General features: G+C 42.4%; 1 long non-coding RNA gene across 1 annotated transcript; it reads right to left on the reverse strand.

The window, feature by feature from the left end:
• Positions 1-11,530: 11,530 nt before the first annotated feature.
• Positions 11,531-57,959, reverse strand: LOC140482621 (uncharacterized). Its single transcript, XR_011961770.1, has 5 exons — positions 57,844-57,959; positions 19,878-19,931; positions 18,362-18,464; positions 14,871-14,972; positions 11,531-13,525 (listed from the first exon to the last, which is right to left on the reverse strand). It is a non-coding gene; the product is annotated as an uncharacterized lncRNA (long non-coding RNA).
• Between the last annotated feature and the right edge of the window lie 2,989 nt (positions 57,960-60,948).

Genomic DNA, 60,948 nt, shown 5'->3' on the forward strand with positions numbered 1-60,948 from the left:
ACTTCACTCATAAACAAAAATCTCTTTGTACATACACATTGTCACAAATGCAGTTCCATTCTGTTGAGTAGCATGTCAAGTAAACAAACAAACACTGGAATTTGACTGTCCAAAAATGGAAGCTCTCTCATAAACATACAATACTATATTTACATACATTCAGGCACCACAAGGGCTCCTAACTAAAAGGACCCCCATTGACCTTCAGACAGTAGTCTTTCCCCACTGTGCCTTGGCAGCAGCTGCCCCAAGCTTTAGTGCATTCCTCAGCACGTAGTCCTGGATCTTGGAATGTGTCAGTCTGAAGAATTTGTAGTTCCTACAAGCCATTGCGTAGGGCTTCAGTTGGAATCAGATTGAGCCTCCAACAAGGCCCAGTGGGATCTCTCAGTTCAGCTGAAACACTTCTTGCTTTTGTGACTGACAGCTTTGTGAACATTAGGATCACATGTTTCCATCCCATTGCCCATAGTATCCATCATGAATGGATTTTTACAGATGTAGTTTTTGCAGCGATACTCTAAGGTGCATAACAACAAAGGGAAGAGCAACCACGTGGATAAACGTTCGATGAATTTCCATTGCTATTCAACAGTGGATCACAAGGGAACATTCATCTATTTCCAACCCATTCGATCAACTGTAACTTCCTGGAGCCACCATGGAGTTAGGGTTGACCCCTGAGAACTGGTAATAAAGTGACATGCTCATCTAAGGAGCACCTTGTAGCTGCCTCATTTCCTGGCAAATCAGGTCCAGCAAGAAATCCAAATTTTGGCAGCAAGCATTTGTTTATTCCTTTGTAAGCATTCAATATGACTGTATAACTCATGTCAAAATGTAATACGTCCTCATCAAAGTTTTCTCGTGAGCTCTTCTTCCCCCGCAAATTGTCAAGCATTTTAAGAAAAGGACGCTCCCTTTAAAATGAATAGAACTTGATACCTGTGACTCAGATGAAGAATCTCAAGTTTCATCGCTCTATTCTTAGGATCTTTACAATTTGTCTCACGGCATGCTACGGTATTTTCCCAAATGACCACTGTTGGCACGTTGAGGTATTTGCCACCTCCTCAACATTCGGTATTGGGTAAGGCTTGTTTGAGGTAGTTCACTCCTTCCTTTTTGTTTTGTTTGAGTCTAACTAATGAGAGAGAGGATACCCCATTGTAGCAACCCCACAGCAGAGACCCTGTTCTTATATAACAGGGAGCTTTATTGCGTGATAGCAATTAGTACTATAACATTTGGTCAGGCCCGGACTCAGGCTGGTAGTCACACAGGCAGCTAGTCACTTTACTGACCTGCACTGAAATCCAGGAATTGGGATGTCATGTTGAGGTTGTACAGCACTTTGGTGAGGCCCCTTCTGGAATATTGTGTCCATTTCTGGTCACCCAGTTATAGAAAGATATTATCAAGCTGGAGAGGGCTCACAAGAGATTTATCAGGATGTTGCCGAGTATGGAACGTTTGAGTGAAAGAGAGGCCGGACAGGCTGGGTAAAACTGAAAGAACTGTGGATGCTGTAAATTAGAAACAAAAACAGAAATTGCTGGAAAAGCTCAGCAGGTCTGGCAGCATCTGTGCAGAGAGTTCTTCGAGTCAGTGACGTTTCCTCAGAACCACAGTTCTAAGTGATTAAAGATTTAACAGTAATCCAGGTTTGAACTTAGAATCCCTAAAGTGTGGAAACAGGCCCTTTGGCCCAACAAATCCACACTGACCCTCCAAAGAGGAACCCACCCCTGACTAATGCACCTAACCCACACACCCCTGAGCACTATGGACAACTTGGCATAGCCAATTCACCTAACCTGCACATTTTTGAACTGTGGGAGGGAACCGGAGCACCTGAAAGAAACCCATGCAGACACAGGCAGGATGTGCAAACTTCACACAGACAGTAACCCGAGGCTGGAATTAAACCCATGTCCCTAGCACTGTGAAGCAGCAGCGCTAACCACTGAGCCACCAGGCCATCCTGTTCAATATATCGCATCAGTTGTATGACACTTTTACTATAAATTCTGTGCCCTATGTTCCTGCCCCACTAGTTACCTGACGAAGGAGCAGCTCTCTGAAGGATTGTAGTTCCAAATAAACCTGTTGAACTATAACCTGGTGTTATGGGATTTTTAATTCTTTAAATGGTTACAGCACAGAAAGAGACCATTCAGTTTATTATGTCCATGCTGACCAACAATATCCTAATGTAAAGTGATCGTTTAAAATCATCATATTGCCCTCACAGACATACTTAATAAATGTATGCAGGTGTGTCACATTCAGTGTGACATAGGATATACAGCACAGAAAGAGTCCATGTGGCCAAACAAATCTATGTGGGCATTGACCTTCTAGTTGTGCCCAATGTCTTAGCAACGAAAATCTAACTGATGTGCTTTAGTCTAATAAGTATTTTGGATCTTTACTTCAAAATTGGAAGGGTCAGTAAGTATTCCGCTTACATAATATTCATAAGCAGATCTTCAGCTGGACCGCCAAAGGTGAAAGTTCATGATAAGTGCATCATCATCATCTTGTGCAACAGTTCTGTATGAGTCATACTTACCAACCTTTTGAATTTTAAAGGACTGAAGCAAAGATCCAAAATACTCATTAGACTGAAGTGCATCGTAACAAAGTTCGGACAGACCTGAAACACTCAGTTAGATTGCTCACGGAAAATAGCTCCGATAGCAACTTTAAACAAAAAGAGTACCCCCCCCCACCGAAAGATGGGAGGAACAGATCTTGTTGCATTCTTGTTTTGATGGTTCCCTCTTCAGCAGCTTTGCATGAATCTGCATGGATTTAAGGACACAGCCCCTGAATCTACAACACAACTTTAACAAGTCTCCTGCAGGCTCTGCATCAGTTGAAAATGCTCCTCAAATAACACAGCTAATCAAAACCATATGTAAAGAGATGGTTAGAAGTGTGAGTGACTACTGAAAAACATAATATGGAGGTGATGGCCGTTTCCAATGTTCTGTACCAGTATTGGTATCTGACCTGCACAGATACGTTCTGGGCAAGATTGGATTTGAAATGCCAGCAAGTGGTTGTTGAATCTCTCCATTGAAACATGTTAGCCAAACAACACCCTTGCTGTTACTCAACTCTATGATTTGGAATGAAAGTTTCAACTCCAGACAAACTTTACAAGGATGTTGCCTGAACTCAATGGTCTGAGTTATAAGGAGAGGTTGGACAAGCTAGGACTTTTTTTCTTTAGAGCGTAGGTCCACTGAGAGTGGACCTTATAGAAGTGTATGAGATCATGAGAGGCACGGATAAGGTGAACGCACTCAGTCTTTTTCCCAGGGTTGGGGAATCGAGGACTAGAGGACATCAGTTTAAGGCTAAACAGGAAACAATAAATGGGAACTTGAGGGGCAACTTTTTTACACAGAGGGTGGTACGCATAAGGAATGAGTTGACAGTGGAAGTGGTTGAGGTGTTTACATTGACAACATTTAAAAAGCATTTGGACAAATATTTGGATAAGAAAGGTTTGGATAAGAATGGGCCAAGTGCAGGGAACTGGTGTTAGCACGAACAGGAGTTTTGGTCGGCATGGACCAGTTTGGGCCAAATGGGCTGTCTCCATGCTGTAGGACCCAATGACTCTGTGACTCCAGTGGAATGTCCATCTTGATTTTGTGCAGAATGTCAGAAATATTTTCTTGCTTTGTGTCTATTCCAGATGGTCAGGACTGTGATGATGCTGTGGCATTATGAGGTCATTTGGTCCTTTTTTTTGTTTGAAGTGAGGTTTTAAGGCAGAGGTGCTGAGTTGGCTAGTGAAGTCCATAAAGCAAACAGCCTTGTGGGTTTTGTTTTTTAACTTTGAACAATAAATGCAGCCCGGATGGGTGTGGCCAGCTCTCATGGACCAGGATTTCTAGTTTTTTTTTAACGTTTTCAGCTTTATCTTTAAACAGTTGCTGTTGGAGTATCAACAGGGCAGAAGCTGCTGGATTTTTGAAGGAGTAAACACTATCTTCTCTCTCTCTTGGTTACAGCTAGAAGCTGGGATTTCTCTCTACTGCTCAGTTACCCGGGAGACAAATCTATTTTTTCTGAATTTGCCTTTTTGCCAAGCGGAGTGTGTTTATGGGATGAAATAGAAGGCATAGGTTTAGGGTGAGAGGGGAAAGATATAAAAGAGACCTAAGGGGCAGCCTTTTCACACAGAGCGTGGTACATGTATGGATTGAGCTGCCAGAGGAAATGGTGGAGGCTGGTACAATTGCAGCATTTAAGAGGCATTTGGATGGGTATATGAATAAGAAGGGTTTGGAGGCCAGGTGCTGGCAGGTGGGACTAGATTGGGTTGGGATATCTGGCCGGCATGGACAGGTTGGACCGAAGGGTCTGTTTCCGTGCTGTACATCTCTATGACCCTATGACTCTATAACAGTTAATTCATAATAGTTACTGTACCTATTATTCAGTTAAGCTTTCTAATAGAGTTAACTTATTCTAAGTTCTTCGTTCTTTAGTTATATTTTAACTACTGTGTTTAAATAAATTGTGTTTTACTGAAGGTCAAGTAATTTGATCATTCGAATTGCATCTGGAACACAGCACCTGACATTTACATTTAATATTAGATGTTAGGGTCTAGGCTAGAGTCAACCAAGTCTAGCAAAAGGACATGACTGCAATCATGTCAATTAGCAATAACTTCAAGCATTATGCTACATGTTTATGCAACACATACTTTGTACATTAGGATTGTGCAAAGTGAGCGTCAGTACTTTCTAAACTTTTTCCCACTGTGACCCTATTTTGAGGTATGAAAATTGTCACGATTCCTCAGCAAGAACTGTGAGTGGAGGTGGGGAGGGGAGCTACCAGGTTGAGAGAGTGGTAAGTGTGGAAATGGAGACCTCTGTTGCAGTGGGAGTGCATCAGACAGAGCTCCATGGTGTCATTATTGCTAGAGCTCGCAACCCTCACTTCTTAAAATGTTTTAAGGGGGTCTGGTCTGGTCTGGAAAGCAGGAATATATAGATGGGAGGAAATCATTCAACTCTTTCAGCTCGTTGCACAATTCAGCTCGGCAATGCTGATCTGTGTCTTGCTTGCACGCTCTTGTTAAAGGGTTAATGTTGCGAACTGATGAAATTAAAAACTGGGAATGCTGGTAGAGAGGGAACAATTAAGATGAGCGTGTACTGCTTGTGAAGTATTGACTTTTTTTTTGCTGGATCTAAGCGCATTGTGCTATGAGTTCTGTTACCAATTTGTATTTAGATTCCTCCGTGTCTAGATGCTTTATTGCCCATGTTCTGCTTTTCTGAACATGCCAAAAAAATTGAAGCTAATATGTTTTTGTTTAGTTTTCATGCTCTCAGAAATGTTTTCTTGGACAAGTTGAAGCTGTTCCATTTCTTTATGAAAAGCAAGGCTCAAATTTGTGAAGGTCAATGCTAATATGAGATCACAAAAACAGTAAATTGGAATCTGGGGATCCATGAGGTTGAGAGTCAACCAAGTCTATCAAAAGGACATGACTTCAATCATGTCAATTAGCAATAACTTCAAGTATTATGCTACAATTTATGCAACACATACTTTGTACATTAGGATTGTGCAAAGTGAGCGTCAGTACTTTCTATTGCTAGAGCTCACAACCGTCACTTAGCTCGTGACCCCCACTTCAGGTCCAGACCCCCATTTTTGGGAAGCCTAATATAAATGCCCACATGAAATCGCCTGGAATGAACTGGAAGGTATTACTGAAAAGCCATTAAGAGTGACCCAGATATACTGTTCCATAATCGTTAATCTGTATCAAATGAGATAAACAGCACAACAAAGGCCCTTTGGCCCATTGAGTCTATACTGAATAATCTATACTAATCCCACTTTGATAATGATGATAATGGTAATCACTCCTATAATCAAAGGGAACGTCTCAGTCTGTCTCAGAGACATCACAGGGATCAATTTTCACAGGTCTTTCTTTATTCATCATAAACGGCTTCCGAGATTTGTAGTGCAAAGGGTCAATATAAAATTTGGAAATAGATAGTCTGCATTATCAATGATGTAACATTGTATGACAAAATACTCCACTGAGACATAGTTCCATGAGAAGCCTTGTGCTATATCTTATGTAGAACATAGAACACAATACAGGCTGGCACGGTGGCTCAGTGGTTAGCACTGCTGCCTCACGGCACCAGGCACCCTCGGGCAACTGTCTGTGTGGAGTTTGCACATTCTCTGTGTCTCTATGGGGCTTGCTCTGGTTTCCTCTTAAAGTCCAACAATGTGCAGGTTAGGTGTATTCATCAGGGGAAATGTAAAGTGTTGGCAGAATGGGTCTGGGTGAGTTACTCTTTAGAGAGTTGGTGTGGACTTGCTGGGCCCAATGGCCTGTTTCCACACTGTGGGGATTCTAGTATGGCACAGGAATGGGCTCTTTGGACCACGATGTTTGCCAAGCATGATGCCAAATTAAACTAATCCCTTCTGCTTGCCCTTAGTCTGTTTCCCTCCATTCTTGGAATATTCATGTGCTTATTTAAATGTCCCGATCGTATCTGCCTTTGGCAGCATGTTCCAGACTCTAACCACTCTCTGTGTATAAAAACGGATCCCTCACATTTTCTTTGAACATCCCCCCCTCACCTTAAACGCATGCCCCCTAGTATTAGAAGTTTCAATATCTTGTACTCTACATCATGAGAAGAACGTTTCATGAAAGCTAAGGTTTGACCTCAGCCTAGTCTTCTACAGTCTCTATCAATTCGTAACCAAAGACATAACCTAAAATAAGGGTGTCAGTAATGCTGACAGAAAAGAGCTGCATAATCCTTACTACTTAAACTGAGTTTACAGCAGCCAGTTCAAGGATGTTCACATTACTTCCTGTGCAAATTCTGAACAACAATTCTGGCTTCACGTTATACACATACACACGCACATACACACACAGACACAGACACAGATACAGACACTTGCACACAGGCAGACACGGACACTTGCACACAACACACAGACAGACAGACACAGATACAGACACTCACACACAACAGACACACAAAGATACAAACACTCGCACACAACACACACAGATAGACAGACACAAATATAGATGCTTGTATGCAGGCAGACAGACACTTGCACGCAACACACACACACCCCGCCCTCCCCCCCCCCCCCCACCCCACCACACACACACACACACACACACACACACACACAACCCGCCCTCCCCATCCCCCCCCTCACACACACACACACACACAAACACACACACACACGTGCATGCATAAACTGAGGCTCTTAATAGGCTCTGTGGAAGTTTAATCTTTATCTATAAACACAAGTTTGACAAGATTTAAGATCGTCCTCAATTTTCTGTATGTAATCAATAAAAGTAAAATAAACAAGCAACCTCAAGAATGCAGGCTATTGACTGATTCAAATGCAAATGAAATACATGGAAAGCTAAAGAAGAAGTGAATGGGTGTAGGGTAGACTTGTAATTAGAGAAGTTTCGGTCGGGAAAGCATCGATAGGCTTTGTTGGGGATTTGCAAATGCAAAGTCAAGGTGTCGGAAGAAGCACAGTACCTTCTAAACAGCCCACCTCATCACATACAGCACGAGGGAGGAGATGGCCTAGTGGTGTTACGGTTGGACAGTTAACCCAAAGACCCACATAATGTTCTGGGGACCTGGGTTCAAATCCTACTATAGCCGGTGGTAGAATTTGAATCTAATCAAAATCTGAGTAATGAAGACCACGAACCATAGCCAGGTAAAAACCCATCTGGTTCACTAATGTCCTTTAGGGAGAGAGTCTGCCATGCTGTTTGGCTTTGTTGTACATCATAAACTGGCCATCCAGCCAACTGAGCTAACCAGCCCTATGAGAAGTAGCACACACTTTGACTGTTAATGAGTGGGATCTTTTAAATTGTACCCATGGCATTAATTTTGTGATATCACATTAAGAGAGAGCATGCTAATGAGCTTGTAACCAGGATATAGAGCATGTGTCCAGCAGCCATTAATACGTTTCGCAACGCAATATGTAACATGAGGGAGTTATGACGGTGCTTTTTTCAACTAATCATAGTTGCTGAGCCTTTATAGTGACTTTGTCCACTGAGGAAACCCGTAATATATCTGCAAAATAACATAACCTACACTTAATTTTACCAGTCCTGCTAAGGTTGTTTCAAACAAGCATAGAAACACAGCAGTGTACGATTTCTAAAATAATTAAATCCATTTAATGAAGCACAATCATTCTAATTTTTTATGTGAAGTAGAACAAGGGAGTAACATAGACAACTTAAATGCCACAGTATCGAGATACTAGTTGCAATAAGTCTGTCAAGTTGAGTGTGGACTTTCGTCAGAAATTTTCCTTAAAATCCTTAAATTTAATTCCTTAAATTTTCCTTGAGATTAATCATGCCAAAACAATGGGAGTTTTGAATTCCCTAACCATTATTTAGTAATTTCTGAGCATGAAGCAGAAAAAGAGAGAGGCAAAATAGTCTGTGGAAAAATGTAAGCTACTGGGGCTTTAGCTTGTAGCTATACTATTTAGATAACCTACTAATGGCCTGGCATTTCGATATTAAAATGTTAAGATTATAAACTGCAAGTGCTGGCTTTATTTAATTTTCTGTTATTACACATAATCCAAGAAACTCATTTACAAAATTGGCTCCTCTTTCTTAAAATAAAGCAAAGTTTCTGTGAACTGGTGAATTTTCTCCAGCCTTTAATTAATTTAAATTGACTGTGTTCGTAAAAGGTTAGCAAAACACCCAGGACACATCCTATACGTTTCTTCAGTCTTCTCTTCATCACCGGCTTACCAGGTTCTCCAGAAAACTTTATTAAACAGCCTTGACATAAGCTTTCATTCCCATTTGCTTGTGTGCTTATAGTGGGAAAGGAAGCTGACTGACAGTCCAAAGTCTTTGAATCTTGTTCCTCTGCACTATGCTGCCAAGTACACTTTAAAATGGAATTTACTTCCACAAAGGAATTCTGTACAAGGGCTCTTTAGGATTCCCATGTGTTTTGAGAACTCACAAGTTCCATAGAAAATACTCAAATGCCAAAAGATTGGCCTTGCTTGTTCAGATGGAAGAGGGTGACCTGGGTCGTGGAAGGATAGTTCTCAGTGCTGTTTTAAGTTCAGAGAACTTTTGGAAGAGCAGTGCTGAAAGTACAAAGTCAATCAAACACTTGCAGTGGCCAACACCGAGTTCAGGGAATACAACTGGAAACCAAATGTCACAATAATGAGTCCTGAAAAGGACCACTGAACCCGAAATGTTAGCTGTAATTTCTCTCCACAGATTCTGCTAGACCTGCTGAGTTTTTCCAGCAATTCTTGTTTTTGTTTCTGTTTCTGACTTCCAGCATCTGCAGTTATTGTGGTTTTTCCTATTGCAATATTCAGTGTGTCAGAGAATATACACCCTTTAAGACATTCTTTGAAACCCAAATTGTTGACTAAGCTTTTGGTCATCTCAGCTGATATAACCTTTAAAGGGCTTTCCTGATGAAGGGCTTTTGCCTGAATCATCGATTCTCCTGCTCCTCGGATGCTGCCTGACCTGCTGTGCTTTTCCAGCACCACTCTGATCTAAACATAAACTATATCACTCAATAGTTGTTCAGGACATTGGTGAGAGCACACCTGGTCTCATAGGATCCTGATAGTGTGGAAGCAGGCCATTCAGCCCATCAAGTCCACAACAACCCTCCAATCAGTATCCCAACCAGACCCATCTCATTACTGTAATCCTTGCATTTCCCGTGGATAATCCAACTAACCTACACATTCCTAGACAGTGGGTAATTTAGCATGGCCAATTCACTTAATCTGCACATCATTGAATCGTGGGAGGAAACCGGAGCACCCGAAGGAAACCCACGCTGACGCGGAGAGAATGTGCAAGTTCCATTAAGAAAAGGATAGAGTCAAACCTGGGTCCCCTGGCACCGTGAGGTAGCAGTGCTAACCACTGAGGCATTATGCCGAGAACTTCAGTGCTTATTTAAGAAAGGATTTAACTGCATTTGCAGCAAATAGGGTTGAGTCAACTGCTTCAAGTCACGTACGAGTTACAGGGAAAGGTTGGACAGATAGCTCCTGTATCTGTTGGAGTTGAGAAGAATGAGAAACTGATAAGATCCTAATGGGACCTGACAAGGTGGATGTTCAAAGGATGTTTCTCCTTATGAAAGAGACGAGAACTAGGATTCTTTTCTCCGTGTTACTCTTCCCTAGAGAGTCAGGGAAGCAAGAGCATTGAATACTTTTAAGGGTGAGTTTGAGCAATGTTTGACTAATAAGGGAACTTATGGGTATTAAATGTAGATAAGAAAATAGAGCTGAGACCACCATCAAATCAACATGAGCTTACCAAATAGAGCAGATTCGAAGGACTAGAGTAGCTTATTCCTATGTCTAGTGGCATATTCATAGATATGTTTCATAAGGTCAAATTCAGATTGATAACATTCTTATGAAGTATTTTGGAATATTTTATCATGTTAACGATGCTATGTAAATGCAAATTGTTGTTGCCATCTCCACAGACACATGAAAGGTGATTACTGAGGTATATCTCATTATTGAAAATGCCTTGATATTTAAAGCCTCTTGAATCTATGGGCGAAATGCAAAACTGAATCAGATTATTGGCTAAAACAGTCAGGGTTAACACCATGTCTGTGTTATATGACTCTACTAAGTTTACTGGTCCCTCAATTAACCTTTGCACTGACATGAAAGAAGGCATAATATGGAAAATATCTACTTAGACCAGCCTTGTCATGTCTGAAGAAGAGCCATATTGGACTAGAAATGTTAGCTCTATTACCCTGTCCACAGATATGCCCCGGCCTACTAAATCTCTCCATCACTTTTTTTTTAACCTCTCCCAACTACTCTGAAAACACAGTCCAAAGATTTAACCCAAAATAAACCTTTGTTGAATTCTATGATAGGGCAGCACGGTGGCTCAGTGGTTAGCACTGCTGCCTCACGGGACCAGGGTTTGATTCCAGCCTTGGGCGACTGTCTGTGTGGAGTTTGCACATTCTCCCTGTGTCTGCGTGGGTTTCCTCTGGGTGCTCCGGTTTCCTCCCACAGTCCACAAAGATGTGCAGGTTAGGTGAATTGGCCATGCTAACTTGTCCATAGCGTTAGGTGCATTCGTCAGGGATAAATGTAGGGTCGGGGAATGGATCTGGGTGGGTTACTCTTCGGAAGGTCGGTGAGGACTTGTTGGCTGAAGGGCCTGTTTCCATACTGTAGGGAATATATGCTAATCTAATCTTAAAATAGCTGATAGCCTATTATGGCATGTAAGGAATCAATACAATTTATTTATATAAACATAATATTTTTAAATGTCTTCCTTTGGCAGTTTTTCACAAAACTAACGTGGAAGGTAAGTTAAACTAAATATCAAGAGTTTTTATTTGATAAGACATTAAAATGTTAACACCATATACCTGTATAATGTAAGTATTTTAAGTGCTTGTAATAATTTTAAGATTTGAGGATTGCTTTGCCTCATAGATCATTCTTTGAAAGAACAGCTCCCAGAGAGATAGAGAGGAAAACTTCAAGTACTTGCTTTTATTGTTCTGTTCGTTGCCTTTAGGAGCTTGGACTCATGTTGAGATTGTACAGGACATTAATGAGACCTCTTCTAGAATCCAGTTCTGGTCACTCTGTTATAGGAAGGATATTATTAAGCTGGAGAGGGTTCAGACGAGATTTACCAGAATGTTGCCGGGTATGGAAGGTTTCAGTTGTAAATAGAGGCTGTGTAGATGGGACTTTTTCATTGAAGCTCAGGAGGTTGGGAGGTGAGCTTATTGAAGTTTATGAAACAATGAGGGGTATAGAAAGAGTTAATAGTCGTTGTATTCTTCCTAGGATGGGGGAGCAAGACAAGGGGGAGCATTTTTAAGGTGAGAGGAGGGAGATTTAAAAAGGACATGAGAGGCAAATGTTTTACACAGAGGGTGGTTTGTGTCTGGAATTAACTGCCTGAAGAAGTTGTGGATGTAGATACAATTGCGACGTTTAAAAGACATTTAGATAAGAACATGAAAAAGGAAGATTTGGAGGGATATGGCAGGTGGGACTAGTTTAGTTTAGGATTATGTTTGACATTGGCTGGTTGGACTCCCCCTAGTCTTGAAATCCCCCATCCTAGGAAAAATACAACCACCATTAACTCTATCTATATCCCTCATTGTTTCCATGCTGTATGACTCTCTGAGAAAGGTCAATGCAATGATAGCATTTATTTTGAAAGGACTTGAATATGAAAGTAGGGATGTACTTCTGAGGCTCTATAAAGCCTTTGGTCAGACCACATTTGAGGTATTGCGCAAAGTGTTGGGCACCGTATCTCAGGAAGGATGTACTGGCCCTGGAGCATGTCCAGAAGAGATTCACAAGGTTAGTCCCAGGAATGAAAAGGAACGTTTGAGGTCTCTGGGTTTGTATTTGATGGAGTTTAGAAGGACGAGGGGGGATCTAATTGAAATATACAGAATACAGAATGGCCTAGACAGAGTGGATGTTGGGAAGATGTTTCCATCAGTAGGAGAGACTAGGACCCGAGCGCACAGCATGAGAGTAAAGGGAAGACCTTATAGAAGGGAGAGAAGGAGAAACTTCTTCAGCCAGAGAGTGGTGAATCTATGGAATTCACTGCCACAGAAGGCTGTAGACGTCAGGTTATTGCGTGTATTTAAGACGGAGAGGGATAGGTTCTTGAGTGTCAAGATGATCAAGGGTTGCTGGGGGAAAGTGGGAGAATGGGGGTTGAGAAACTTATCAGCTAGGATTGAATGGTGGAGCCGACCCGATGGGCTGAATGGCCTAATTTCTGCTCCTGTCTCTTATGGTCTTTATGACTCTACACAGTGCAGAATGTGGGCCTATATGTGAGTGACAGGCATCTCTGGTAATTGGCTCACTGGTAATTGGATCAGGGTTTCAAGGTCAGGATGTGACTCAGGATGCAAAAGCCAAGTTGGTGAACTTGTGCATATGTTCCACAACCAAATAATGGGTTTCCAAATCATTCACTTCTAATGGAAGGCAAACAAAATGTAACTTTTACATCTGATAAATCCACGCATAAACCACGTGGAAAACAATGCAGAAAAACAGGTCAACCTGAGAGTAAGAACCAATAACTACAGCATGAAAGACAATGGCAACTTCCCCGTTATAAAATGTGGGGAGCATATTCAAACCTTGCATCTTTTTTGAGCAACTCAGGAACTTGAGGAAACTACTTGCTTTCTCCATGGCAATGTCTTGATCAATCAGAGTCAACTTGCCAGTTGATCAGGACCCGACCTTCCTGTCATAGAAATTATTGTGACCATTTGAAGAGTTGGCATTCTTGCATGTGTCCTGATGTATGCAGGATGACAGACTTCAGCAACATTTCCCTCTTATTCTGTACGATTCCTAAATCTATTAGTGACACCTAGTGATGGAGAAAGAATACTGCATTCAGCTTCGGCAGGAAAATGGGAGGAGAGTCTGCCAACTAATCAATAGATGCCCACGCAAAATCAAATGTGAACATTTTAAACTTGACTTAGATAAAGTTTTATTAAGCAAATATATTAAGAGATTGCCAAAGGCAAGTATATGGAGTTAGGCACAAAAGCCATAAATGATGGAACAGCCTTGAGGGGCTGAGTGCTCCATTTAAGATTCCGATTTTAAATTTCCTTTTATTCAGTCATGTGATGTGGGTATTGTGGGCCAACATTTATTGCCCGCCCCCAACTGCCCAGAGGATAGGTAAATGTCAAACACATCGCTGTGGGTCTGGAGTCATCAGACCAGGTAAGGATGGCTGTTCCCTTCCTTTCACGACATTAATGAACCAGATGGGCTTTCTCCCACCACCCTGAGAGAATCGACAGTGGTCATCATTAAACTCTTAGTTCCAGATATTTATTGAATTCTGTTTCTACTCTCTGCCATGGCAGGATTCAAATGCAGGAGCCCGGTACATTACCTGGATCACTGGATTAATAGTCCACCAATAATACCACTAGGCCATTGTCTTTCTTACACCTATGTGTGTGTGATATATGACAGATGTGATATATATACACACACACACACACACACACACCCATACATATACACACACATCTGCTTTGAAATGTGTAGACATTCGCAAATAAACCATATCATTATAGAGGTATTATAAGATATATATATAATATATATCTTATAATGCCTTTATTATGATATGCTTTAATGGCCAATATCTACACATCACAAAGCAGACGTCATGCTTTGTTGCAGATTAAAATGTTAGTCCTTTTTTGGTGGGTGCTTCCAAAGGCTGAAGTTTATAAAAACATTCTCTACTATATGCTTTTAAGACTCAACTTACTTAAATGTGACGACAGCCAAGATTTTGCAGACAATCGCACAATGGCATGGGCTACCACTGACTTTAAAGGTAGCTGCTTCTCAATGGTCGAGCATGCTCTGTGGGTTCTGGTTCCCATCCCCAAGGTAACACAAGAACAGTGATGTCATCAAGCAGGCTAAGCCACCAATTAAAATAATGCATTTGCACAGGCAGCAAAACCAGGAAGAATGAAATAGCTTTCATCATTGCAATTTCAAAACACTTTTGACAGACAGCAAATAAAATACTATGAAATACCATGGTGTAAAGTTACAAGTTAACTATCATAAACGTTCTTTTATTTCATTAAAATTTCTATTTTTCTTTAATCACAGAATGGATTAATCCACTTGGTTCATGACTGTCCTTCAGGGAAGGAAACTGCCATCCTTACCTGATCTGGGCCTACATGTGACTCCAGACCCACTGCAATGCGGTTCGCTCTTAACTGTCCTCTGGGCAATTAGGGATGGGCATAAATACTCGCCTAGCGATCCTGTGATTGATTATAAATAAAACTTGATATTACACAAATATAAAATTATTTTTTTTACAGGTTTCTTAGAACATACTTAAAAATCCAGTCACACCTCATTCAACAAAATGTAACACTTTCAAACATAGCACTAGGGTGGTGAGTTTAACCTGAGAGTCACCGCACTTCAGACAAGGTGGGGGGGTGGGGGGAGTTGGGTTTATGACTGACAGCACCAACGGTTCTGAGAAAAAATGGCACAGATAATCACGCTGTACTTCCAATGGATTTCTTTTTTGTCACTTAGGCTTGTTTCCCTTCAAATGGGTGTCCCTACCATGAGCACAGAGATCACAGTCAATTTTCCACTTAATTGCATTGAGGGATAATGGCGAGCAAATACAGAACAACACAAAACTAAAGAGAGAAAGAAAAAAAACCAGTCGCAGCCAAAGATCTGGGGAGCACAGCTCCAATCCTGACTCATAAAGCGAGGTCTGCTTTCTGCTAACTATTAACTGACTTATTGATTTTAGATGTGTATCACACAGTTATAATTTTGTCAGAGGGCAGACCACATAAGTTGTTCTTTTTCTGGTTATTTCATTTAGTCTTATTCCAAAAGTCTGTAAATTGACGACCAGGACAAAAATTATAATTGACATCATCTGTGGGAAATATTTTATAAAACAACAGGTCCAAATGAGGATTAAAGCCATGTGGTAATAAAATACAACAGTGAAGAATACAGGTCTCAGGATTTCTTGCACAAACAGCTGGGCTATATACTCCGCTGGGTCATTTTTTAAAACACATTTTGCTTGAAATAATTAGTCCCTTTCTCTGCACATTGCCAGTCATTGCCAAAAGGCAGTATTCGTGAGACCAAACTGAACCCAACTCCATCCACACAGGAGCTAGTTACGGTGATCCACAGATTTCCCTAGGGGGGTGATTGCATCGCATCTGACTTTGACTCCAGAAGATCAAGTCGGAGCTAATGGACTACAGTGTGGTCCGTAATGTGGGGTTGCAATCAAATTTGAGGCATCAATGAAAAAGTTTTTGTTTTGCAAGTTGCCATGAATGTTGAGCCATTTCAGGAGAAATAAGAAGGTGCAAAATAACTTTTTTTTTTCTTTGCCAGTGTTGCTGATCAGGGTGAAAGTAATGGGAACGGCCACCTTTTCCACACAGAGTAGATTTGTGTCAAAGGTTAGGTCTGTGCCCTGCAACTTTAAATTTAAAAAGTGCATTAAGCTGAATAGGCTGTGGTTGTTTTCCCTGAATCATCAGGGGCTGAGGGGTGCCCTTATCGAGGTTTATAAAATCATAAGGGGCGTGGATAAGGCAAATAGACAAGGTCTTTTCCCTGGGCATAGGTTTAGGGTGAAAGGGAAAAGGGACATAAGGGGAAAGTTTTTCACGCAGAGGATGGTGCGTGTATGGAATGAGCTGCCAGAGGAAGTGGTGGAGGCTGGTACAATTACAGCATTTAAAAGGCATCTGGATGGGTGTATGAATAGGAAAAGTTTAGAGGGATATGGACCAAATGCTGGCAAATTGGACTAGATTTGTTTAGGATATCTGGTGGGCATGGACGATTTGGACAAGGAGTCTGTTTCCATGCGGTACAGCTCTACAACTCTATGAGTCCATGTCCCACTGATTCACCAGAGGTTCCTCAACACGGCAGATGCCATTTAATTAACAGGCTATTTCCTTTGAAACATGGATTTTTAGCATCTTTCCACTGAGGTGGTATCTAGAGTAGTTTCCATTTTTGGGACCCAGCTCAAGAGCCCTCTTGTGCATTCTTCGATCCTAGATCCTGCGGATTTTTCATTATCTATTAATTGCGCGATGTTGGCGTGGACCAAAGCGAAACAGCAGTATGTATTGCAAAAAATAGGCAGAGCAGCAAGTCTCTTGAAGAGATACCGACTTTGTTTGCGCATTCTGCAGGCAAAATGATTTGGTGTAAGTATAGCTTTCAGCCCAGGAACTTCTCAAAAAAGTTCTCAATACTGAGTTAATGTGTCTATGATTGGGTAGCACAGTGGCTCAGTAGTTAGCAGTGCTGCCTCACAACACCAGGGACCTGGGCTCAATTCCATCCTCAGGTGACTGTCTGTTTGGAGTTTGCACATTTTCTCTGTGTCTGTGTGGGCACCCTCTGGGTCCTCCAGTTTCCTCCCACAATCCAAAGATGTGCAGGTTAGGTGAATTGGCTGTGCTAAATTGCCCATAGAGTCCAGGGATGTGCAGGTAGGTGGGTTAGCCATGAGAAATGCAGTGTTATGGGGTAGGTAGATATGGGAGGGTTGCTGTTCATTCACAAAGCAGGCATTCTATGATAGCAGCAACTGGCATTTATAAATGTCAATACAGCACCCCAGAGCATTGAATGGAAGCTTTATCTGATGACAAATTGATGTTAAGCTACAGGAAGTGTCTAAGAATTCAGTCAAAGTGGCAGATTTAATGTAGGAGCTTCAGGGAGGAGAAAGGAGTGGAGATGTTTTAGGGACGTGACTCCAGAAGATGGGGTCAAGATGGCCAAAGGTCACAAAGACAGACAGGTCATCAGCAGCTGCAGAAGAGTCATATCAGACTCAAAATATTAACTCTGCTTTCTCTCTCCAGAGATGCTGCCTGACCTGCTGAGTGTTTCGAGCACTTCCTGTTTACTCTCCACTGTCTGAGGGCCAGAGGTGCGTACAGTCAACTAAGCACTGAAATGGGTTTTAATTGGATTCATTAGCCTCCCCCTTTCTCATCTCTGGTTTGCTGTTTTCATTTGTTGCAGCTTTATCTTCACTGGGCAACACTGGGGTTAACTAACCAGGTTCTTGACCTCTGCTGTGTTTCATCGAAGAGTGTAGAGCTTCTTAACACCAAAACAGATGTAAATCTGGCACTTCAGCTTGGTTTCCATGGCAACGCATGCATTGAAATCATAGATATTCCAGCACAGAAGTCTGCCATTTGGGCCCACCACAATTTCTGTTGGTGTTCTTCCATTCCCAATCCCATGGCCCTGCTGTTTCTCTCTACCCTTCGATATTTTTCTCCTCCAAGTGTTTATTTAATTCCCTCTTAAATGTCATGATTGATGAGCTTCAATTGCCACTTAAGTATTACCAGAAGTGCTAATGTATTCCATATTCCAATAATCCTTCGCAAAATTAAATCTTCCAACTCCTCCTTTATCCTTCCGGTAATAAACTCAGAGTTCTGCTCCTGTGTTACTGATTAATCTTAGGATGGTTTACCGTCTAAAGCCACTCAACATATTTGGGAACGTTTTAGGGAATGTTCCTTAACCTTATGTTTGATAGTGAAATAATAGATTCATTTCCAATCTGCAGTCAAAAGTATATTTGTCAGCCTGAGTGGATATTGTCTACCTTCAATGGTTCCAATAGGTCTTTTGGAACAGGGAGAGAGAGGAGTCAATATTCACTGGCTTCTCTTCCATTCACAGGGCAATTAAGCTCCACCGAAAGTGACCTGTTTGAAAAGATATTGACACAAACCATCAAAAGTAGCAACAAGATGCCCTGAAGGAATTTTCTTTTTAAAACCCAGAATTTGAATAGATGTTACAATCAGATTAAATTATATTAAACTTATGTGGTACCCTGGTTGGACTACACTCAACCACAATGCAGTGGGTGGCAATGGGAATGTCACTGGACTACCAAATCCAAGATTCCAGCTTAATGTCCTGAGGACATGGTGGATAGTGAAGATTGAGTTTGATAAAATCAGGGCTAGAGAGCTGGTGACCATGGTGACTATTGTTATTAAAACCCCTTCTTGTTCACTCATGTCCTTTCGGGAAGGAAATCTGCCATCCCTACCTGGTCTGCTCTGCACTTGACTCCAGACCCACAATAATGTGGTTAATGTGGTCAATTAGGAATGGACAATATATGCTGGTCTAGCCAGCGATACCCTGTGAACAAATAAATAAAAACAGTTCTGTTTGGTGGTCATAGAGAATATGAGCCATCTGGGGAACGGACAAAAAAAAGGATTCACAAGGATGACAAAGAATTGAGGAACGTTGTTTGACCTTCTTAAGAACATTGGCACCTTCATGAAACCAATAGTGCGTCCCAACAAAGTGCATAACTCTGTAGGAAAAGCAACTTTGTACCTGGAGATCAGAAGTTGAACAAACCTCTCCAAAATGCAGCTTCATGCTCAGAAACAGTCATAAATCTAAGCAAAAATCATAGAATTCTTACAGTGCAAGAAGAGGTCATTTGGCCCATTCAATCCACACTGATTCTTTGAAGAGCATCTCACCCAGACCCAGACCTATCCCCGTAATCCTGCATTTCCTGTGGCTATTCCACCCAGCCTACATGTCTCTGGACACTATAGGGCAATTTTTAGCATGGTCAGTCCAGCTAACTGCAAATCTTTGGACTGTGGGAGGAAACTGGAGCACCCGAAGGAAACCCACGCAGACACGGGGAGAATGTGCAAACTCCACACAGACAATCACCCAGTGGAATCAGACCTGGGTCCCCTGGTGTTGTGAGGCAGCAGTGCTAACCACTGAGCCACCATATCGCTCATGTGGACAAAGTCAAAATGCTGAACTGAGTCAGAAATCGACTTTTCTGTGCGCAAATGAAAGATCTGATCAAAACGTCTCAAGAGTGGACGGTAATATTTAAAAACAATAGTACGCCGCGAGCAAATGTGTAACAAAGTCAGGAAACCAACTTTGCATCAGAAAATCAAAAAGCAACAACATCCTCAGCAACGTCCAAAATTACAAAAATAATAGTACACCTCAAACCATGCATAACTCAGTGAGAAAATCACCTTTGCGCTATTAAATCAAAGGTTTGCGCAAAAATGTGAGACCTTGACAAATATAATAGTGGAACTCAGCAAAATGCATACCTTAGCCGAAAAATCACCTTTCAGGAAAGCTTGAGCAGGTTAGGTTATGTTTTTCTGGAAAAGAGAAGATTGAGAAATGACCTGGTTGAGAGTTTTATAAGAGCATTGGTGGCAAAGTCACTGGACTAGCGTACCCACAGCCCAGGTTAATGCAGCGTGCATACACGTTCAAAGCCTACCACAGCAGCTTGTGGAATTCGATTCATAATAACATCTAGAGTTTTAAAGCTTGTCTCAATCAATGATGACCAGAAAGCTATTCTTGATTTTTATAAAAACTCCATACTCTGGAAATCTGCCAGCATTACCCGGGCTGGACTATATGTGACTCTCGACACACAACAATGTTCTTTGTTGCTGTGGAGGACACTTAGAGTAATTGGAGATCTTGAGAAAAAATTTAAAAAAGAATGAATTTCTTCAGATAGATGCGATGAAATTGTTTCCAGTTAAGTGCATGTCTAAAATGTCAAGCCACATATATGACAGTCACCAAACAATCCAGGTGAAAGCAGGCCATTTGATTCATCAAGACCCTCCAAAGAGCATCCCGCCAGACCCACCCTATCCCTGTAACCCCACATTTTGCTTGGCTAATCTACCCATATCTGGACACTCTGGGCAATTTAGCATGGCCAACCCACCTGACCTGCACATCTTTGGACTGAGGGAGGAAACCGGAGCACCTGGAGGAAATCCACGCAAACACGGGGAGAATGTGCAAACTCCACACAGACAGTCGCCCGAGGCTGGAATTGAACTTAGGACTGTGAGGCAGCAGTACTAACCACAGAGCCACGATATAGGAACTCAGACAAAATGTCTTTACCCAGAGAATGGTGAGAATGTGGGAGTTGCTACCACAGGGAGTGGTTGAGGTGAATAGTATAGATGCATTTACAGGACATTTAATGACCAGAGGGAGAAAGAAGCCAAAGGCTATAAGTTCTGTATAATCTGACAGACGTGTATCACTGCTCTCTTGAAAGCTTATTGTAACCAGAACAAATTAATTAGTTATAGAATGGAAGAACTGGTGTAAGGCATAATTGAGAAAACGCACCACTGAACACAAATTGGATTTGCTGTATTTTAGATGTCTGTAATTGTGGGTACTTTATGTGTCATTCAGCAGGAATCTTGAGAGGGTGGATGAACATACCAAAGACTCTGAGTAAATAACTCTTTAGACCTCAGCTTTTGGTGGCAATGTCATAACCTACATATTGAAGGAAACACGGAAATTAATCTCACAAGCACGTTTAGATTCTTTATGAGCAACATATTACTTGGAGCCAGCAATGACTGCTTTAGTTCCATGTGCCCTCATTCAGCCAGTTGTAGAGTCACAGAGTAATACAGCATGGAAACAGGCCCTTCAGTCCAACCAGTCCGTGCTGAACACAATCCCAAACTAAACCAATACCACCTGCCTGCTCCTGGCACATATCCCTCCAAACCTTTCCTATTCATGTACTTATCCAAATATTTTTTAAATGCTGTAATTGTACGCACATTCACCACTTCCTCTGGAATTTAATTCCATCTGTGAACCACACTCTGTTTCAAAAAATTTGCCCCTCATGTCTTTTATAAATCTTTCTCCTCTCACCTTAAAAATGTGCCCCCTAGACTTGAAAATCCCCCTCCTAGGATAAGGCAACCACTGTTAATTCTATCTGTGCCCCTCATTATCTTATAAATTTCTCTAAGGTGGCCTCTTAACCTGCCATGCTCCCAGCCTATCCCACCTTTCATTATAACTCAAGCCTTCCATTCCCGGCAACATCCCTGTAAATCTCCTCTGAGCCCTCTCCAGCTTACTAATATCATTCCCATAACCAGCCGACCTGAACTGGGTGCAATATTCCAGAAGAAGCCTCACCAATGTCCTGTATAACCTCAACTCCAAACTGAGCCCAGCGCTAAGATCTGGATGGTTGCGGCTGCATTCGAAAGAGGTGGAAAGCTATGGGTGAGAAAACCATTGGTGCAACTATCCTGCAAACTGTCCAAACATGCAAAGCTGACTTGTGACGCATGATGGTTGCTCTCTTGAGCATATTTGGATTTTATAAGAATATTGGGACGTATAAAGTGTTTGGGGATGGGATGGCTGTTGGTGGTGATGGGTGAAAGTTGGACTTGGCACAGGCGTGTGAGAAAAAGCTGTTCTACCAATATTTCTATTTCAATCACCATTAAACGATCTCACTGGCTACTGTTGTATTTGATTAATGGCCAACAAGTAGCTTTAAAATATTGATTGCCTTCACAGCTGGATTAAGTACTTGGCAAAATAAGTCCACTGCCCAGTATATTTTGGATCAACCTGCATTGAAATTCTGCAGTTTGGCATTGAATAATTCCTTGTACTGACACGTTGCATTACCAAATATTAATATACATATTAATCATAATTCTTTGTTGTTTTTCCCCCGACATCAGCACTCATACTTAAATAGAGAACCTGCTGGCACAGGAAATGATGCAAACATTGCAGGAACTGTAACAAAACCACGATCTCAATGGACTTAGTCTCAGCAAACTCAGAACAGGTGTTAAAACCAAAGAAAATATATTTCAAGTGAGAACCAAAACCATTCAAAAATATTTTTAAATATGTTTTGCCTTAAGGAAACTTGCTGGCAAAGCCAGCTTGTGTTGAGTTTTTTTTTAATGCTCTGCTGTAGATTAATTTAAAGCGGTAACGGGATTCAAGGTTAAATATCGATCCATTGTTCTTGCTGAAGTCAGATACAAGGACATGGGAAGCCATTCTGTCTGATGAGCTTAACGCATTATGGAAGACAACATTGCTGTGTATTTTACATATCCCAGAGCAATACGCAGATAACAAGAGATGTTAAATGTGCAACAGGTTTGCAGATGTGCCTGCAAGTGTCTGATAAATACAAAATGCCCACACTCACCTTTACAGTTTGGCTTCTAACGGCTTCTATGGTATCTGCTTACTTTGCTCTGAGTCAACATCCAGGCTTAACTCAACAAACACAGTGAGCATAGATAAGTTACCAAGCACAGTTACCAAAAACACATAGTCAAACACAAAATAAATGAGCACTTGCCAGTGGCTCAGTGGTTATCAATGCTGCCTCACAGCACCAGGGACCCGGGTTTGATTCCATTCTCTGACTGCTGTCTATGTAGAGTTGCACATTCTCCCTGTATCTGCGTGGACTTCCCCCCACAGTCCAAAAATGTGCAGGTTAAGTTCCTAATTAGTCCAGAGAAGAGCATTATTCCCACAGTGGATTAGCCGTGGGAAATGCAGGGTTATGGGGTGGGAGTGGGGCGTGGTGGGATGCTCTTTGGAAGGTTGATGTGGACTCGATGGGCCAAATGACCTGCTTCCACACTGTATGGATTCTGTGATTCTAACCTGTTGCAAACTCAAATAAGAATAAGCCCCAGCACAACCATAGTTTTAAAGATAAATAAAATAAAACTGAGGGAAGGTACTGAAGAAAGATCACTGGACTCAAAACATTAACTCTATTTTCTATCCCCAGAAGCTGCCAGACCTGTTGAATTTCTCCAGATTTTTTTTGTGTGTTCCACTATTGAAGTGAACCCTATTTTATACACCATCTATTAGGAAATGATCCACTTTTCCAACTGATAAAGATTTTCTGTGTTATATCTTATTGGCAATCAATAATTGAGTTACTTTTCTCCTGACATAGTGACAGAAATCTTGTTGCAGGGTTTATTCTCATAAGATTGGGAGAAGGGCACATATGGAATGCATCAAGTTTCCCAACTGCATCACTGTGATATGATGATGCATGAAAACTGCACGTGTGAGTTTTTAAACATCCGACACTGCAAATCCTGCAATTTCCAGTTGCAAATCTATATGACGTCATCATAATGGATGATGCTTAAGGCAGACTATTAAAGACATGTCTCTTTTCCATTATTCAGATACGTTTGTACTTTTAATTTCATTTACCACTGAACTCTAAGGTGCATGGCTGCATGTACATCTGTAGAAGGCTTGAGAATTGAGAGGGAATTTAAATCTGATCTCCTTCATGTCACTCACTTCACAAATCTGACAATCCAGTTGTTTCCTGTAGTGAACCATCCTCGGATTTAGAAAACTGATAGTTTGCGGGTGGATGATCCTTTATAGTCCGAGATCTGTCTTCTGGAGAGCATTTAAACTCTTGGAGTTCCTTTGCAGAGGATACCTTCCCTCTTGAAGCAAGTAGTTTGTTCTTTGCAGGATGTTAACTCACTGGATGTTAATCATTCCTCCTCAGTTTCATACAATTGTATGGAGCTTGTTCCTAGCCTGTAACAGCAGAATTTTTTTGTTCTCGGTCCACCTGTGAATTTCTGCTGAAGCACGTAGACTTTTTAAACCTCAAAACGTTAATTTGGTTTGGAGTCCCACATTCACCCTCAGCAGTGGCATCATTGGCGAAATCAAAATGTTCACCTCCCCAGTTCTTCCATTTGCCTCTGACCTGACATGATCTGTTTAACAGATACTGAGGATTCACGCTGGGAAGATAACAAAGTAAATAACCTACTCAAAGTTGCCTCCACTGAGTCACCTCAGCCTCTCACGTCAAAGTTCGTCTGTCATGGCTATTTGTTCAGCAAAGTATCTGACATGGAGACACGCAGACAAACAGAATCAGCCTTTCTACCTCTGCATTCGCAACACAGTAACATTTAAATCTTTGCAGACCCTCAGAATGGACCCCAATGTTTCCTAGCCAGACTTTTTGAATAGCCAATCCTGGACTTTGCAGTGGAACAATTCTCATCATCATTTTTTTAAAAAATCTGAAAGAATTGCTGCTGCTGTAAAACAGAAACAAAGACAAAAATTGCTGGAAAAGCTCAGCAGGTCTGGCAGCACCTGTGGAGAGAAATCAGTGTTAACATTTTGGGTCGAGTGACTGTCCCTCAGAACTTGTTTCTCATCACTGGCCTGTAGCTTAAACAAAAGACTTAGCAGCGTATTAACAGTAGAATAACTTATTAGATCAAAATTAAACAACAAAGTAAATCTAATTGGTCTATGCTATCAACCCAAAAATCTTTGTTTTCAGCCCCATTCATACAAAAGACAGACAAACAAACACAGTTCAGGGATAATTAAAAGAAAATAAGAAAATTGGCAGATTAATTCAGTGGTTTTCATGGTGGCTTGCTCCACAGGCACGGACACCAGTTTATCAGTTAACTGATGTTTATCAGCTCACTCAGATAGAGGCAGTCATACTTATAACTTCAGTTTCTATTGCCTGAACCTTCAAGAGCTGATAAAGGAGGTTCGGCTGAGAGCTTTCAAATCTTTATGGTGCAGTATCAACAACGAGATTCCTTCTCCAAGGAAGCAAAGTCCAAAACCCAATTCAAACACAGACCACTCTCTGACAAATTGACCATCTCCTCCATGAAGTTGCAGTTATCATTCAATATCTTCCTTCTACTGGACATAATGTTTCTTCCAGACTTGCTGGAACCAATTTCCAAGTACTGACCATATTAACTACCAATGTTTGCTATTGTTTAAATGTAATGCTCTTGCCTAGTGACAAAGCATCTGAACCTTTTGATGAGGGACCAACTTGCAAATAAATTTAACTTTCATATCTCCAATATTGGAGGGTTGCTTGATGCACATCTTTTATCTTAAGTGCAATGTCCCTCATACTATGTAGTTGTACTACTGTTGACCATAGTTCATTCTTTGATAATGTAGTGTCACTTGGACCAATGTTTGTGATGATGTAGATGTCAAAGTGCCATGATAATATGGTCTGGATTACCCAGTTCCAATTTGAAACCTTTAGGGTTTTCCTCTATTGTAACCCAGTTAATAGATGAATCAATTACGACAAGGGCTCTGTTCCCTCCTGTTCTTCAAATAATGAGATGGGAACTTTTATTTCCATCAGAGCTGGCCAGTAGAACATTATTGGCTTAGCATTTTATAGAGAGTAGGCCTCCAATATTCTGGAAGGATTTTCTCAGTACTACTTTGAAGCCAGTCTAGATTATAGTGCTAATGTTTGCCAAGGCTTTAAGTGTCATTAAGGCATTATAAATAATCAAGTTCACTAAAAAGTAATACACCTTTATCTGTTTTTTGCAAACTGAAAGCTTCCTTTAATTGCTTGCAATTGGTTAATAAGAAAGAAATAAATTGACTTTCAGTTCAAAAACCCCACTCATTTCCTGCAGCTCTCAGGACTGTGGCTAAATCATGTTTTTCTGTTCGCAAAATTTACAACCTCTTTATCTCAACCTGTGTTTGAAAAGTACAACGATGGAACATTAAAGACTGGGCTGAAATATTATAGCTCTAAGCATGTCTGACAATTATATAAATCAGCCAAGAACACAACTCTTATATCTTTCAATAGCTGAACTTTTCGAACACTGTTATTTAATCAGAGTCAATAAAATGTTGAAAGATTTAAGCTGGCTAGATTATTTTAAAAGGCATTGCATCCTGCTTGACCTGTTTTATCAGAACATTGTCACAGTTTCTTTTCAGGACAGAATTCTTTCTCTACCAATTGTTTGCTCCACACCCCCCTTCCAACTCCTGACCTTTGATAAGTACCTACTCCATGCAGGGATATGGTTCAGTCCATTCCAGTTGCTTGCGATCACTTGCCCAAAGTTAAAATTTCTACAGTCGCCCACAAATTACTCTCTTGTTGGTGGGTTTGTGTTGGAGATTTCTGCACTGTCAAAGTGAATTCAGTGCTGTTTCCTGCCGGAATTGACGCTGTTGTCTTCTTCAGCTTCTCTGCATTGGGGCAGGTCCAACCCACCCTCCAGCCACAAGGTAGGGTAAGGAGACAGGCCCAACTCCTTCTGCCCTTGGGAACAATCTGATCCAACTGTCCAGGCAACTGAGTCATGACGCCCCAGCCAGGTTACTGTGCACACCACATTTGCATCCATATTATAGAGTCATGCAGCATGGAAACAGACCCTTCTGCCCAACTCGTCCACACCGACCAGGTTTCTAACTAGTCCCACTTGGCTCATATCCCTCAAGGGGAAAGTGAGGACTGCAGATGCTGGAGATCAGCGTTGGAAAAGCACAGCAGGTCAGAGAGCATCCGAGGAGCAGGAGGATCGACATTTTGGGAATAAGCTCTTCATCAGGATATGTTAACTCTCCTGCTCCTCTAATGCAGCCTGATCTGCTGTGCTGTTCTAGCACCACACTCTCAACTCATATCTCTCCAGACCTTTCCTATCAATATGCTCATCCAAATGTCTTTTAGATGTTATAATCGCACCAGCTTCCGCCACTTCCTCCGTCAGGTCATACACCTACCATCTTCTGTGTGAAAAAGTTGCTCCTAGGGTCCCTTTTAAATCTTTCCCCTCTCATCTTAAATCAATGCTCATTCGTTTTCAACTCCCCTACCCTGGAAAAAAGAGCTTGATTATTCTTCTTATCTGTGCTCCTCCTGCTTTTCTAAACCTCTATAAGGTCACCCCACAGCCTCCCACGCTCCAGCCTGTCCTGATAACTCAAACCCTCCAGCCTCAGCAATATTTTCTGCACCCTCTCCAGTTTCATATCATTCTTCCTATAGTAGGATTACTAGAATTATATGCAATACTCCAAAAGTGGCCTTCTCAATATCTTGCAACATGACATCCCAACTCCTGCACTCAATCCTCTGACCAATGAAGGCAGCTGGACCTCATGGAATCTGAGTTCCCTGACTGGGGCTGTTAATCTGACAAACACCTTCTTCACTACCCCATCATCCTGTGTTAGTAGACGTTTTAATTTCCTTTTCGTTGCAAGATTCTCTGTCCTTACCATGTCACATTGGTGCCATATTAGAAAGATTTGCAGACTGCTACTCAACTCAGTTAACCATTCACCAAGTCACCCTTTATTTACACATGAACAGTCCTTGACGTTGGTACTGGCTCATTCAGAGTCAGGTACCAGAGTGTCAGTATCTCCAACACTCGTCCTTTTAATCTGTCAGCCAGGGCTCCCTGATTGCACCAGATTAACGGCCCCAAATTAGGGAACTCAGATTCTATGGGGTCCAACTAGCTGACCTCATTACAATCACTGCATCAATCTGCTGGGCCGCGGTATAAATACACCAAGAGCTCTGAAGGAGAGTCATCGTACTTAAAACATTAAGTGTTTCTCTCTCCACAGGTGCCGCCAGACCTGCTGAGTTTTTCCAGCTTTCTCTGTGTCTGTTGTAAACACACCTTCCTTGGTCATCCAGTCCTGGTTCAAAGGTGATGATTAGCATCCACTGAACCATGAGATCCCAATTCGCTTGCCAGGCAAATTGGGTTTGGAGAAATACCTTTAGGGAGGAGAGGATCAACTGATAATCAAAAGTGAGGAGAAGTAAAGAGGCAGATTTGAAGTAGTAACACAGAGAACCAATTTTACTGTGTTTACCTCCCCAAACCTGGCCCAAAAATGAAAGTTAATTTTTCTATCCCCTTTTGAACCCATTCAAAACCCACCTCCTTGTACACAGGTCTTTAGTGCTGGCAGTTAGATGACCATAGGGCGACAAGAGAGCCGAGTCTGATCTTGTGCTCGCCCTCACAGACTGACAGAATGGCTGCAACACTGATGGGGGCCATTCAGCCCATCATATCTGTACTAGCTCTCCAAATGAGCAAACCACCTACCATTCCCCCACCTTCTCCCTGAAAACACTATACTTTGCCTATGTTACTTTTGTTCCTGAGATGACACCGTGTGGGGCAATATTTCTCTGTACTCCTGTACTTGAGTATGTGACAATAAACCTAATTCTAAAAACTCTATGTTTTTCCTATTTCTTTAATAATCCAATTCCCTCTGAGGTGCCTTTACTAAGCCATGCAGTTCATTCAAAATTTTAACCACTCATTGCCTGAAACGTTTCTCCTCAAATCACCACTACATATTTTTGCCAATTACCTTCAATCTATGCCCTTTTATTCTCAATCCTCCATCAATTTCTCCCAATCCACTCACCTCCTGATTGTCAGAGCTCCTTTCAACCTGCTCTTTTTCAAGGAACTCTTTTCCAACTTCTCCAACCCATCGGTGTAACTGAAGCCCAACACCTCTGTAATTACTCAAGTGGATCTTCGCTGCACTCTTTCTCACGCTTTCACATCTTTCCTAAAGTGTGGATCCCAATACTCCAGCTGAATCCAAACCAGTGTCTCATAAGATTTGATCACCACAGAATTGTTACAATGCATCCTTCATGCCATTATGGCGACATTTGCTTTCCAAATGGTTTAGTGCCATTCTTCAACATAAGCTCCCAGCCTTCTGCACTCAATGCTTCTTTCAATGAAGCCTAGGCTACTATCTGCTTCATTTAGGACATAGAACATAGAACAAGACAGCACAGGAATGGGCCCTTCAGCCCAAGATGTTGTGCCAAACATGACACCAATTGAACTAATCCCTTCTGCCTGCCCTTGGTCAATATCCCTCCATTCTTTGCATATTCCTGTGCATAACTGAAAAGCCCCTGAAATGCCCTTAGCGTTGCTTATTGCTCTCTCAACTAGTCATGCCTCCTTCAATGAATTGTGGCTTAAAGCCACTTAGGCTTGCCTTGCGAGAGATGATCAGGGCCTGCTTCCAATTCTGAAGAAAGTTTATCAAATTGTGAGTTAAACTCTGTCCACGCTCAAGGTGAGTGTGTCTGCCATCTTGACATTTTCACTTCAGGTTTCCCGCACTCTGCCTTCACTCTTTCTAAACTAAAGGCACCGGGGCTGACTCTCACCTCCTAACATTGCCCTGGAATCCAATCAGCTTACTGAGGCTGGATTAAGAATGGATTCAGTCATCTTCCCAGTCTGTGTAGCTCAGCCAGTCAGCGAGTGGGCACTCTGAAGCACCGCACGCAGTTTAACAGATAGCCATCGAGTCTAAATCACTCGGCATTGTTGCCTGACGTATCTTGTGAAAATGACAGGCTGCCTGGAACTGAACTGGGCTACCATCTCATGCAGATATTTCAACAATCGCTCTTTGTGGTGCAACTTGAAAAGATTTAAAAGGTGCAAATAAATTAATGTCGCCTCGAGCACCATATGTCACAACTTTGCAATTTGAAAAAGAAAGCTGAATTGAAAATACCTCAGCTCCTGATAAGTCTGACATGTGTTCACCGAGAGGACAAATGTGGATGCTTTGGAGAAACATTAAGCACCGAGGGAAAAGGCATTGATTGTAATGTCATGCTTCGTGAGCGCAGTTCTGAAGCCAATGCAATGACTGATGTGGCCCAAGCTCTTAACTCCTTGCTCTAGAAAGAAAATGAAGTGAAAACGCTTAACCAATGTCTCAGTAAGTACCCGTTGGTCCAGTGAGGACATTGGACATTAGGGCACGCTGAGGTATTGTTTGTATAAGGTAGATCATGAACAGTCAAGCCAAAAGTGCAGGAGCTACGCAATGTAACATTTAGCCAGTGGTAATCATGCCTCAATTGCCACAGAGGAGTAGAAGTAGGCCATTTGGCCCTTTAAGCCTGCTACACCATTTATAGAAACCATTACCTTCCCTCCAAACATGCATCTCAAATCCCTAACCCTTAACTCCTTTATCTAGCAAAAAAAAATTAATCATTCCTCATGTTGATCATTCCTCAACAGCTTTCTCAGAAAAGAGTTTTAAGATTTTCACGAACCTGTTTGTTAAGAAGTGCTTTCAGAGATCACTCTCTCCTGGTCCAGGTATGAGTTTAAAGATCCGTCCTTTTATTCGAGAAAAGAGCAAGTAGTTTCCCTCTATCCAAAGATCATGTTGCGGCTGTACAGGACATTGGTTAGGCCAATGTTGGAATATTGCGTGCAATTCTGGTCTCCTTCCTATCAGAAAGATGTTGTCAAACTTGAGAGGGTTCAGAAAAGATTTACAAGGATGTTGCCAGGGTTGGAGGATCTGAGCTACAGGGAGAGGTTGAACAAGCTGGGGCTGTTTTCCCTGGAGCATTGGAGGCTGAGGGGTGACCTTACAGAGGTTTACAAAATTATGAGGGGCATGGATAGGATAAATAGACAAAGTCTTTTCCCTGGGGTCGGGGAGTTCAGACCCTGAGGGCATAGTTTAAGGTGAGAGGGGAAAGATATAAAAGAGACCTAAGGGGCAAGTTTTTCACGCAGAGGGTGGTACGTGTATGGAATGAGCTGTCAGAGGAAGTGGTGGAGGCTGGTACAATTGCAATATTTAAGAGGCATTTGGATGGGTATGTGAATAGGAAGGTTTTGGAGAGATATGGGCCGGGTGCTGGCAGGTGGGACTAGATTGGGTTGGGATATCTGGTCGGCGTATACGGGTTGGACAGAAGGGTCTGTTTCCATACTGTACATCTCTATGACTCTATGCTATCAAATCTTTTGTTGATCATAGAATTATCATCAAGACCACTTCAAAACTTTAACACAAGCAGAAATTGGGCCTTTTGATTGCACTTCTACAGAAATATTTCATGGTAGTCCCATTGTAATGACCTCAAGGAAAGGTTCACTTTAAATGCGTCATGGTGTCTATCATTGCCAAAGGCTAGTGAACGGAAAACCCCTACGTTCGCCCAGACAGACTTTAACATGCATTATAAGGGACAATGAGGAAAAATTAGGAAATTGGAGGCAGCCATTTAGCCCCTTGTGCCTTCCCTGACATTCAACTAGATCACGGCTGATCTTCTATCTCTAGGCTTCTTTTCCAGATTATCCCTGAATGGGTGCCAGCACGGAACAAGTAGGGAACCTCATAAGGAGGGCATTGACACGCAGGCAGCCGACAGGTGTCTAATTCATGGGCAAGTTCGACCAAAGGGTCTATTTCCGTTCTGTACAACCACATGACTCTAATTTCCCAACTCAGATAGCTACCTCTAAGGCAAATTGACATTGACAGTCTTGGCTGAATCGATTTCCGAGAATGATATAGGGATGACGGTGGTCAGTTTTACTCCACAGCGGTTGACTCTTCACTGTCTTCGGTAATGCAAGGGCAAATTGAGACAGGCAGCAAATGTTCCCCTCACCAGTGATACCCGTACCCCATTCACGATTCAAGGGAAGAAAACAATCTTGAAGGACAGGCAACCATTCCCATTCTGCGAGGCAATACCGATATCCAAGCAACACTAATAAGCCAAGAACACCAGAAACCGGAGCAGCTGTAGGACATTTGCTTCCTCAAGCTGACTCCACCATCATGGCTGGTCAGCTTGCTGCCTCAACTCCCATTTCCTGTCTGCTATCAGATCCCTCAAGCAAATATCTCACAAACCTAGCCTTAAGTGTTACAGTGGGTGATCCCGAATCCTCTGGGAAAGGGAATTCCACAGTCCTGTGACCTTCTGAGAGCAAATGATTCCTCTTCAGCTCCTACTTAAAGGAGAAACCCCCTAATTTTAAAAACTACTTCATCCCCACGAGGTGAAAGACCTTGTTGGCTTTCAACCTGACAATTCTCCTCAGGATCTTTCACGTTTCAATAAGATCGCCTCTCATTCTTCCAAATTCCAATGGGTACAGACCCAACCTGTCCTCTTAGGATGAGGTAAGGTAAGGCAACAATGTCTATTGAAAAAGAAATTAAAAAACAAAAACCATGACTAATGAACTATTGTAGCTTGTAGCTGAAAACAAAAAAAAAACTGAAGATCACAGCAGGTCAAGCAGCACATGTGGAGAGGGAGCAAGCTCATGGTTTGAGTCTAGATGACCCTTCATAGAGCTGACATGAAGTGTGGAGGGGGCAGCATTTATGCAATGGTGGCAGAGAGGCGTGGAGTGCTGGGGGAGAAAGGGTGTTGATAGTTCAGATTAAGTAATCGGAATGTGAGAATAACAGAACAATGGTGCGTCTAACTGGCAGACTGGAAAGAACAGACAGTGTCACTGAAGTAAGAGAGGAGATAGGACATTGTGACAGAGAATGTAACAAGTAAAGCTAAAAGAAAGGGAAGGAACGGGAGTGGGTTCCCAGTTTGAGGGCGTTAAACTCAATATTAAGTACAGAAGGGCTGTAAAATGTCCAGTCTGAAGCTGAGATGCTGGTCTTCCAACTTTCACTGTGATTCACTGGAGTATTGCAGCATGCTGAGGACAGACACATGCGCAAGCGAGCAGGATGCTATGTTAAAATAATCGGCTACCGGAAGATTAATGCAATAGTGTTGGGGTGGAGTGCTGGGGAGAAAGGGTGCTGATTGTGCAGATATTTTGCTCCAAGCATGTACCTGGTTCCTATCATGCATTAATTTGGTCCGTAGACTCATTCAAGCAGAGAGGATTAGTGTCAGCATCCTTTTATCACAGCCCTGCATCGTATGGAGCTGTCAAGTGAAGTGAAACTTCTCTGATCTGCCTCTCCTGCAGTAATATTCTTTCTTGAGTAAGGAGATCAAACTGTACCCAATACTTCAGATGCCATCTCACAGCTGTAGCGACACTTCCACTCTTGAATACTTGATTCCCACTTGCAATAAATGCCAACAGTCCATTCACCTTCCTCATCCCTTACTGAGTCTGAAAATTTTAAAAACTGATTCTCAATATCGAGATTTTTCTTCCAATTCTCTCCTTTTGGTTTCGAAGGTAAGGTCAGAATCTCAACAATAAATGGTGATCACCTTGTTTTCGTGCATTTGCATCTTACTTATAGTCCAGTTCGCTCTGGAGAAACCAGACATCGATATTTCCCAAAGTCAGAACAGTTACTTGTCAGATGCAGTTTCTTCAGGCCTCAACATTAATGTCCTTTCAACATCATGGCCTTAAATGGTGTACAGGCAGTGTCCTTCTCCCTCCCCCAGCTACCAAAGTAGGCATTAGCAAATCAACAATTATCCTGGCTCATCCCAGCCCAACTCAGAATCCACGTTCTCCCTTTCAGGAGTTCAGTTTTGGACCTCAGGGAAATCTTTGACATCATCTTCTTTCCTTTATGCATAGGAAGACACAGCCCACTCACACATCTACACAGGATGCAACTGGCATTCATATCTCCGCTTTCTGAGAGACTGGACGTGGAAGCTCCTAACTTGCAGCATCTGAAAAGGAGTTAAATGATGTATTAAAGGGCGTTAAATACAGCACCAGCTGCTTCTACTCTGAAAGGTCTCAGCAGCGAGAGAATTTCTCTACTCCTGCCCTCATGATTATATGAGTGAAGATTAGAGTGGTGCTGGAAAAGCACAGCAGGTCAGGCAGCATCCCCATTCCTGATGAAGGGCTCCTGCCCGAAATGTAACTTTTCCTGCTCCTCGGATGCTGCCCGACTTGCTGTGCTTTTCCAGCACCCACTCTAATCTTGAGTCTAATCTCCAGCATCACTTTTGCCTCATGATTATATGAGATGGACGCACCAAACAGCCCATCAGGACGTTTAATGAGCTGAAGAACAAAACTATGACAGAGAGACTGACATTCAGGTGGTAGGTCATTCAGACAATGAACACAAAGCCGAGTGTACCAATTTAGCGCAAACAGTTAAGAGTCAACCACATTGCTGCAGGTCTGGAGTCACATAGAGTTTAGGCCAGGTAAGGATGGCAATTTCTTTCCTGAAAGAGCGTTAGTGAAGTGTAGCAGATGGGTCTTAGCCCTAACAACGGATGCTTGGTCATCATTAGATACAACTTTAGCGAATTCAAGTTGTAACACTTGCCATGGTGGGATTTGAACTCCAATAACCTGGAATATTCCCAGATTAACAGTTAAACGATTGTACCAGTACACCATCACCTTCCCCCGCCTCTGTCTGCAGTCACCTAGTTACCCACTCTACAATTCCCTCCTTCAAACCACTCACTTCTCTGTTGTTCCCTCTTTCTTTCAAGCCCACATCTGAGAACAAGCATCTGTCACTCTCACGAGATGAACTTATACTTTGGCTTGGAATCCTTTTGTATCCGACTGTGATTCTGTGAAGCATCTTGGGATGTTTTCCAACTGCAAAGACGCAATGTAAATAAAAGTTATTGTTTATGGATCTTTTACAGGCTATCGACATGCATAATGCCAGAATTGTCTACAATGGGAACCATCTCATTCCTTCATTCATATTCAGGCACAAGTGTGAACCAGTGCTTTCTCTTGTCCTTTTGGATACTGTAATCAGCAGATAGTTCAAACCAGGATCAAAGAAATTATTAATAAGCAAGCTTCCCTTTATCTATTCCCATGCGTTTGTCACTATGAAGTTGGACTGGAAAAAGAATGATGCACTGAAAAAAAATAGCTATTCACTTTTCATTAAGACTTATTCAATGCTGGTCAGTGAAAATATACCTTGTCTGCTGTTTATTTACTCTCGGTCATAGGCATCACTGGCTGAGCCATCATTGATTGCCCACCTCTAATACCAAGTCATTTGCAAGGGCCATTTCAGATCACAGTTAAGAGTTAACCATATTACTGAGAGCCTGGACTCACACATAGATCAGACCAGGTAAGGATGACAGATTTCAGTGAGGCATGGTGGCTCAGTGGTTAACACTGCTGCCTCATCAGCAACACGGACCCACATTTGATTCCACTCTCAGGTGACTGTGTAGAGTTTGCATATTCTCCCTGTGTCTGCATGGAATTCTTGTGGGTGCTCTGATTTCCACTCACAGTCCAAAGATATGTAGGCTAGCTGGATAATGTTGTCAAATTATTCTTACCTTCCTAATAGCACACTACCAGCACACCATTGGATGGATCACATGAGTGAAAATATGTCAGACATCACTTCTTTGGAACATATTAAAAAATATTCCTTCATTTCACATAAAGGTCATGACGAAAGTGTTCACTAGCATCCTTCTAAGGGCTGTATAGAGTCTGTTTGACTTATTGTGGTAAAGGATCACCATTTCCTGGTCTAGCAAGAAGAGTCTCTTGCAGTTAATAAGGTAAAGTAACGTATTGCTGCCTGTTAGTGCACAGTTCAAGGTTGCGTCGATAATGGTAGATATTGTGATCGTGACTTTGAGAAGGATCTGGATGTTAGCTCTCACTCTCTCCTTTGAGATCCTTAACTGTTCTGCACCCAAGTCCATATGACACCAGCAGAGCTTATAGCACTCCTCACCCTATACCCTTTCAGATGTACGGACAACAATTAGCAATTTAACAAATGGTTCAGTAACAGAGTGCACCTATGCATTTGTTGAGTCACCTTATTGTGCAAGTTGTCACAAAACCCTTGCCACAACAATCACCCTCCAAAAATAGATTAATTCACAGAAATAGTTGGAAGCATTTGGCCATGACAGTGGTCTACAAGATTGCATCTGTTATTGGTAGCAGTATGAGGCATCCAATAAGCAGAATGATGAAAAGTGTTCATTAATGCTCACCTTCTCTGTTGGATAATTCCTCCTGTTTCTTATCAGTTCCTCACTGTCTAATTAGAGAACGATGGCTACAATTTTACCTCCAAGTACCATGTAGGAAGTAACATTACTGTTGGCAATAGGTTTGCTTCCACCAAGAGAAATCACATCCCATGTGCTTTAAACTTCTGACAAATGACACCTAATCGAGAAAGCCACTCTGACCATACCTGGGCCCAGAAGCCACTGGTACGTTGTTATCCAAAAGGAAAAGTTGTGACATTCCCCATTTTTATGGGATTGACAAAATCAAATGTGAGACAGCGCAAACACGATTGGAATGAAAGTTCCTCGTTAAACAAAGTGATAAGGGGCGCAGATGTTTCATTTCATGGCTTTTGCCTCTAAATCTTACTCTTACCCTGTGAAGGAAATTTGAATCAGCAACAAATATCAAAACAAAAAAAAAACACTTCAGCCTTTGGAAATGCTGTCTCCAGCGCATAAATCCTTGAGCTAAAAATGCACAGTTCTGCTGAAACAGCCACTTTTGCGTGACTGGAGGCAGATGAACAAATTCCAGGACGCAAACACAACGGTGGAAAAAAACTGCCGATCTTGGCAACTGACCCATTACAAATGACTCAACACCAAACAGGCAGTGAGTGCTACATGATCTTGTATCAAGAAGCAACGAGGCATTTGCTCAAGTTCATAGTTGGAGATTAAACACGCTCAGGTCAAATGCCAAACAGATTTGCATGATTTTGAATGTGCACTAATGCAAGGAAAGAGCAAAAGGCTGGATTCAGAAATGGCCGAACGAGTGAACAGCTTAGCTCATCCATTTAAATGACAAAGTAGGGAGTCCCAAATTTGTCCCCATTTCAACACTTGGATGCGGTCTGGGTGAGCAGTGTGGAGGAAATGAGGACACAACTAATTAGAACAGGTGGGAGGGAGTGAGGTGGTAGGCACTGCTAACTCGGAGCTCACTCCACCGTCAATCCCCCATCTCCACTTTGGGAATCCCTGTCATAAGATCTCCCCAGTTCCACCTGAAGACACATGCTGCATTCACTACTGGAGGTTGACTGGCCACAATTTGTCTCATGGGTTCTCAAGGCAAGGACTGCTTAATCCTTCCCTGACAATGGCTATCCTACTGGAAAAGTGTACTTATAGACATTCATAGAGTCATACAGCAGGGAAACAGACCCTTCTGTCCAACTCATGCTGACCAAACTTGCCCAACTAAACTAGTCCCACTTGCCTATGTTTGACCCATATCTTTCTAAGTCTTTCCTATTCACGTATCTGTCCAGATGACTTGTAAATGTTGTGACTGTGCCTGCATCAATCACTTCCTCTGGCAGTTAATTCACCCTATGTGTGAAAAAGTTGGCCCTTATGACTTATTTAAATCTTTCTCCTCTCACCTTAAAAATATGCCCCTAAGTTTTAAACCCGCCCGCCCTAGGGAAAAGACCTTCGCTACTCACCTTATCTGTGACCGTCATGTTTGTCTGAACATCTATGAAGTCAACCCTCAACCTTCTGTGCACCAGTGGAAAACTGTTCCAGTCTATCCTGCCTCTCCTTATAACTCAAACCATTCAGTCCTGGCAACATTCTGCTAAATCTTTTTTGAATCCTCTCTTGTTTAATAATACCCTTCCTATAACTGGGCAACCAGAACTGGACACAATATTCCTGAAGAGGTGTCACCTATATTCTGTACAGCCTCAGCATGACGTCCCAACTCCGATACTCAGTAATCTAACCAATAAAGGTAAGCATGCTAAACGCCTTCTTAAACACCTTGTCTACCTGTGATGCTAGTTTCAAAGAACTATGTACTTGAACCCCTAGGTTTCTCTGTTCGACAACACTACCCAGGGGCCGACTGTTAACTACATAAGTCTTGCCATTGCTTGTTTTACCAAAATACAACACCTTGCATTTATCCTAATTAAACTCCATCTGCCACTCCTCAGCCCAATGGCCCAATTAATCAATTAACTAATCAATTTATAATCTTAGATCACCTTCTTCACTGTCCACGATGCCACCACTTTTTGTGTCATTAGTTAACTTACTAACCATGCCTCCTGAATTCTCATTCAAATCGTTTATATAAATGAAAATCAAAAGTGGACCCAGCATTGATTCCTGTTGAACACTATTGGTCACAGGCCTCCAGTCTGAAAAAAAGCCCTCTGTCTCCTACCATCAGGCCAATTTTGAACTCAATTAGCAAGCTCTCCCTGAATCCGATGTGATCTAATTTTACTAATTAGTCCACCATGCAGAATTTTGTCAAAGGTTTTACTAAAGTCTATGTAGACAACATCCACCATTCTGCCCTCATCAATTTTTTTTGGTTACATTCTCAAAAGACTTATTCAAGTTTGTGAGACATGATTCCCATGCACATAACCATGCTGACTATCCCTAACCAGTCTTTCCCTTTCCAAATGTATGTAAATCCTATCTCTCAGCATCCCCTCCAACAACTTGCACACCACTGATGTCAGACTCACTGGTCTATAGTTCCCAGGCTTCTCCTTACAGCCTTTCTTAAATAAAGGCACGACATCAGCCACCCTCCAACCTTCGTGGCTGTAGATGATATAAATGTCTCTTCTAGGATTGAGGCAAGACTGTGGTCCAATGAGCAGCTAGGAATCCCATACACAATTGGTAATCCATTCAGTTCCCATGCACAACAAATCCCCTCTCCGCTCAATGTCCCCAATTCTTTTCTCTCCCATCACAGGCTCACATGAGACATGGACTAAGTCTTGGTGTGCTAGTTACCTCTTGCTTCCCTTTTGTTCACCTCTGAATTATCGAACATCTCGACCTCTCATTCTCCTCCGTCCTGTCAAAACCCTTGTCCATGTCATCACTTCCTTGACTTCTGATGTTTCTCTTCTCCCTCTAACTTCCAGCTGTATTCAGCTAAGACCGAAATGAAAAATCACATACTCCACAGCACATTCTGCGTCATGCTCATCACCATTTTCATCAAACTCTGGCGACCTTTTATGGCACATATTCAAATCCTCTCATGGCTTTATCTCATCCCGATCTTCCCCAACCCATGTCCCCCCTGAGTATCATGACCTTTTGTTTTCATTTCCACTGTTCCTGAAGAAGAAAGCACCAGGGTAACCAACGAATGAGACACATTGGTCCAACTCATCTTGTATACTTTAAAACTGGATGTCCAATATGACCAGCATGTATACATCCAAATAAAGTTGATTTTAGTGTCGCATCGCTGCTCTAATGATCAGTCAGCTCAGTTGGCTGACTGACTGATTTGCAATATGGATGGATGCCAACAGTATGGGTTCAAATCTCGGCATGGCTGCAGTTATGTGAAGGCTTTTCCTCCTCAACCTCCTTCCCGACCTCAGGCATGATGATCCTTGTGTTATAACCACCACCCATTGCCTTTCTGTAATAAGAGAGTGGGGCTGTGGTGATATCATCGTTAGTTCCCTCCAGGAAGTTCTTCCAGTGGTGGTCATGCTTTCAACCACGATCACGCACTCACTGGAAATTCCTGCCTTAACCTGATCATCTCCTTCCTGAAGATTCCCTAAATCTGTCTCCTTGACCATGCTGAGGCTACCTCTCAATTTATTTTGCCCTGTCCTTTCCCCACTATTCTAACAGTACAAACATTGCCACTATCATTGGAGGCACTATCACATGCTAACACAATGGTCCTCTTGTGATCCAGTGAGGACTCAACACCACTAGAATGTTGTACAAATAATAAGAGTACGCCTTCGAATGAATCAGAAAGGGAAGATCAGGGTCAATAAGTATGGTTCAAATTAGAGGTGGATTGGAGATGATGCAGCAAGATTCACTCTTGTCTTCCCAATTTAATGATGTTTTAAGGAAGGTTAGCACAGCAGTAAGATTTTTTCCTCTTCAGCAGAGGATGTTTCATGGTGTTTTCAAAGCTTTGAAGGAGTTTGATCAAGAGATTGAGAAAGAATATTATCCTGACCTGAGGAGTCAGTGACAAAGGGGTATCAGCCACTGGCAGTGAGTGGAGAATGTAAGAGAAATGACTTCAGGTAGAGGGTGAGTGAGGGAAAGAGTATTGCATCCTTTAAAGGAAGCTTATGCCAGTAAGTGAAACAAGGATAGGTGCAGAATAATGGATAGAAAGAGGATTCATCAGGTTACTCTGGGATTGCTTTTGCGAAGAGATCATTGATGGACAATGGGCAACTGGCCTCCCCCTGCACTATAGTTCAGGCAGCATCCAAGTAGCTTCGAAATCGACGTTTCCCGAAACGTCAATTTCAAAGCTACTTGGATGCTGCCTGAACTGCTGTGCTCTTCCAGCACCACTAATCCAGAATCTGGTTTCCAGCATCTGCAGTCATTGTTTTTCCCATTTTTTATCCCCCTGCACTATAGCCTTGCAGATCTTAGTACACCTGTTAAATTAGGCTTCCCAAATTCTGGGTTTTGAGACCCAGTCGGATGATAAGCTCGAAGGCAGCAATGGCTCAGCCTGAATGTGAAATGCTACAAAGTCCCTTTAAATCTTCACTTATTTTCTCTATTGGTAACCTGACCTAAGGGACAGATCTTTGGAGGTCTGATTGCTGCTCCCATAAAAAGCTGTGAAAATATTAAATGCTCTTTTTATATGTTCAGAAAACGCTGTTGTTTCATCCTTACACAGCACCAATCCCCCATCTCCCTCCCCTCAGGAGCCAACAGTCACCCCACCCACACTGAGCAGATGAAGGCCATTCCCCTACCCCAGCCCCATCCTGCTATACCATAACTCAATAAGTCTTGGATCCCTACCCAAACCTTTCACTGCGGGGTCACACAAAGCCAAGGGGGCATTAAAATGGGATGGCACCAGGAAAATATTTGGGAATCAGTGCTGCAAATGGAACACGAACGCAAACGGATAGCTGTATAGTCAACCTGGAGAGGGAAGACCCAAAGGTCAGTGGTCATGATGAAAGGAATGTTCTCCTCCTGGCCTCACTTTTTTGTAAAAGAAAAGCAGAAATAGAGCCTGCTTTCAAGCTGAGCTGCAATGATCCTCTGAAGGGCTGCTGGCACAGGCTTATTGACTTCTGTCTATGTGGAGCATATTTGGGCAGCTCAGAACAGTCTCGACATATGGCACCGAAAGCCTATAATGTTCTTACATGGAACGAGCAAGCACCTTATCCATCCTTGCAAAAATGAGGGAATGAAATTGGAATGTGGCAATTTTTTGACCACTACAGCCTTGGATGAAGGAACATCTCATTCACGTTGTGCACATTCCAAAATCGTCACGGGGGTGGGCGGGAGAATCGACGTCTTCAGTCATCTCCTCTCACATGCAATCACACTACCACTCAATAAGATGGAGTTCTGATAAAGGGGTCACCTATGGATTCCTCTGATGGATTCACCATCCATCAGACTCCTGGTTAAAATGGAACCCACCACACAGAGTTTGAAAGATCTGAAGGCACCTTTTCAAGACTTCTTTCATGGAACACGGACATTGCCGTCAACGCCACCTTTGTTGTCCATCCTTGATTGCCGTATTGGTACGTTGTTAAACTATTTCCACCGGCAATTAAGAGTCACATGTCGGCCAGAACACGGAAGGATGGCAGATTTCCTTCCCTAAAAGTGTTTTTAGCAAATTAGATGGGTTTTTGCAACAATATTTTGTAAAAACTTCATTCATGAGATATAGATGTCTCAGATCAGGCTGGCATCTATTGTTCATTCCTAATTACATAGAGGACAATTGAGAGACAACCATATTACTGTGGGTCTGGAATCAGGTGTAGACTAGACCAGATAAGGATGGCAGATTTCCTACCCTAAAGGGTTTTACCAAACTAAATGGATTTTTGCAACAATAAAACAATCCATCCGGGACCTACAGAGCCAAACGTCCAATTACGAAGACTTTATTATGTATCAGTTGAACTCCAGGGGGTGCTGTGGAGTGATTCAAATCCATTTCCTGAGAGCATTAACCTGGCACTACTTGATTACTAATCCATTACTACCACATCACGTCATCAGTTTGAGTCCAGCTGGGGAAACCACTACAATGGGATCCCCTGCAATGCTGAACAGTCAGAAGCTCTGACTCCTGCCTACCAACGAAGCAAGGATTGGCCCAAGACATACTATCCCCAAGTCTACCCCAAGTTCATCTGGCCCCTGAGCACTGAGGTGCTCTGTTTAAGATATGAAGCAAATGAGATAGTCTCCCAATGGGCCTGCAGTACCTACACATGTCTGATAGAGGCTGATACATTACCACACATATTCCAGTCTTTCAGTGCAATGAGGATCCCACGTAATAAATCCGCCACAACCAGATCTCTAACACCATTTTCCTGGGGTGACCATCAGTCTCTTTCCTAGAGATGTGCTTTCTTTTCCTTCCCAATTTGTTCAGTTTCCACAACGCATCATGCATTGGAAAGGCTTGTCCCAATCACTGTGATATCTGTCTTACTGAGATCTCTGAGGTAAAGGTGCTAAAGGTGCCTGATACTGCAAGGAACATCAATTTTTATGGATAAAGAGTTGGGTGATGTGATTAAGTTTTGCGTTTTTGTCGTAAGGTGCCAGTACCAAAGCGATGGGCCGAAAGGCTATATTCCAATCAAATGCATGTGTTTTATTATAAGTGATATAAATACCTTCTTTTTAAAAAAGGACAGTTTAAAGGAAGTCCATAAAAAGTATATTCTTTAGTTAATAGGGTCAAACGCATTGTAAAATTCTTTATGACAAGTTACATTAATTACACCAGAGTGACCTCCACTTAAACCTTCATAAAGCTGGAAATTGGAGCATGCAACATAATTCATCCTATTTGCTTGCAGCTAAGTTTCACTTCTAAGTAGCCCATCTGATATACAGGAGTGGATTCTTCATTCCTTTGTGCCTGTTATGTAGAATGGGGAAGGCTTAAATATGTTTTGGTTTAACTCCTAATGCCAGCTTTGTCTATGCAGGACCATTTGAGCATATGTTGTCCTGTTGTCTCCCAACAGGCTCTGGAATACAGGCAGAAATATTTGATATGCAAACCTGCCATGACTTCCTGGATTTTGTCCAATTCACTGATCAAAGTTCTGGACAAAAGTGATTCCAATCTGAACAATACGAGGTGTGGGAATGCAGGGATACTTTAGAGATGGTGAAATATTTCTTAGGGGTGTCTCTTTTATGTTTTTTTTAACACTCTTGCCCTGAGGCTGGAAACAATAGCCTGAAAAAAGTGAAACGAAGATGTTGAAATTCCGAAACAAAAACAGAAATTGCTGGAGAAACTCGTCAGGTCTGGCAGCGTCTGTGGAGAGAAAACAGAGTTAGTGTTTCCAGTTTGGCCTAACCCTTCTTCAGAACGCTTCTGAAGAAGGGTCACTGGACTTGAAACATTAACTCTGTGTTTTTCTCTACTGATGCTGAGTTTCGACAATAATGTTGGAGTTTGAAAGTAGCACTTTGCATTTATATATCACCACTTCACAGCTAATGAAGGACTTTTGTGTGGATTGTTGCAGGGAAAAGTGACAGCTTATTTACTCACAGCCAGCACCCACAAGCAAGAATGATGTAAATAACCACATAACAGTCTTGGTCAAGGAATAAAACATTGGCCAGAAAAGTGCTACCACCTCAAATAGACTCATGCAGAATGGTCTTTCACTTGAATAAATCACCAAAGATTCCCTCTTTTCTGTGACCTATTAGGTTGGCTTTCAATTCAAAATGGGGCATCACTAATGTCAGATCAATGAGATTTGGACCCTCGGATCTTAATTGCATGGGCCCCAAACTCCCATTCAAAAGCAGTGGGAGATGGGAGCTGTGCAGCAGACAGATCTGACACGAATAACTGCAGATGGAGGAAATAGGAAACCAAAGGAGAAATTGCTGGAGAAACACAGTAGGTCTGACATTTGAGTCCAGAAGAACAGTCACATTGAAACTCTGTTTCTCCCTCCTCAGGGGCTGCCAGACCTGCTGAGTTTCTTCAGCATTCTCTGCTTTTGGAGCAGATACAACATATTGGACTGATATATGTCACTCAAAGAAATCGCCCCTGACATTCAGCTATGTGCTTGGAAAATCCCTCAGTTATGAAGTGGGGAGGTGATGAGGCGATAGTGATGAACAGTGATCCCAGGGTACGGGAAATCTGATCGCTCCAGAGCATAAGCTCCCACACGGAAAGGTCATAGAACAGAAAAACATGCCCTTTTTGTCCTCAGCTCCACTTCCTGCTGAGGTAGAAGGGGCACAATGGCGGTTCCAGGGTTCGGTCTCTAGGGAAAGTCACAACCAAACTCCAAAGATGTCATTGGAGCTTCACCTGCGTTTATAAATAAAGACTTCATTGGCCCCTCTTGCTTATGCAAGAGATGAATCAGAACTTTAGAAGCAGCAGCAAAGTCCCACAGTATTAAATCAGCCATTATACATCGATTTTCCACTTTTGTTTTCATTTGTTGTTTGTAATTTCAGAAAAGGTGTACCAACACATCAGAATGACATATAGAATGTAGAATTAGATAGGGACAGATTCCAATCGCAGATCCGTTATCTGAGCACATAGGTCAAAGTCTTTCTCTGGCACTTCTAAGAGAAAGAAATCAACCGGCTGAGTGATATTACTACACACTGCGCAAGCTGGTGGGACTTAAATGCAGTCCTCCTGGCTTAGAGGTAGGGACATTACCATTGCACCACAGCACCTTTGCAAACAGCTGGCAGATATTTTCCTAATTCTATTAACTGTCTCTGGAGCAGGTCAGAATTCAACCTACCACTGCACCACAACAGCCCCCCAGCATCTTGTATAGTTTGCTCTTCAATTCAGGGGACTGGGAGAAAAGTTAATAGTTCCTCATGCTGTTGGTTGGCATCTTCTTATTTGCTACAACATGATTCATCATTGAGTGTTACATTCTTCTTTTAGATGTAAATTTACCAATCACACACAAGGATTGGTGTAATAACAGTGTGGGTTATTTTTTATTTGCATGTGTGACAAGATCGAGCTAATCTCCACTGGGAAGATAGGCACATTACACTGAGCTCCTATCACTGCTACACAGATTGCCCCTACAGGTCACGGGACAAAGACATCACAACTCATTGTGGTGAATAATAATTGACAGTGGTTTAAGATGTGCACTCTTAAAGGTACATGCACCTCATATCACAACTGTGAGTGTATATCTCCCCAAACCATTCACCACCTGAAGCTTCTCAATGAGGTCTCGAAGACAATTCATTCTCCAGATATGTAAGACGTACTAAACAAAGGTTGAACTGTGTGACTACCTGTGTGCATTGCTCTCTTATATGATTCATATCAGATTCACATTTACATTCACACGCACGTGAATTTGAAAGTAGGTCCTGCAGTGTTTTCCCAGGTGGTCACTCCTACTACCTTGTGGTATCTGCCCCTTCTAAAAGGACAGAATACTATGTAAGGGCTAGTTGAGGTGGTTTGCTCATAGAAAACATCCTTTATCTTTGTTTTGGCTTGGGTCTATCTACAGATTAGTGCTGGGGAATGGACCATCATAAAGCATCTACAGATAGAGACAGTATTCTAAGATAAGAAGAATATTCAGTGTATGAAAGCAAAAGGTAGAACTACGTTCGGTCAGACCTAATGGCTAGGATAAAACAAAAACCTGAGGACATCTGAAACAAACAAAGACCTGAAATTAAAACAGAAATCACGAAAAAAACTCAGCAGGTCTGGCAGTGTTTGTAGGGAGAGATCAGAGTTAATGTTTCACATCAAGTGGTCCTTCCTCAGAACTGGAACTTGAACAGTTCTGAGGAAGAACCACTCGACCTGAAACGTTAACTCTGATTTCCCTGCACAGACGCTGCCAGCGCTGCGGAGTTTCTCCAGGAATTTCAGATCTTTGAAAACCGAAAGGACTGCAGATGCTGTAAATCAGAAGCAAAAGCAGAAATTGCTGATTTACAGCATCCGCAGTTCTTTAGCTTTTTACAAAGCTGCAATTGCTGGAGAAACTCAGCAGGTCTGGCAGCATCCACTAACTCTACTGATTCTGTTTCAGAACTTCTAACGACTAGGACCTTAGGGAGCTGGTACAGATGCATCTGCCCCCTCCAAAAACAAGAGGGGAGCTCCTTGTCTCTCACCAGAGATTGTGTGGAACAGTAGTAGAATGGGTGTAGACAAAGTAACATGAGCGTTAACCTCTTCAAAACCATTAGTCATGCAACAGATTTCATGTAGATCCACATTATAAAATAAACTGCTGCTCTAAAGTTTAATGCAAATGACCTGCACTTCTTTTCTCTGCCAGTTAGGTTACCTTACTATCACCGACTGAAGTAGATCTTACATTTCCTTTTTCTTTAGTTAGTCCATTATCTGTGGGCTTCAGTGCGAAGTAACGTATATTAAAAGATATCATTCCAGCCAAGCGAATTTAAACAGGGAACAATAAATTGCTGTTTCCTTCTGCATCTACAGTTAGATCCAACCCGCGCTTTGATCTAATTTATTGAAGAGATACACTTAAAAGGAATTTATCAGTTGAAGTAAGTTGCTCTTGGTATGGTTTCTGAGGCAACAAAATCAATTACTAAGTAATAACTAACAGCAATTCTTTGTAGAAATTTTATTCCTGTAAAAAAACCCACCAACTGAATTATTAACTGGTTTGGCATTGAACAAAGCATATGAGAGCCCCACACTGCCAGGAAGGTATGAGAGTTATTTATTGATTCATTTGGCACTGTCAGATTCAAGGGATAAATTAAGAGATTTTGAAAGGGACTGGACAATACAATGGGTTAGAACTATATCCTTTAACTGCTGGGACCTGGATAAGAATTAAACCAAAGTCTCCTCTTTTTACTGGCTTGGAGGGAACCTCAGAAAGATGCATTTTATTTTTACCATCCTAGTGAGTGTCATGTATGGTACTGTTGGTCATCTACTTGCTTTGGGTCATCGGTTCAAGTTCCTCTCTGTGCTTGAACACATAGATCCTGGTTGACCCATCAGTACAGTACTGAGGGAGTACTGCATTGATGCAGGTGCCAACTTTTAGATGAGAATTTACACTAAGGCCCTGTCTATCTGCACAGGTAGATGTAAAATAGCATTAACAGCCAGGGACATCTCCCTAGCATCCTGGCTGACATTTATTCCTCAATCAACATCACAAAGAAACAGACTATTTGGCCACTATCAGATTGCTGTTTGTGGGAGTCTGCTGTGTTTAAATTAGTTGTTCCTTACACTTGAAAGGGTTCAGAAAAGATTTACAAGGATGTTGCCAGGGTTGGAGGGTTTGAGTTATAGGGAGAGGCTGAACAAGCTGGAGCTGTTTTCCCTGGAGCATCGGAGGCTGAGGGGTGACACTACAGAGGTTGATAAAATCATGAGGGGCACGGATAGGGTAAATAGACAAAGTCTTTTCCCTGGGGTCAGGGAGTCCAGAACTAGAGAGGCATAGGTTTAGGGTGAGAGGGGAAAGATATAAAAGAGACCTAAGGGGCAACCTTTTCACACAGAGAGTGGTGCGTGTCTGGAATGAGCTGCCAGAGGAATTGGTGGAGGCTGGTACAATTACAACATTTAAGAGGTATTTGGATGGGTATATGAATAGGAAGGGTTTGGAGGGATATGGACCCGGTGCTGGCAGGTGGGACTAGATTGGGTTGGGATATCTGGTCGGCATGGACGGGTTGGACCGAAGGGTCTGCTTCCATGCTTTACATCTCAATGACTCTATGACTCCAACAGTGGCTACACTTGCAAAAGTAATTCAAAGGTCACAAAGTGCTTTGAGATGCCTGGTGGTCATGAAGAAATAAATGCAAGTCTTTTGTGTATGGCATGGAAATTTAACAATAATTCTATCAAGTGCATGTGGGGGATTGAAAATGTCACTGTATTTGGGAAAATGTTCTTTTTTTTCAGGATGCGTTCAAGTACGTCAGCAGGGCAGTGTGGAAGATGTTTATCGCTTTGTTATAAAGCCAATGCAAAATACTTGAAGCCAAATAGTGGAGAGGTATTGCATTTCCCAAAGCTAACATCTATCACCTAATAGTAGAAGGATGAAATAAAATAACACTTGCATTAACATGAATAGAATTTGAGTGATTTACAGAGATCAATTTAGTTAAATTGCAATGCTTTTCTCTCTTAGCCAGTGGAATAGATTTTAGAATTTTGTTCAACTTTGCATAGTGTTAGTTGTATATGCTTTGCAGCATCTCCTTACACTGGGAACAAATGCTGCATTCATTAGCTTGTCAAGGAAGAAGTTTAAGTGAAAAAAAAAGCAATGGATGTTTGCCATGTTTGACAAAAGTAGCACAGAAAGCCATTTTTTAAAAAAAACCATTGAGATGATTATTTCCAACAAACCAAAAGTCTCAGTTCTATTAGTACCTGTAAATCTATGAATAGTCAAGACTAAAGTTTGGAAATTCCTGTTGGAGTATTACTGAGGGGTTAATTATAGGTCACTAAAAGCTTTTACGAGTTATAAGGTCTGCTGGTTTCTTCACCATTTTGCTGCTTTCTGTCTACAGGATAAATTGCGAGCTGTTTCTCCCACATAGCAGGCTGAGCCCATGAAAAGTAAGAGGCAGTAATCCTCTTAATTACCTATAAAACTCACTTAGGAGGCAATTTAGCATCTAAATTAGGATCAGGGAAAGCAAGGGCAGACATTTACTCAGTACAACTGCTGGAGGAGTTGGACATCAGGGAGTGAGAAATGCCACTTTGCCAAGCCAAATGTTTGAAGCAACAATGAATCAGGGACGGGATTCATACATCGAATGGGACTTTCTACCTCTTAGAACTAGCAGGTGCTTAGGTGCGGGAGGACATAGCTCCAATAGGACAGCAATCAAGTGCAGGGGTGCTGGACATGGCTGATGGAAAATTATTTCACAATGTACAGATAACATCATCCAGGGATACAACAATGCTAGGAAACGGTTCGCGAAAGCTTTCATCCCGGTGACCTAAACTTGTACCTTCCCACACAGGGATCACCAAGGGGCCCCAGAGAAACGCAAAAGGCAGAGCGAACAGATCACCAATGCCAGGAATTAAGCCTCAAGGGTGTGACGAAACGATCTCCCATGAGTGGGCAAGGTCAGTGAATGCATCTTCAAACAATACTTCCTACCGTCTGTTACCTCAGTGAGCTCAGATGCTGCTCAATTCACTCCCTTCCCATCATCCACCTACGAACAGTCTTCATCAGGAAGGATCCCAGAAGCAAAAACTAGTAAACATCAGAAATGATCCTACAGGTCCAAACTGGAGTTCCATGTTAAGGTATTCAGGATGAGTCTATTTTGTTACTCAATCACAGCATGGGGACATCGCTGACTGGGCCAGCATTTATTGCCCATCCCTAATTGTTAAGAGTCAACCATATCGCTGTGGGTCTGGAGTCACATGTTGACCACACCAGGTAAGACCATAAGACCATAAGACCATAAGACATAGGAGTGGAAGTAAGGCCATTCGGCCCATCGAGTCCACTCCGCCATTCAATCATGGCTGATGCGCAGTTCAGCTCCACTTGCCAGCGTTCTCCCCGTAGCCCTTAATTCCTCTAGACAACAAGAACCTATCAATCTCGGCCTTGAAGACATTTAGCGTCCCGGCTTCCACTGCACTCCGTGGCAATGAATTCCACAAGGATGGCAGCTTCCTTCCCTAAAGAGCATTAGTGACCCAGGTGGGTTTTTCCTGACAATTGAGGGGGAATGATGAGCATGTATGTACTCTAACAACAAGAAAGAGATGGCGCTGGTCATGATCAAAGCTCTTTTGCCAAAGGCATGGCCAGTGGCAAGGCTGAAATCATGGAAGATCTTTATACCCATTCTGACTCCCCACATGACACTTTCTCCTTAACTGCAAAAGGTGTAAATGTCAGGCTCTTCCAGTTCATCCCTCACCTCCACCCCCCCCCCACACCCCCCCCCCCCCCCCCGCCACTCCTATCACCCTCCACAGCACACACCACCACCCCCCAAATTAATGGGATATGCCACCAGAAATTCAATGAGTGGCCAAAGTCATCATTTTCAAGGGTTATCACTTGGCAAGTTAGACAATGCTCAATTCACTACACCCCCATCATTCACCCAGCTATCCCACCAGTCAGGATTCCAGAAGAAAAGCTCAGTAATCACTGGAAATTATGGTACTAGCTCAATTTGGAGTTCCACGTGAAGGATTTCGAGGTGAGTTGAGACCATTTCCAGGTTTTACTGGTTTCTCCCCATTCCCTATGATCTGCAGTGTCATACAAGTCACACAACCTGGCCAGGTGATGGAGGAAGTCCGTGGAGGAAGTGACAGTGAAGCCATCTCTTGCTTTCCCAACTGCAGCTGCCAACTCAAGCTCTGATGCTGTAAATGTCTTAGAAGCTAGACAGGAAGGGCTGGGGATCAGTGGGTGGTGAGACATTGGACAGTGCACTGCAGGCAACACAGGGTTTAACTCATTGGAGAGCTTCTCTGAAAATCAATTTACAAAATATTGGCACCGCTGGCAAAAGCAGTATTTATTACCCGTCTCTAATTGCCTAGAGGGCAGTTAAGACTCAACCATATTGGTGTGAGTCTGGATTCACATACAGGCCTGACTCAGTAAGGACAACACTTCAGTTTCCCAATGGACCTTAGTGAACCAGTTAAATTTTCCGGCAATGGGGTCATGGTCCGACTCTTAATTTTTTCTAACATGCTGAATTCAAACTCACACTATCTGCTAGGGTGGCATTTGAATTCAGGCTTCTAGAACATTACCAAGGTCTCTGTGTTAATAGTCTAAGCAGTAATACCACTAGGCCATCCCCTGCCCTCAAGAGAAAGCAACTGAGGACTCAGATTTACAGGAGAAGGTCAATCGTTGGTAATATGTATTCGCCTGCCAGAAAGCTTAGGTTTGACATCAAAGAGCATGGAAGATTCTGGCATTAAACTGATGCAGGACTTTGTGCAAAGCTTGGAACTTATTATTTCTAGTTTGGATGTGATATTGCCAGCGTTGGAGGGTTTGCACTACGGGAAGAGGCTGAATAGACTGGGGCTGTTTTGCATGTAGTGTCAGAGGCTGAGGGGTGACCTTATAGAGGTTTATAAAATCATGGGGGACATGGATAGGGTAAATAAACAAGGTCTATTCCCCAAGGTGGTGGAGTCCAAAACTAGAGGGCATAGGTTTCAGGCGAGAGGGGAAAGACTTAAAAGGGACCTTCGGGGCAGGGCGTTAATGGAATGAGCTGCCACAGGAAGTGGTGGAGGCTGGTACAATCACAACATTTAAAAGGCATCAAGATGGGTATATGAATAGGAAGGGTTTGGAGGAATATGGGCCACAAGCTGGAAAATGAAATAAGACTAATTTAGGATAGCTGGTTAGCATGGATGAGTTGGACCAAAGGGTCTGTTTCAGTGCTGTATGACTCTCTGATGGCCAATTCCAATCACACCCTTTTGAATCCAACTATGATGTAGTGTTTGATTGTCGATGTCTCAGATTCCATTGTAGCAAAAGTAACCTCGATGGAACCTCAGAGTGAAGTCTTATAAAGGAAATCCGCTACTGCAACTACGAACACAGCCTCAGCATGTCACACTCCGTACCCCTGGTGTGCACCTCATTCTAGCTAAATTACCATCGTCCCAGAGAGCTCCTCTCTCTCTCTCATTACAGAGAAATAACCTGCTGCTGAGCTCAGCTGGAGGGTCACCACACCTCAGACAAGGGGAGAGTTCAGAACAGCAGGACCTTCTCGGTAACCTCAGCTAATGCAGGAACCGAACTCATGCTGTGAGTGTTACTTTGCATTACAAACTAACTGCCCGGCCAACTGAGTGGACTCACCCTCCTCACATTAGGCATATGAAGAAGCAGCACAAAAAAGGTACCACTGACATTTTCAGATATAAAGCTCCCTTCTGTGACTTTGTAGTGCTCTAAATTATGCACAGTTGTGACTTGAGCTGCAGTTCAACACAAAATGCAAACAACTACTTGAGTAAGGCAGATATTCTGTAGTTAAAGCAAAGAATGCTTGAGAAAGTCAGAGGACCTAGCAGCTTCTGTAGAGAGAGCAACAGAGACATATGACTCTTTGGCAGAATAAATCCCATCGACTTCTTGCTGCAATTAGACAGGGTTCGGTGAGGCTGCACCTGTGTGCGGTTTTGGTTTCCTTATAGACTCAGAGAGATATATAACACGGAAACAGAACCTTGGATCCAACCCGTCCATTCCAACCAGATATCCCAACTCAATCTAGTCCCACCTGCCAGCACCCAGCCCATATCCCTCCAAACTCTTCCTATTCATATACCCAGCCAAATGCCTCTTAAATGTTGTAATTGTACCAGCCTCCATCACTTCCTCTGGCAGCTCATTCCACACACGCACCACCGCCTGCGTGAAAACGTTGCCCCTTAGGTCTCTTTTATGTCTTTCTCCTCTCACCCTAAACCTATGCCTTCTGGTTCTCAACTCCCTCACCACAGGAAAAATACTTTGTCTATTTATCCTATTCATGCCCCTCATGATTTCCTAAACCTCTATAAGGTCACCCCTCAGCCTCCGACATTCCAGGGAAAACAGCCCTAGCCTGTTCAGCCTCTCTCTATAGCTCAAACCCTCCAACCCTGGCACCATCCTTGTAAGTCTTTTCTGAACCCTTTCAAGTTTCACAACATTTTTCCGATAGGAAGGAGACCAGAATTGCACACGATATCCCAAAAGTGGCCTAACAAATGTCCTGTACATCTGCAACATGACCTCCCAACTCCTGTACTCGATATTCCGATCAATAAAGGAAAGCATACCAAATGCCTTCTTCACTATCCTATTTACCTGCGACTCCACTTTCAAAGAGCTATGAACCTACACTCTAAGGTCTCTTTGTTCAGCAACCCTCCCTAGGACCTTACTATTAAGTGTATAAATCCTGCTAAGATTTGCTTTCCCAAAATACAGCACCTCACATTTATCTAAATTAAACTCCATCTGCCACTTCTCAGCCCATTGGCCCATCTAATCAAGATCCTGTTGTAATCTGGGTAACCATCTTTGCTGTCCACTACACCTCCAATTTTGATGTCATCTGCAAACTTACTAATTATACCTCTTATGCTCACATCCAAATCATTTATATAAATGATGAAATGTAATGGCCCCAGTCTGTGGAAAGATATTCTGGCAATATATGGAATACAAGGAATTTTTACCAAATTGATTTCCAGGATCGATGAATGAAGAGAGCACAAGTTGATGAAGATTACATTCATTGGAGTTTAGAGGAATGAGTGGGGATCTCATAGACACCTACAAACTCTAACAGGATCAGAGAATTAGATGCCGACAGGATGTCCTCGATGGTGAGAATAAAAGACTGAAATAGGAATCATAGTTTAAAGGTAAGGTTTAAGACAGAGATGAAATTTCTTCACCCAGAGAATGGAGTGAGCTTGTGAAATTCACTCCTACACAAAGTGGCTAAAACACTGTATTTTTCAAGAAGGACGTATTCCAGCTCTTGTGGCTGAAGGTATCAAAGTGATATGGGGGGAGAGGGGGGATTAGGATACTAAGCTCGATGATCAGACATGATCGTGTAGAATGGTGGAGCAAGCTAGAGGGATTGAATGGCCTATTCCAGTTCCTATGTTTCTACAGATTAGCCTCCCTGAAATTGCTGCAAGTTCAACATCCCTCAGTGAATCTTCACAGAGCTGATGACTGAGGGTGGCTGGATTCTACAAGAATTGGAAGCAACACATCACAATCACAGAGTGCACAGCAATAGATACCATCGACATGGAAGCTATCCTCAAGGACACAGCGTGTCAATTAGAACATAGAAAAGTAAAGCACAGAACAGGCCCTTTGGCCCACAATGTTCTACTGAGGATTAATCCTAATGCAAAATAAAATAACTTCACCTATGCACCCCTCAATTCATATGCATGTCCAGCAGTCACTTAACTGTCCCTAATGACTCTGCTTCCACCACCCCTGCTGGTAACACATTGCTTCCTGCTGTATCTCAGTCTCCTGATGCAGATTTCCACTGTGATTACAAAGCAGCGAAACCCCAGCTCAATAACAACGAGTTATCCAACAAATATCACACTTGACCCTTTCCTGCTCTCGTTCATTGTCACCTGCTGATAGAAAATGATTATAATGATTTGCCTGTGCAGGAAGCCCTACAACATGGAAATAAAATTACAATGGACTACTGCTCCAAGAGCAATAAGAAACATTGTATCACATGAGAGAGAAGTGAAGATGCAACAATGTGGTCTCAGAAAGTTGCGCGCTGTTGGGTTAAGTAGAGCTCTAAATGTTAGACAGAGATGGGATAGCAAGGACACTTGAGTTTTCACCATGTCCTTCATGATACTCCAACATGCTTTATCACCATATAGTCACTGCTGTAATGTGGGAAAAATAGTGATGTGGTGGCGCCGGTGTTGGACTGGGGTGGACAAAGTTAAAAATCACACAACACCAGGTTACAGTCTAACAGGTTTATTTGGAAGCATTAGCTTTCCGAGCGCTGCTTCTTCATCAGGTGGTTGCTGGCATCCATTTGCACACAGCGAGCTCCCACAAGTAGCATTGTGATAACTGTTGTGGTTCGTCTCTGAAATGTATGTCAGAATACTGTGAAGACATATACTCATGCTATCATCAGTGTAGGGAACCTTGCCTTTGTGCAGCAGTCATTGAAAGTGACCATATTGATAGAGCAAGCAGCAAAGAAGGCAACTGGCTTGTTGGTATGTGAGAGAATTTGAGAACAGGAGCAGGGATGTCTTGCTACAATTATACAGGGCCTTGGTGAGGCCACGCTTGGAATATTGTGTGTAATTTTGGTCTCCGTATCTGAGGAAGGATGTTCTAGCTGTAGAAGGACATTGATGCATTGAGCATTTACCACAGTGATTCCTGGGAAGGCAGGTCTGACGTATAAAGAGAGACTGGATCAGTTAGGACAATATTCGCTGAAATTCAGAAGAATGAGGGATGTTCTCCTGTAAGATTCCAACAGAACTAGACAGGGTAAATGCAGAAAGCATGTGCCTGATGATCAGAATGTCCGAACCGGGAGTCACAGTCTAAGGATATGGGGTAGGCCATTTAGGACTGAAATGAGGAGACATTTCTTCACAGGTGAGCCTGTGGAATCATCTGCTACAGAAAAAGCAGTCAAGGCCACAAGGAATTTGATATGTTTCTTTGAGGTAAAAGGATCAAAGGGTGTGGGGGAGAAAGCTGGAACAGGGTGCTGAATTGGATGATCAGCCATGATCACATTGATTTGCAGAGCAGGCTCAAAGGGTGGAATGGCCCATTCCTGCTCCTATTATCCATGTTTATATGATTCTATAAAGTTTACAGGTTCCATCTTAACTCAGGCCACTTGAAACATGACATGTTGACAGAAACAGGTTATTTTCTGTCCCCAAATAGACTAATACTCACACAGATACATCTGTGAATGTAAGAAACATAGGCATTGCTGGAGAAATTCAGCAGGCCTGTCAGTATCTGGAGGAAGAAAGCAGAGTTTCGAGTCCAGTAACTCTTCAACTGTTCTGATAACGAATCACCAAACCCGAAACATGAGAGTAAGAGTTAAAGTTTCAAGTTGAGTGACTCTTTATCAGAACAGATGAAGAGTTACTGGACTCAAAACTCTGCTTTCTTCCTACAGATGATGACAGGCCTGCTGAGTTTCTCCAGCAATTTCTCTTTTGGCTTCAGATCTCCAGCATCTGCAGTCCTTTGTTTTATTTTATGTGAATGCAATGCTTGATTGGAACAGTTAGCTGTCACAAGGTCTCCATTGGATTCTTCAATTCCATAATACCCAAAGCTCTTTCTTATGCTATGGCAGATAATATAACCATTGCTGTCTCTGGCAATATTACCCTGTTGGAGCCAAAACACAAATAAATAATGGCCAGATAATCTGCCGCTATAAAGTTTGTTTAGGAATAAATATTGGTCAAGATGCCAGGAAGAATTGCTTGGTTCTTCTTTGCAGTAGTGCAGTGGGATCTGGTACAGCCAATGGAGAAAACAGTAGAGTCTGCCGTTTAAGATCTCCTTTGTAAAGGTTGTACCTGCACTAGTGCAGCTTGCACTCTGCACCTGTTCTGGAATGTCACCATTTTGACTCAAGGTTGAGAGTATTATCTACAGAACCACATTCAAAGGAAGAATGAGTGAATTTGTTAGTGTCTGACCTGTACCATATTTCTCACTTGCAACACACACGCTGCTATGCCTAACTAAGTATTTTATAACAACTTGCACCGCTTTCAAAACATGCAAAGAATGCACCCTCCTTAACAATATTAGCTCCTTTATCTTCCATAACCACAGATTAAACAACAGGAGGTGTTTAAGAACAGAGGAATCCATTAGAGTAGAAACATCTTAACAATAAAAGCATTGCTTTGGAGCACAGAGAAAGAGTGCAGTAACCACAAAGGAAACTTTTGATAACAGGAGCCTTCATTGCATGTGGTCATCAACTAAATCGCACAGATAACCAGGTTTTGAGGTAAAAGCAATCTTAATAATGAGGCAGCATTCCAGACAATCTCATTAGTTTGTGGATTCTTGTATTTTAATTTTCAGGAGGTTGATAAGGGGATATCTTAAGCCTCTCAAAAAACAGCCCCTAACTAATGAGAACAATCATGGTAAGTAAAGGGAATGTCACCAGACTCCCATTGGTGTAAAGCTGAGGATCGCCACATCTCAGATAAAGGGAGAGGCTAAGATGGAGAATCCTTTATGGTAAGCTCAGTCAGCGAGGGCAAGTGAACCCACGCTGTGAACGCCACTGTGATGAGCAAACCAGCCTTCAGGCCACCTGAACTATCCAAACCCCTCATAGCAATGCCTTTCCACAGGTCCTGTCAATGCCTGCAGTCGTCCTCTGGTTCAGTCAGCCTGACAGATGGGCTCTCCCGGAATGTTTAGCAAATCTACACACCCAAATCCCTTCTCAGAAACAAAAAACGAAACAGCCTGCTGACTTACCGAGATACTTTCTCTTCTCCGTTCCAGCATGCAACACAACATGTTAACGATAGATGTTTTTTTTAAAAAACAGGCCTTCAGAAGCACCCAGAGAAAAGTGACAACATGTTCCATCGAACTTCAAACAGCAGAAGCCAGCAAAGGCATGTTCAAAATCCTACACCTCCTTGTTTGTTTACCCTTAATTTTAACAGTTTATCTTGGGTGTCTGCAGGCCAGCATTACAGTATAATGAAGTTATTGTTTCAATGCCACAGTGTGGTTTAAGGCTAATTATTTCCTTCCAAGCCTGCACTTATGGGGCTCAGGGCTTTTATGTTAGAGAGGAATGCGTTAATCTAACCTTACACACTTGCAGCTCTTACAGAGTTCCACTGAAGTACAACTTCATTTTGCTAAGAGGGCTTTGTTCCTCAGAAGACAGCCAGTGCTATCCTGTCTACTCACCTTAAGTATGTAATGCTTTATCTTATCCTTGGCCAGCTTAATCCTCTACTTCTTTCGAATAAATCTACACCGAAGTCCAACCTGCGTTTATCATTTGTTGTTTGTTCAGTCCATTTAGTATGAGACCTTTCCCAAACTAAATGTGTGACAATCAAAATTGCGATGCTGGCAAATTAAATACTTTTCCACTTCTTTTGCATCAATCACTGCCAGGTCAACCACTTTTTACACTCCCTCAATAATGTGCATTCACCCAAGTCTCAAACACTCCAGAACGAACATATTTCTCAAGTTACAAACTTGGAGAAATGGTCCATGACAGCGTTAGAGCACCCCCTGTTGCATCAGTTTTGTACATCAGCTACTCAACTGGCTGAGCAATGGAGATTTCAATTAGATCTGTTACATATTGAGGAGGATACAGGCCAAGTCTATATAATCAGCTCACATAAATTAACCTTTTACTTCCAGTAAATCTGGGCCCCACCTTATCCAGTTCCTGAATCTGAGTGCAGTACTCCAGAAGCAATCTAAGCAGAGCTAAGTTAAAAATCACACAACACCAGGTTATAGTCCAACAGGTTTAATTGGAAGTACACCAGCTTTCGGAGCGATGCTCCTTCATCAGGACAATCACCTGAAGCTAGTGTGCTTCCAATGAAACCTGCTGGACTATAACCTGGTGTTGTGTGATTTTTAACTTTGTACAACCCAGTCCAACACCGGCATCTCCAAATCATAAGTAGAGCTATTACAGCTAGATTACCCAAATCTGAAGGGTGAAACATTTTTTTTCTGCACATTTTGTTATCACAGAGTCTAAACTTGGCTACAAATGCCTTTACTCTAAAATGGAGTTCTTTATACGTACTGAAGTAACCACGCATGGGCCAGTATCCCATCACTAAGTCACCCTTCAGCAAATTTAAAACAGATTTGGGAGGAAGCTACTTCTCCCCCAAGGGTTGTGAATCTGTGGGACTCGCTACTCCGGAATGTGGTGGGTGCTGGGACAGTGAGTAAATGTAAGGAGGAGTTAAGCATATTTTTAAATTGGTAATGGGTTGAAGGGATATGGAGAGAAGGCAGGAAAATGGGGGTGAGGGGCATATCAGCCATGATCGACAGGCAGAGCAGACTCGATGGGCCGAATGGCCTAAATTTGCTCCTATACCTTATGAGCTACACATGTACAGTACATGGGCTCTGACCAGCCAGCTCAGAGCCAGTCCCGAGACTGAGGGCACGCTCCGAATCATCTGTTTATTTATTTTCTCTTCTTTTCTTTTTTTCTTCTCTTTTTTCCCCACGTTACCGCCTAACTGCGGTAGCACTTATTTTATACCCCGCACCCATGTTGTGTGTGTGCAGGTGTGAGACACAGTGAGAGACACAAGGTGCATGAAGCTTTATTCAAATTTCCACCACCAGGGAAAAAGGAAACACCCGAGTGGCCAGTGACAAGCAGTGCCCTTCACTTCAAAGGACAATGCTGTGTGATCAAACGGTGGAGGGAAGGGCAGGGGTTAAATCAAAATACATTTGGGCGAGGAAATAATGCACTCCACTCCTTGTGGCGCCCACCTCTCCCTAAACAACTCCAGGGTGTTAGTGGACACCGCAAGACTCCTGTTTATCTCTTCTTTTTTTTTAAACCCCCCATACTACCACCTAACTGCAGTAGTGCTTATTTTTTCCCCAGCACCCATGGTGTGTGTGTGCAGGTGTGAGACACAGTGAGAGACACAAGGTGTATGAATCTTTATTCAATTTCCACCACCAGGAAGATAGGAAACACCCGAGTGGCCAGTGACAAGCAGTGCCCTTCACATCAAAGGACAATGCTGTGTGATCAAACAGTGAAGGGGAGAGCAAACCTTCTGTTTATATCTGTCAGCCAGGGCTCCCTGATTGATTCAGGTTACAACCCCTATCAGGCATCTCACAGTCAATGAGATGCACCTGGCCCTCATTCTAATCACTGCAGATAGCAATTAATTTTATGCTGAATCGTTATAATGAAGATAAAATCATCAGGTAGATATTGAGGGTGGAATTAGTCAAATAGCTGAACTGAGGCTTGTACATAGCAAATCTCCTGATGGATTCAGAACCTTCCAAGATGTGTAAGGAGTCAGAAGCAAAGTGGACTCATTAACATCAAGGCAGCCAGTACCAATTGCATTTTAGACTCCAGCGTGCTGGTCAGCGAAAATGCAATACTCTCTCCACCAGACCAGAATACATTCAGGAACATCTACCTTGGCTCAGTCGTTGTCCCCTCAGATGAGAAGGATTTGCATTTCCAATCAAACCTAGGTTGGCATGTCAGTATAATAAAACACTTCAAAAAATAGCAAGGGAGAAAGGAGAAGAAAGCTAAATGTGTCGGATTAGGTCGAAGGTACATTTATTCTTTAACCTCCATTCTCAGGACATGGACATCACTTACCAGTATTTATTGCCCAGACGGCAGTTGAGAATCAGCCACATTGCTGTGGGTCTGGAGTCACAAGTCAGCCACCCAGGTAAGGATGGCAGATTTCCTTCCCTGAAGGACATTACTGAACCAAATGGGTTTTTCCACAAAAATCATCAACAGTTTTGTGGTCATCATTCGACCTTTAACCCCAAATTTTTATTGAATGTAAATGCCACCATCAGGATTTGAACCCAGGTCCACAGAATGTCATCCTGGCGCCTCTAGGTTAAGTAATAGCACCATTAGGACGTGACCTCAGTGTGGTACAGCAATACTAGTTGGTCAAATCGCCAGTTTTATGCTGAATATATTTCCAATGTGATACTGAATTCTGCACTATTCTCTGATTTGGAGGAAATATGAAATGAAGGCTTTCTGCGCTCTCTTAGACAGAGTCCAAACAAAGTCCATAGCTCTGGTCAAAGAGGAGCAAAGGATTCTTTCCATTATCCCCCCAACGTGTGTGCACCACTTGCTATATTCTCCAACATAACAACAAGGGCTGCACTTCAAAAGTAGCGGCACTGCCTTGGGATCAAACTGAAGTCAAGAAAACCATTCAATAACTGCAAGCTTTAATGATTTGGAGATGCCGGTGTTGGACTGGGGTGTACAAAGTTACA

Source organism: Chiloscyllium punctatum, chromosome 11 (assembly GCF_047496795.1).
Source record: "Chiloscyllium punctatum isolate Juve2018m chromosome 11, sChiPun1.3, whole genome shotgun sequence".
Taxonomy (NCBI): domain Eukaryota; kingdom Metazoa; phylum Chordata; class Chondrichthyes; order Orectolobiformes; family Hemiscylliidae; genus Chiloscyllium; species Chiloscyllium punctatum.